At 34.0% G+C, this 72,089-nt stretch overlaps 3 protein-coding genes and 1 non-coding gene across 4 annotated transcripts; 2 read left to right on the top strand and 2 right to left on the bottom strand.

The window, feature by feature from the left end:
• Positions 1 to 23,303: 23,303 nt before the first annotated feature.
• Positions 23,304 to 23,385, bottom strand: TRNAS-AGA (transfer RNA serine (anticodon AGA)). The gene has a single exon. It is a non-coding gene; the product is annotated as a tRNA-Ser (tRNA).
• Positions 23,386 to 23,462: 77 nt separating this feature from the next.
• LOC139876836 (glutamyl-tRNA(Gln) amidotransferase subunit B, chloroplastic/mitochondrial) lies at positions 23,463 to 32,570 on the top strand. Its single transcript, XM_071864211.1, has 9 exons — positions 23,463 to 23,584; positions 27,625 to 28,293; positions 28,360 to 28,569; positions 28,673 to 28,813; positions 29,079 to 29,282; positions 29,591 to 29,788; positions 29,880 to 29,948; positions 31,959 to 32,075; positions 32,181 to 32,570. The coding sequence occupies exons 2-9, from the start codon at positions 27,670 to 27,672 to the stop codon at positions 32,253 to 32,255; spliced, it is 1,638 nt and encodes a 545-aa protein (XP_071720312.1). The 5' UTR covers positions 23,463 to 23,584; positions 27,625 to 27,669; the 3' UTR covers positions 32,256 to 32,570.
• A 2,377-nt stretch (positions 32,571 to 34,947) lies between these two features.
• Positions 34,948 to 37,184, top strand: LOC139874908 (pentatricopeptide repeat-containing protein At3g12770-like). The gene is made up of 2 exons (XM_071862298.1): positions 34,948 to 37,022; positions 37,093 to 37,184. The coding sequence occupies exon 1, from the start codon at positions 34,948 to 34,950 to the stop codon at positions 36,790 to 36,792; it is 1,845 nt and encodes a 614-aa protein (XP_071718399.1). The 3' UTR covers positions 36,793 to 37,022; positions 37,093 to 37,184.
• Positions 37,185 to 39,379: 2,195 nt separating this feature from the next.
• LOC139877727 (aspartate--tRNA ligase 2, cytoplasmic-like) lies at positions 39,380 to 42,798 on the bottom strand. The gene is made up of 10 exons (XM_071865152.1): positions 42,685 to 42,798; positions 42,108 to 42,218; positions 41,853 to 41,966; positions 40,715 to 41,007; positions 40,442 to 40,550; positions 40,309 to 40,356; positions 40,127 to 40,206; positions 39,912 to 40,027; positions 39,692 to 39,806; positions 39,380 to 39,506 (listed from the first exon to the last, which is right to left on the bottom strand). The coding sequence occupies exons 1-10, from the start codon at positions 42,781 to 42,783 to the stop codon at positions 39,380 to 39,382; spliced, it is 1,212 nt and encodes a 403-aa protein (XP_071721253.1). The 5' UTR covers positions 42,784 to 42,798.
• Positions 42,799 to 72,089: the final 29,291 nt, after the last annotated feature.

Here is a 72,089-nt window from a genome sequence, read left to right as displayed (position 1 = left end):
GAAATAAAATCACACTTCACTCGAATCACTTTTTTTATTCACACACTTTATACATCAGTGATTTTGATACAGCGGTATAAACAATGATAGTAACGATGTGCTTTACAGTCCCACATGACTATGAAAATTTAGATCCTTTAAGGGAATTGGATCTTTATGAAAACATTTGATCTTTTGAAAATTCATTCTAGCTTTTACCCTAGATAAGTTTTCCGGAATAACCCTTCACCGGTGTTTGTAAATTGTTTTTGTGGGTTTTGTGGGTTTCAGATTTGAAAATTTTAGCTCAAAACTTATGGTTTTGTGTCACCCACTTGCTAACCTTGTATTAGGAAAGCAACACGTCCAGTATACTTGTTTCGTATATTACCTTTCGGTAAACTACCGTTCGATTGTAAAGGAAAGCGTTGAACAAGCAACTGTTAAGGCAATGTCTAATGACATGCTTTTGATTATGGTCTACATCGTGTCGGATGTAATTACTATCCTTTGTAGGAGCAATAGTAAAGATCACCCTATGATTTTTCAGTTTGGCACAAGGTCCTGTCTCCGACCATGCTATGAAACCACCGTTCTTACGGTTGACACCCGATTTGGTTCAGGTGACCTAATGAATTCTAATGAATTCTCAGGATTTTATGTTCAATGGTAATGAACGCATTGAAAATGGATTTTTAGAAAACAAATCGGTTTGTAATTTGATCAAAATATTTTCTCGTTCAAGCTCGAGTTTATATATCAACGAATTCCATGAGTTTGTAATTCTCAATCTTTAAAGTCAATCTCAATGATTGAGTAATATCAGGCTTAAAAGCTGATTTTTAATCTTTAAGGAGATTATCCTTTCTGGAGGTCTGATTCATTAGTCTTATCAAGCTAATTTGCACGGCGCCCTCCCCATTTTATGAGACAGATCCTCTCATGGTTAGGATAAGTCTGACCACTTGGCGACCCTGTTTGATGCTGAGGTCCGTGGATTTCCTGCTGATTTTAGAGATGACTTTTCTAGATTTTTCGTCAACCTACAGCTGGTCTGGACGACAACTTCTTGACCTAAATCAAGAAGCGCGTGTATTTTTTGGAAGACTTTACTTCCTTTTAATGATGGAATTGATTCATCGTGTAGATCCATCTTTTCTTTTATCTTTATTATAATATTGCGGGTAAAACAGTTAATTTAGTCCAAAACAAAAGCACCTGCAATAACTTTATAGAAACATGTGATAGATAGTTTTTTAATTGAATAACTTGGTACATTCTCCCCACACTTAGTTTCTTTCTTTGCCTTTTTATTCTCCTTTATTCCATTTTAAATGAATTCAAGTGTTTTAGGGTGTTTCTCAATTTATGTCCTTTCCGAGGTAACGATAATTTCGGTATTAACACCTAGTTTTCATCGTTCATAAATATGTATAAACATGATTTTGAATTCATTTATTTGAAAATTTTTTAAAATTTTCACAAAATTTGGCAAATAAACCAAGTGCAAACCCGAGAGAATTTATAACCCTTCCCCACACTTGAGATCATGTAATGCCCTCATTTGCATGAAATCAGACTATAATTATAAATTTATGAGGGTGATTAGTGTAGAAAAGTGATTAAAAATACCCAGTTTGTAATTACAAAGTTCGTCGAATGATAGATGGTGCACCTAATCGTTCATTCCTTCTTGTTTTATCACACATGTTTTTCTTCAAAAACGGTTGCTTTTCTGAACTGTTTGCTAATCTTTGAAAATGCGTCTTTTACCCTAACTTATTATGCATGTTTATTAACGAGTTATGTACTAACCTGAACCCCGAATTTAACGTTAAGTGGGGTTAGACTTCCCCACACTTAGCTGACGACATGTGAAGTCGGTAGAATAAGTTCCACGAATTAAAATAGTAAACCAGTTATTTACATCTCGGGTGGTATATAATATATCAATGGGTTTAAAGTTTAGACCCACCCGATCGTCACTACTTAATTCTTTTTTAAGTGTAGCTTTTAGTAAATGGATATGTCTCTTTTCTGGTTCTTGGTCAAATGGATCGATATAAACCGACATAAATATTTCTATAGGGTGGACAATTCCTAACATTTCCTTCCATTTATTCTCGGGATCAAAGTTTTCACCTCTATTACCCAATTGGGTGAAATTCGAGGTGTCAATATCTATTACAGCTTGTAGTTCATCTTTGGTAGATGACTCGTCTATTGAGAATATTGGGTTGGAAGGTTGTGGAATGGTGAATTTCGGGATCGAAGCAGATTCTTTTTCATTAACGGTACTTATCAGTCCCACCACTTTGGTCTCGGTGGTAAAATTTTCAACGTTATCGTTTTCCCAAGAGTACCAATTTGTCACCCTTACTTCTTCTTCATTCATTAATGGATCGATGATTTCGTCGGTAGAGGCTAATGTGTCGATATGTTGTGAAATTGGCAAAGCTGAATAAAAAGTATCATCGGGATAGTTGGTGATTTCGGAGCTCTCGAATTCATCAAAATTCGATGATATGAGATTTTCTTGCATAATACTCCTCAGATCAGCAGGTGTGTAATCTGATAGGGTTTCAACTTGCCGATTTACAAACTCTCTCATTTGTTCATTTTGAGCATCGAGTTCTTCGAGTTTGATTTTCATATTGTCTAAAAGATTTTCAGACACATAATTCTCCTCGTCTTCTAGTTGTTGAGTTTGGATATATTCTTGGGAATAATCCCAATTTGAATTGTATTCTTCATAATTGTTCCATTCAGGTTCCGTGGGTGCGTAATTTTCCATATGAACGTAATAATAACATTCCCATGTTGAGTGATAATCTCCACAGATTTCATAACCAGTTATTTTTTCGTCATTCGTGATCAAAGATTGACCGAACGAATTGTCATCAACACCCGGTTGAGAGTATTGATTTCGTATGTCATAAAGAGTTTCCAAAATATTTTCGAGATTTTCCATAATGCGCTTATTACCAAATTTTAGCTACAATGTGGTGCATTTACTGATTATCCTATTAGTTATAAAATAAAAAATTATATAAGTTATCAAATTAATAGACTTTTCTGCTTTTGCTCACGTTTCGAATAGCCAATAGATGCAGCAGGGAGCCAGAACCCTTTAAATCGGAAGCTCACAACTCAGCCACTAACAAATCCAACTATTACTACGAAGCAGAAAATTTGGATGTCTATCAATTTAACCGCTTAAAATAATTTTTTTTTTTTTTCGTTTGAAATTTTAGAGAAGAAATAGAAAATCTATGTCCTAAAAACTAGCGTGTCGAGAAATAAGAAAGAAAAAAAATTACGCGTCGAAAAACGTCGAAAAATAAAAATAAGAAAGTAGCGCGTCGTATCTTAAAAGGTACTAAAATTTATAAACAGTGTCGCAAAATTCTAAAGCACCTAAATCTTAGTCTAAATAAAAGGCACTTAAGGAATTTTATGGCAAAGTCTTAAAAATCTAAAAATTAAAATAACTATGGCAAAAACTATATCTTAAAACTAATTACGAGCGAAAAATATAAATATTACGCTAAAAATAAATAAAAAGATATAAAATATAAAAATAAGCTTAAAGTTGTAAAAAGTACAATTTTTATAAAAATATTATTTTTATATTATTTATTTATAAAAGTATTAATTTTTATATATTAATAAAACTAATTAAACTAAATAATACAAATTAATTAAAAACTAAAACAAATTATTATTAAATATAACCCTAATTAGAGTTTAAATAATAATAATAATTAATAATACGTAATTAATGCTGGAATAGGGTTTGATCAGGCGTGTCAGAGTTTACCATGCGATCGCATGGAATTATCACGGCCAGCTCATGCGCTCGCATGGGCTTGGATTCCAGTTTTTTTTTAATAGGTTTTATATTGTTTTTCTAAAAATTATATATAAAAATATTTACACAAATATATATTAAAAATATAGCGTTTCGCCGAGTTCCCCGGCAGCGGCACCAAAAACTTGATGTTATGCGAGGGGTATATGAAATAGTATTAATTTTTACAAGGAAATACTATTAAAAATTACACAAGTTTTAATTATTTATTTACAAATGGGAAATACCTAAACCTTGCTACAACACTATAGGCAGTGTACCTAATCGTAGAGTAGTATAGTTTTTAGTAAGTCCGGTTCGTTCCACAGGGAGACGACTTATTTTACACTATATTTTTAAACAATTATATTTGTACAAAATATATTATATATAGTAATAATATATAAAAGGGGGTTTACCGTTTAATGACCGGTTTGTCGATTTTAAAACTTAAGCGTAAATAAAAATGACAATAATTAAAGTGCGTAAAATAAATAACAATATAATAATTATGCTTATTTAAACTTCCATAACCATGATGTTTGACGTTTTGATTATTTATTACCCTGGGTTAATTGTCCTTTGTCCTGGATGTATTTGAAACCTATCTGGTTTTTGTCCATAATAGTTCATCGGTCATAATCATAAAATGCTCGGCAAATTTAACCTTATACCCGAAGTCAAACATTCCAACTAATTGGGGATTCGAACTGTAACAAGGTCTTAATACTTTGATTAACGAATACACCAGGTTATCGACTGTGTGTAAACTAAGGTTTTAATACTTTGTTAACAATTACACCAATTACCCTTGAATGTAATCCACCCCTGTTTTAATGAGTCCATTGACTATTAATCCATCCCCGTGTCCGGTCAAATGAACAATTATTTGTATTTATAAATATCCCGTCCATCATATCCGATTAAGCGTATGTGGTTATATATAGATACGTCAAATTGTAACCTTTATATTAAATTAACGAGGTATCATTAATTTAATATAAATCCCATTAATAGCTCATAGTCTAATTTTCATAAGTGTCGTTCTTTTGTCCAAACCCCAATTATGGTCCAAAGCCCAATTACCCCATCTTAATATTTAGCCTAACATCACGATTACTTCGGCTCAAATAAGCATAATAATAACTTAAGTACGAGATATTAATTTAAAAAGGAGAACATAGCTTACATTGATTATTTATCGTGTAGTGTTACACGGACAGAGCTCCGACTTTAAAACCCATAAAATAACTTTTGCATAACCCAAAACTAATCTAATATAAAACTACACTATACTATATATATATATATATATATAATATATATATATTTATTATTATTACAGAGGAGTATTATTATTATTATGTTTTTAAACTCGATCAGAAGCCTGGTATTTATAGATGTGGCCTGAGTTTTGGCCCCATGCGATCGCATGGAAATCATGCTTCCAGGCCATGCGATCGCATGGCCAGCTGGATCCAGCCACATTGCTTTGTTTTCTTCTTTGTCGACGTATTATTTAAATATATATAATATATAAATAATTTATATAATTATTTAAATATTATATTATATTCTTGTGCATAGTAGACTTGTAATTTTTGGTTCGTTGAGTCAGGCGTTGATAGTTGGCTTAGGTCCCGGTTCTGGATTTTCGAACGTCCTTTCGTATAATTTAATATCTTGTACTTTACGTTTCGCAATTTGTAATTTGCACAAAAAATTATTTTCCTTAACTCCCAAAATCCGCGCAAGTCTTTTAACTCAATTTTTGGGACGCTTTTGAGTGCACTATGGCTTTAAGGACCCTTTTCCAGTTTTAGGACGCTTTTTCTTCAATTCTTTAATCTTCGTGCTTCGTCTTCGCATTTATTTATTTAAACGATTACAACTTAAAAATAGAACAATTGCAACTGAAAATTTACATATCGGAAGGATGTTGATACTAAATATATGTTCATTTGGAGCACTATCAATCATGTTCATTTGAAATATTATTTTTCCAGAAAACAAACTTCAAATTCAAAGATTAAGATAGTTTTTATTTTTTCAACTCAAAACAGCCCCCGGTTTTACTACAACGGCGTATGTCCGATTTTACGGTGTTCTTCGTGTTTCCAGGTTGTAAATCATTAAGTTAGCATATCATATAGATATAAAACATGTGTTTAGTTGATTTTAAAAGTTAAGTTAGAAGGATTAACTATGTTTGCGAACAAGTTTAGAATTAACTAAACTATGTTCTAGTGATCGCAAGTTATAATCTTCGAATAAGATAGTTTTATATATATGAATCGAATGATGTTATGAACACCATTACTACCTCAAGTATAGTAGGTAAACCTACTGGAAATGATGAGAAAATAATTTGAGCTTCAAAGGATCTTTGATGGCTTGGAAGTTCTTGAAATAAAATCATGACACGAAAACAAGTTCAAGTAAGATTACTACTCGAATTAAGATAGTTATAGTTATAGAAATTGAATCAAAGCTTGAATATGAATATTACCTTGAATTAGAAAGATAACCTACTGTAAATAACAAAGGTTTCTTGATCTTAGATGATTGATTGGAATGGATTAGAAAGCTTGGAAGTAGACTTGCAAACTTGAAAGTGTTCTTGATGTTTTCTTGAGTAGTTGTTTTGTAAGTTGATCTAAGTTAGGATTTTTGAACTATATTGATGTAGATTTTGATGAAGATAATGAAGAACACTTAGAACATCAAGAGAGAACTTGAGAGAGAGTAGTTTGATGCATGGAAGTTGCAAAATGAATGTGTTTGTGATGAATGATGAAAATGTGATATTCAACTTGCATATAAGGTTCCATTATTTTGATTTTTAGTGTAATAATTCATGCTAGTTGTCAAATGATGGTTCCACATGTTTGTTGACTAAATGAGAGCTGCTAAGAGCTGATCATTGAAGTGTATATATGTAGTGACCTGAACTTTTCCATGTTTATATATATATTAAATGAAATTGTTATTTACATGATTAAGTGTTTTCAACATATTAAGCAATCAAACTTACTAAGACTTGATTAATTGAAATAGGTTTCATATAGACAATTGACCACCCAAGTTGACCGGTGATTCACGAACGTTAGAACTTGTAAAAACTATATGATGACATATATATGGTTATATATATAGTTAACATGATATTATGATAAGTAAACATATCATTAAGTATATTAATATTGAACTACATATGTAAAAACAAGACTACTAACTTAATGATTTTGAAACGAGACATATATGTAACGTTTATCGTTGTAACGACATTTAATGTATATATATCATATTAAGAGATATTCGTACATCATAATATCATGATAATATAATAATTTAAAATCTCATTTGATATTATAAACATTGGGTTAACAACATTTAACAAGATCGTTAACCTAAAGGTTTCAAAACAACACTTACATGTAACGACTAACGATGACTTAATGACTCAGTTAAAATGTATATACATGTAGTGTTTTAATATGTATTCATACACTTTTGAAAGACTTCAAGACACTTATCAAGATACTTCTACTTAACAAAAATGCTTACAATTACATCCTCGTTCAGTTTCATCAACAATTCTACTCGTATGCACCCGTATCCGTACTCGTACAATACACAGCTTTTAGATGTATGTACTATTAGTATATACACTCCAATGATCAGCTCTTAGCAGCCCATGTGAGTCACCTAACACATGTGGGAACCATCATTTGGCAAATAGCATGAAATATCTCATAAAATTACAAAAATATGAGTAATCATTCATGACTTATTTACATGAAAACAAAATTACATATCCTTTATATCTAATCCATACACCAACGACCAAAAATACCTACAAACACTTTCATTCTTCAATTTTCTTCATCTAATTGATCTCTCTCAAGTTCTATCTTCAAGTTCTAAGTGTTCTTCATAAATTCTACAAGTTCTAGTTTCATAAAATCAAGAATACTTCCAAGTTTGCTAGCTTACTTCCAATCTTGTAGAGTGATCATCCAACCTCAAGAAATCTTTCTTATTTACAGTAAGATATCTTTCTAATACAAGTTAATACTCATATTCAAACTTTGATTCAATTTCTATAACTATAACAATCTTATTTCGAGTGAAAATCTTACTTGAACTGTTTTCGTGTCATGATTCTGCTTCAAGAACTTTCAAGCCATCCAAGGATCCTTTGAAGCTAGATCCATTTTTCTCATTTCCAGTAGCTTTATCCAGAAAACTTGAGGTAGTAATGATGTTCATAACATCATTCGATTCATACATATAAAGCTATCTTATTCGAAGGTTTAAACTTGTAATTACTAGAACATAGTTTAGTTAATTCTAAACTTGTTCGCAAACAAAAGTTAATCCTTCTAACTTGACTTTTAAAATCAACTAAACACATGTTCTATATCTATATGATATGCTAACTTAATGATTTAAAACCTGGAAACACGAAAAACATCGTAAAATCGGATTTACGCCGTCGTAGTAACACTGCGGGCTGTTTTGGGTTAGTTAATTAAAAACTATGATAAACTTTAATTTAAAAGTTGTTCTTCTGGGAAAATGATTTTTCTTATGAACATGAAACTATATCCAAAAATCATGGTTAAACTCAAAGTGGAAGTATGTTTTCTAAAATGGTCATCTAGACGTCGTTCTTTCGACTGAAATGACTACCTTTACAAAAATGACTTGTAACTTATATTTCCGACTATAAACCTATAATTTTTCTGTTTAGATTCATAAAATAGAGTTCAATATGAAACCATAGCAATTTGATTCACTCAAAACGGATTTAAAATGAAGAAGTTATGGGTAAAACAAGATTGGATAATTTTTCTTGTTGTAGCAACGTGAAAATTGGTAACAAATCTATATTAATCATATCCTAGCTAACTTATATTGTATTATACATGTATTCTAATATATTATGTAATCTTGGGATACCATAGACATGTATGCAAATGTTTTGACATATCATATCGACCCATGTGTATATATTATTTGGAACAACCATAGACACTCTATATGCAGTAATATGGGAGTTAGCTATACAGGGTTGAGGTTGATTCCAAAAATATATATACTTTGAGTTGTGATCTAGCCTGAGACGTGTATACACTGGGTCGTGGATTGATTCAAGATAATATATATCAATTTTTTTCTGTACATCTAACGTTGGACAACTAGTTGTAGGTTACTAACGAGGACAGCTGACTTAATAAACTTAAAACATCAAAATGTATTAAAAGTGTTGTAAATATATTTTGAACATACTTTGATATATATGTATATATTGTTATAGGTTCGTGAATCAACCAGTGGCCAAGTCTTACTTCCCGACGAAGTAAAAATCTGTGAAAGTGTGTTATAGTCCCACTTTTAAAATCTAATATTTTTAGGATGAGAATACATGCAGGTTTTATAAATGATTTACAAAATAGACACAAGTACGTGAAACTACATTCTATGGTTGAATTATCGAAATCGAATATGCCCCTTTTTATTAAGTCTGGTAATCTAAGAATTAGGGAACAGACACCCTAATTGACGCGAATCCTAAAGATAGATCTATTGGGCCTAACAAACCCCATCCAAAGTACCGGATGTTTTAGTACTTCGAAATTTATATCATATCTGAAGGGTGTCCCGGAATGATGGAGATATTCTTATATATACATCTTGTTAATGTCGGTTACCAGGTGTTCACCATATGAATGATTTTTATCTCTATGTAAGGGATGTATATTGAAATATGAAATCTTGTGGTCTATTGTTACGATTTGATATATAGGTTAAACCTATAACTCACCAACATTTTTGTTGACGTTTAAAGCATGTTTATTCTTAGGTGAATATTAAGAGCTTCCGCTGTTGCATACTAAAATAAGGACAAGATTTGGAGTCCATGTTTGTATGATATTATGTAAAAACTGCATTCAAGAAACATATGTCGATGTAATATATTTCTATTGTAAACCATTATGTAATGGTCGTGTGTAAACAGTATATTTTAGATTATCATTATTTGATAATCTACGTAATGCTTTTTAAACCTTTATTGATAAGATAAAGGTTATGGTTGTTTTAAAAATGAATGCAGTCTTTGAAAAACGTCTCATATAGAGGTCAAAATCTCGCAACGAAATCAATTAATATGGAACGTTTATAATCAATATGAACGGGACATTTCAGTTGGTATCCGAGCGTTGGTCTTAGGGAACCAGAATTTTGCATTAGTGTGTCTTATCGAGTTTGTTAGGATGCATTAGTGAGTCTGGACTTCGACCGTGTTTACTTGAAAAATGATTGCTTAACAAATTTTATTGGAAACTATATATTTTTAACATGTGAATATTATGTGATATATTAATCTCTTAACGCGTTTGATATTATGTGATAGATGTCTACCTCTAGAACAAGTCCCGTTGACTCACCTAATAATAATGAAGAGTCAAATGTAAATTGGAATGATTCGTGGACTGATTCACAAGTTCCCGAAGAGGAACCGGAAGAAGAGTCGGAACCGGAAGAAGAATCGGAACCGGAAGAAGAATCGAAACCGGAAGAAGAAATAGAACCAGTGGGGAAAATAATAAAACGGTTAAGTAGAAGAAAATCCTCAACCAACCGACCAAAGTTAATTATGGTCAATGGTGTTTTCGCCAAGGAAGCAAAGTATTGGGAGGATTACCAATTCTCCGATGAATCGGATCCCGACAAGGACACCGATGATGTTATAGAAATTACCCCAACACAATTTAATAAGGCAAAAGAGAACAATAAGGGAAAGGGCATAAAAATAGAGAAATTTGATTCCAAACCCGATGAACTTTATATGTATCATCAACACCCGTATTTCTTAAGTTGTGACAATAACCCGGGAACCTCTAAACCACCAGGTTTTTCTAAACCAATGTGGAAAACGACGGCTTGTATTAGGGGAACATCATATATCCCTAGAAACTTGGCAAAACGAACCAAAACCGAAGAAGAAGAAACGAGCGAGTCAGAATAAGATAGTTTTATTCGTGTGGTGTAATATATGTAATATAGTGTGCTTATGCTTTATGATATATGTAAAAATTGCTTTTATTAATAAGTATTTTTTTTTTATGAATCTAACTCTTGTCTATTTTACAGTATAAAAACACAAAATGGATAGACAACCCAATATTTTAAGAGACCTACCCGGAGACATGATTGATGAAATCTTGTCTAGAGTCGGTCAGAATTCCTCGGCACAACTATTTAAGGCGAGATCAGTTTGTAAGACATTCGAAGAATGTTCCAAGAATGCCTTGATTTATAAAAGGCTTTCGTTTTTAAGATGGGGGATATCACATTGGGAAATCCATAAGTTACGATGTGTTTACTTTGACGCATATATTGCGGGGAACCCAAATGCTATTTTACGCAACGGGTTAAGAAATTATTTTGACTCAATATATCCGAATATAGGACTTCGTGATTTAGAAAAAGCGGCTAACATGCAACATAAAGAAGCATGTTATGCTTACGGGTTAGTAATGTTCGCTTCTCACCAAAGTGAGAACAAGAACATCGGGCTACAACTATTAAACAAAACGTTCCCACAAGTGACGGAGTCGGTAATTGGGGTAAGAAATGAGGTTTTTAGGTTATTACGAGACTGTTGGTCATTACGTAACCTTCATCCTTTTGACGACGTTACAACACATTGTCTTACTATCGGTCACAACGGTTATGTTCCACAAAACCAAGGATGGGAAGTGGTATTAGTAAAACCAGAATGCATGACTTGTTTCTGGACGTATGAATTACGTGTCTTTATTGCCTTTGCTAAACGCCTTATTTATTAACTAGAATTATCTTCGCAACTACTTTGTATCAAAGTTTTATGTGCTATATTTCATGCTATATGTAAAATAGCGGTATTGTAAGTTTGCAAGTTATTGTATAAAGGTTTGAATATGATATATTTTTTTTTTTTGTGATTAGTTTTTCATATAGAATTGTAGTAGTTGAAATGGTATGTTAGCTACTAAGTATGAACTTAACGGGTAGGTACTAAGCGAATTAAAGAGTATAAAACGCTAATATGAAGAAAGAGCTTTTATAAATAAGTTCATATTACGCTATGAAATACTATTGACTACTCTTGATATTCTATATGATTAACTCGTTTCATTTGACTATTTTGAAGGAAATGGCACCGACTACTCGACACACCTTGAATATGAGTGAAGAGGAATTTCGTGCCTTTCTTGCTTCAAACATAGCCGCAGTACAGGCCGCGCTACATACCAACAATAACCTTGGATCTAGCAGTATAGGAAATCGTGTAGGATGCACCTACAAAGAATTCACTGCCTGCAAACCTTTGGAATTTGATGGAACCGAAGGACCGATCGGACTAAAACGGTGGACCGAGAAGGTCGAATCGGTGTTTGCCATAAGTAAGTGTACTGAAGAGGACAAAGTGAAGTACGCTACGCATACCTTCACAGGTACTGCGTTAACATGGTGGAATACCTATCTAGAGCAAGTGGGACAAGATGATGCTTACGCACTACCGTGGTCAGCATTCAAGCACTTGATGAACGAGAAGTACCGTCCTAGAACCGAGGTCAATAAGCTCAAGACAGAACTTAGAGGGTTACGAACCCAAGGATTTGATATTACCACGTACGAAAGACGATTCACAGAATTGTACCTATTGTGTCCGGGAGCGTTCGAAGATGAGGAAGAGAAGATCGACGCGTTTGTGAAAGGATTACCGAAAAGAATCCAAGAAGATATAAGTTCACACGAGCCCGCCTCCATACAACAGGCATGTAGAATGGCTCATAAACTAGTGAACTAGATTGAAGAAAGAATTAAAGAACAGACTGCTGAAGAGGCCAATGTGAAGCAAGTCAAAAGAAAGTGGGAGGAAAACGGTGATAAGAATCACCAATACAACAACGACAGCAATTACAACAATAATCGCAACAACTATATCAACAACAATCGCAACATCAATCACAACTACAACAAACGGCCCAACAACAACAACAACAACAACAACAACAACAACAACAACAACAACTACAACAATCATCCCAACAACAATAATAACCGCAACAACAACAACAACAATCAGAAGCAGCTATGCCAAAGGTGTGAAAAGTATCACTCGGGGTTCTGCACCAAATTTTGCAACAAGTGTAAAAGAAATAGTCATAGCGCGGTGAAGTGTGGGGTCTACGGACCAGGGGTTAACAGAACGAAAGGAACAAATGGTGTCGGAACGAGTAATGGCGGAGCAAGTAGTGTCGGAGCAAGTTATGCCAATGTAGTTTGTTATAAATGTGGAAAATCAGGCCACATTATTAGAAATTTCCCGAACCAGGAGAACACGAATGGACAAGGTCGCGGAAGAGTATTCAATATTAATGCGGCAGAGGCACAGGAAGACCCGGAGCTTGTTACGGGTACGTTTCTTATTGACAATAAATCTGCTTACGTTTTATTTTATTCGGGTGCGGATAGAAGCTATATGAGTAGAGATTTTTGTGCTAAATTAAGTTGTCCATTGACGCCTTTGGATAGTAAATTTTTACTCGAATTAGCAAATGGTAAATTAATTTCAGCAGATAATATATGTCGGAATCAAGAAATTAAACTTGTTAGCGAAACATTTAAGATTGACTTGATACCAGTAGAGTTAGGGAGTTTTGATGTGATAATTGGTATGGACTGGTTGAAAGAAGTGAAAGCAGAGATCGTTTGTTACAAAAATGCAATTTGCATTATACGAGAAAAAGGAAAACCCTTAATGGTGTACGGAGAAAAGGGCAACACGAAGCTACATCTTATTAGTAATTTGAAGGCACAAAAACTAATAAGAAAAGGTTGCTATGCTGTTCTAGCACACGTCGAGAAAGTACAAACTGAAGAAAAGAGCATCAATGATGTTCCCATCGCAAAAGAATTTCCCGATGTATTTTCGAAAGAATTACCGGGATTACCCCCACATCGATCCGTTGAATTTCAAATAGATCTTGTACCAGGAGCTGCACCAATAGCTCGTGCTCCTTACAGACTCGCACCCAAAGAGATGAAAGAACTGCAAAGCCAATTACAAGAACTTTTAGAGCGTGGTTTCATTCGACCAAGCACATCACCGTGGGGAGCTCCTGTTTTGTTTGTCAAGAAGAAAGATGGTACATTCAGGTTGTGTATCGACTACCGAGAGTTGAACAAACTTACCATCAAGAACCGCTACCTACTACCGAGAATCGACAACTTATTTGATCAACTACAAGGCTCGTCTGTTTATTTAAAGATTGACTTATGTTTCGGGTATCATCAAATGCAGGTGAAAGAAGATGATATTCCAAAGACTGCTTTCAGAACACGTTACGGTCATTACGAGTTTATGGTCATGCCGTTTGGTTTAACTAATGCACCAGCTGTGTTCATGGACCTTATGAACCGAGTGTGTGGACCATACCTTGACAAGTTTGTCATTGTTTTCATTGATGACATACTTATTTACTCAAAGAATGACCAAGAACACGGTGAACATTTGAGAAAGGTGTTAGAAGTATTGAGGAAGGAAGAATTGTACGCTAAGTTTTCAAAGTGTGCATTTTGGTTGGAAGAAGTTCAATTCCTCGGTCACATAGTGAACAAAGAAGGTATTAAGGTGGATCCGGCAAAGATAGAAACTGTTGAAAAGTGGGAAACCCCGAAAACTCTGAAACACATACGCCAGTTTTTAGGACTAGCTGGTTACTACAGAAGGTTCATCCAAGACTTTTCCAGAATAGCAAAACCCTTGACTGCATTAACACATAAAGGGAAGAAATTTGAATGGAAGGATGAACAAGAGAAAGCGTTTCAGTTATTGAAGAAAAAGCTAACTACGGCACCTATATTGTCATTGCCTGAAGGGAATGATGATTTTGTGATTTATTGTGACGCATCAAAGCAAGGTCTTAGTTATGTATTAATGCAACGAATGAAGGTGATTGCTTATGCGTCTAGACAATTGAAGATTCACGAACAAAATTATACGACGCATGATTTGGAATTAGGCGCGGTTGTTTTTGCATTAAAGACTTGGAGGCACTACTTATATGGGGTCAAAAGTATTATATATGACAACCACAAAAGTCTTCAACACATATTTAATCAGAAACAACTGAATATGAGGCAGCGTAGGTGGATTGAATTGTTGAATGATTACGACTTTGAGATTCGTTACCACCCGGGGAAGGCAAATGTGGTAGCCGACGCCTTGAGCAGGAAGGACAGAGAACCCATTCGAGTAAAATCTATGAATATAATGATTCACAATAACCTTACTACTCAAATAAAGGAGGCGCAACAAGGAGTTTTAAAAGAGGGAAATTTAAAGGATGAAATACCCAAAGGATCGGAGAAGCATCTTAATATTCGGGAAGACGGAACCCGGTATAGGGCTGAAAGGATTTGGGTACCAAAATTTGGATATATGAGAGAAATGGTACTTAGAGAAGCTCATAAAACCAGATACTCAATACATCCTGGAACGGGGAAGATGTACAAGGATCTCAAGAAACATTTTTGGTGGCCGGGTATGAAAGCCGATGTTGCTAAATACGTAGGAGAATGTTTGACGTGTTCTAAGGTCAAAGCTGAGCATCAGAAACCATCAGGTCTACTTCAACAACCCGAAATCCCAGAATGGAAATGGGAAAACATTACCATGGATTTCATCACTAAATTGCCAAGGACTGCAAGTGGTTTTGATACTATTTGGGTAATAGTTGATCGTCTCACCAAGTCAGCACACTTTCTGCCAATAAGAGAAGATGACAAGATGGAGAAGTTAGCACGACTGTATTTGAAGGAAGTCGTCGCCAGACATGGAATACCAATCTCTATTATCTCTGATAGGGATGGCAGATTTATTTCAAGATTCTGGCAGACATTACAGCAAGCATTAGGAACTCGTCTAGACATGAGTACTGTCTATCATCCACAAACTGATGGGCAGAGTGAAAGGACAATATAAACGCTTGAAGACATGCTACGAGCATGTGTTATTGATTTCGCAAACAGTTGGGATCGACATCTACCGTTAGCAGAATTTTCCTACAACAACAGCTACCATTCAAGCATTGAGATGGCGCCGTTTGAAGCACTTTATGGTAGAAAGTGCAGGTCTCTGATTTGTTGGAGTGAAGTGGGGGATAGACAGATTACGGGTCCGGAGATAATACAAGAAACTACCGAGAAGATCATCCAAATTCAACAACGGTTGAAAATCGCCCAAAGTCGACAAAAGAGCTACGCTGACATTAAAAGAAAAGATATAGAATTTGAAATTGGAGAGATGGTCATGCTTAAAGTTGCACCTTGGAAAGGTGTTGTTCGATTTGGTAAACGAGGGAAATTAAATCCAAGGTATATCGGACCATTCAAGATTATTGATCGTGTCGAACCAGTAGCTTACCGACTTGAGTTACCTCAACAACTCGCGGCTGTACATAACACTTTCCACGTCTCGAATTTGAAGAAATGTTTTGCTAAAGAAGATCTCACTATTCTGTTAGATGAAATCCAAATCAACGAAAAACTTCAATTCATCGAAGAACCCGTCGAAATAATGGATCGTGAGGTTAAAAGACTTAAGCAAAACAAGATACCAATTGTTAAGGTTCGATGAAATGCTCGTAGAAGACCCGAGTTCACCTGGGAATGAGAAGATCAGATGAAGAAGAAATACCCGCATTTATTTCCAGAAGATACGTCAACACCTCCAACTGCTTAAAATTTTGGGGCGAAATTTATTTAACAGGTAGGTACTGTAGTGACCCGAACTTTTCCATGTTTATATATATATTAAATGAAATTGTTATTTACATGATTAAGTATTTCCAACATATTAAACAATCAAACTTGTTAAGACTTGATTAATTGAAATAGGTTTCATATAGACAATTGACCACCCAAGTTGACCGGTGATTCACGAACGTTAGAACTTGTAAAAACTATATGATGACATATATATGGTTATATATATAGTTAAAATGATATTATGATAAGTAAACATATCATTAAGTATATTAATAATGAACTACATATGTAAAAACAAGACTACTAACTTAATGATTTTGAAACGAGACATATACGTAACGATTATCGTTGTAACGACATTTAATGTATATATATCATATTAAGAGATATTCGTACATCATAATATCATGATAATATAATAATTTAAAATCTCATTTGATATTATAAACATTGGGTTAACAACATTTAACAAGATCGTTAACCTAAAGGTTTCAAAACAACACTTACATGTAACGACTAACGATGACTTAACGACTCAGTTAAAATGTATATACATGTAGTGTTTTAATATGTATTCATACACTTTTGAAAGACTTCAAGACACTTATCAAAATACTTCTACTTAACAAAAATGCTTACAATTACATCCTCGTTCAGTTTCATCAACAATTCTACTCGTATGCACCCGTATTCGTACTCGTACAATACACAGCTTTTAGATGTATGTATTATTGGTATATACACTCCAATGATCAGCTTTTAGCAGCCCATGTGAGTCACCTAACACATGTGGGAACCATAATTTGGCAACTAGCATGAAATATCTCATAAAATTACAAAAATATGAGTAATCATTCATGACTTATTTACATGAAAACAAAATTACATATCCTTTATATCTAATCCATACACTAACGACCAAAAACACCTACAAACACTTTCATTCTTCAATTTTATTCATCTAATTGATCTCTCTCAAGTTCTATCTTCAAGTTCTAAGTGTTCTTCATAAATTCTACAAGTTCTAGTTTCATAAAATCAAGAATACTTCCAAGTTTGCTAGCTTACTTCCAATCTTGTAGAGTGATCATCCAACCTCAAGAAATCTTTCTTATTTACAGTAAGATATCTTTCTAACACAAGGTAATACTCATATTCAAACTTTGATTCAATTTCTATAACTATAACAATCTTATTTCGAGTGAAAATCTTACTTGAACTGTTTTCGTGTCATGATTCTGCTTCAAGAACTTTCAAGCCATCCAAGGATCCTTTAAAGCTAGATCCATTTTTCTCATTTCCAGTAGCTTTATCTAGAAAACTTGAGGTAGTAATGATGTTCATAACATCATTCGATTCATACATATAAAGCTATCTTATTCGAAGGTTTAAACTTGTAATCACTAGAACATAGTTTAGTTAATTCTAAACTTGTTCGCAAACAAAAGTTAATCCTTCTAACTTGACTTTTAAAATCAACTAAACACATGTTCTATATCTATATGATATGCTAACTTAATGATTTAAAACCTGGAAACACGAAAACACCGTAAAATCAGATTTACGCCGTCGTAGTAACACCGCGGGCTGTTTTGGGTTAGTTAATTAAAAACTATGATAAACTTTAATTTAAAAGTTGTTCTTCTGGGAAAATGATTTTTCTTATGAACATGAAACTATATCCAAAAATCATGGTTAAACTCAAAGTGGAAGTATGTTTTCTAAAATGGTCATCTAGACGTCGTTCTTTCGACTGAAATGACTACCTTTACAAAAACGACTTGTAACTTATATTTCCGACTATAAACCTATACTTTTTCTGTTTATATTCATAAAATAGAGTTCAATATGAAACCATAGCAATTTGATTCACTCAAAACGGATTTAAAATGAAGAAGTTATGGGTAAAACAAGATTGGATAATTTTTCTTGTTGTAGCAACGTGAAAATTGGTAACAAATCTATATTAATCATATCCTAGCTAACTTATATTGTATTATACATGTATTCTAATATATTATGTGATCTTGGGATACCATAGACACGTATGCAAATGTTTTGACATATCATATCGACCCATGTGTATATATTATTTGGAACAACCATAGACACTCTATATGCAGTAATGTGGGAGTTAGCTATACAGGGTTGAGGTTGATTCCAAAAATATATATACTTTGAGTTGTGATCTAGCCTGAGACGTGTATACACTAGGTCGTGGATTGATTCAAGATAATATATATCAATTTTTTCTGTACATCAAACGTTGAACAACTAGTTGTAGGTTACTAACGAGGACAGCTGACTTAATAAACTTAAAACATCAAAATGTATTAAAAGTGTTATAAATATATTTTGAACATACTTTGATATATATGTATATATTGTTATAGGTTCGTGAATCAACCAGTGGCCAAGTCTTACTTCCTGACGAAGTAAAAATCTGTGAAAGTGAGTTATAGTCCCACTTTTAAAATCTAATATTTTTGGGATGAGAATAATGCAGGTTTTATAAATGATTTATAAAATAGACACAAGTACGTGAAACTATCAAAATCGAATATGCCCCTTTTTATTAAGTCTGGTAATCTAAGAATTAGAGAACAGACACCCTAATTGACGCGAATCCTAAAGATAGATCTATTGGGCCAATCAAACCCCATCCAAAGTACCGGATGCTTTAGTACTTCGAAATTTATATCATATCCGAAGGGTGTCCAGGAATTATGGGGATATTCTTATATATGCATCTTGTTAATGTCGGTTACCAGGTGTTCACCATATGAATGATTTTTATCTCTATGTATGGGATGTATATTGAAATATGAAATCTTGTGGTCTATTGTTACGATTTGATATATATAGGTTAAACCTATAACTCACCAACATTTTTGTTGACGTTTAAAACATGTTTATTCTCAGGCGAATATTAAGAGCTTCCGCTGTTGCATACTAAAATAAGGACAAGATTTGGAGTCCATGTTTGTATGATATTATGTAAAAACTGCATTCAAGAAACATATGTCGATGTAATATATTTCTATTGTAAACCATTATGTAATGGTCGTGTGTAAACAGTATATTTTAGATTATCATTATTTAATAATCTACGTAATGCTTTTGAAACCTTTATTGATAAGATAAAGGTTATGGTTGTTTTAAAAATGAATGCAGTCTTTGAAAAACGTCTCATATAGAGGTCAAAACCTCGCAACGAAATCAATTAATATGGAACATTTATAATCAATATGAACGGGACATTTCAATATACCAATAGTATATACATCTAGGAGCTGTGTATTGTACGAGTATGAATACGGGTGCATACGAGTAGAATTGTTGATGAAAATGAATGGTAATGTAAATGTAAGCATTTTTGTTCAGTAGAAGTACTTTGATATGTGTCATGAAGTCTTTCAAAAGTGTACTAATACATCTTAATAAACTATATGTATATGCATTTTAACTGAGTCGTTAAGTCATCGTTAGTCGTTACATGTACATGTTGTTTCGGAACCTTTAAGTTAACGATTTCGTTAAATGTACCTAATCCCATTGTTATTAAATCTAATGAGATGTTAAATTGTTACATTACCATGATAACATGTGATAATGCTAAAAACGAACATATATTTCATAGCATTATCCTTCAAGAAAGACAAGCTTTTAGTTGCAATTGTTCTATTTACAAGTGATATTCGTTTAAATAATAAAAGGTGAAGACAAAAGATAGATTTGACGATTTGAAGACGCAAACGACTAAAAAGCTAAAAAGTACAAAGTACAATCCAAGTGGTTCAATTTATTGATAAGAAACGTCTCAAAATTACAAGAGTACAAGCCGCAAAACGCAAAGTACAAGATATTAAATCATACGAAAGGACGTTCGAAAATCCAGAACTGGGACCTGAGCCAACTATCAACGCGCGACTCAACGGACCTAAAATTACAAGTCAACTATGCACAAGAATATAATATAATATATATATAATTATATAAAATTATATATATTATATTATATATTAAATAAATCGAGCAGCCCACGTTTTAAATAAATGATTGAGTCTGGACAGCCTGTCCATGCGATCGCATGGCAGATGCAAAGGAAGCCCATGCGATCGCATGGCCCCAAAAGCCTGGCCACATATATAAATTCATCAATTTTCGGACGAGTTTAGTACACAATTTTCATCATCCTTCTCTGCACTCTTTCATATATATTTATATTTTTTAATTATAATTTTAATATTAAGTTAATAATAATAAGGTTATAGTAGCGAATGTTTTAAAGTTGTAAGTCAAATTTCTGTCCGTGTAACACTACACGATTAATACTCATTGTAAGTTATGTTCAACCTTTTTAAATTAATGTCTCGTAGCTAAGTTATTATTATGTTTATTTAATCCGAAGTAATCGTGATGTTGGACTAAATATTAAGACTGGGTTATTAGGCTTTGGACCATAATTGAGGTTTGGACCAAAGACCGACACTTGTGAAAATTAGACTATGGGCTATTAATGGGCTTTATATTTGTTTAACTGAATGATAGTTCTTTAATTTAATATAGAGATTTACAATTTGACGTATCTATAAATAACCACATACACTCGATCGAACACGATGGGTGGGATATTTATAAGTACTATTAATTGTTCATTTGACCGGACACGGGGATGGATTAATAGTCAATGGAATCATTAAAACAGGGGTGGATTACATACAAGGACACTTGGTGTAATTGTTAACAACGTATTAAAATCTTGAGTTACACGCAGTCGATAACCTGGTGTAATCATTAACAAAGTATTAAGACCTTGTTACAGTTTAAGTCCCCAACTAGTTGGAATATTTGACTTCGGGTATAAGGGTAATTTGACGAGGACACTCGCGCTTTATATTTATGACCGATGGACTATTATGGACAAAAACCAGATGGACTTATCAAATAATCCAGGACAAAGGACAATTAACCCTTGGTAATAAATTAAAATCAACACGTCGAACATCATGATTACGGAAATTTAAATAAGCATAATTCCTTTATTTTATATCTCATCGCACTTTTATTTATCGTCATTTTATTTTTCGTACTTCAATTTATTGCACTTTTAATTATTGTACTTTTAATTATCGCACTTTTATTTATCGTCATTTACTTTACGCTTTAAATTAAATTGTATTTATATTTAATATTTTACATTAGGTTTTAATTGTGACTTAAGACATAAAATCGACAAACCGGTCACTAAACGGTAAAAAACCCCCTTTATAATAATAATAATAATAATACTACTTATATATATATATATATATATATATATATATATATATATATATATATATATATATATATATATATATATATATATATATATGTATGTATGTATATATACAAATATAGTTTAAAATATTTATAGCGTTAAACTTAGCCAGATCCCTGTGGAACCAACCGGACTTACTAAAAACTACACTACTCTACGATTAGGTACACTGCCTATAAGTGTTGTAGCAAGGTTTAGGTATATCCATTCTATAAATAAATAAATAACTTGTGTAAATTGTATCGTATTTAATAGTATTTCGTAGTAAAAATTAATAGTTTTACGTACTACACCTCGCACCACATCAACATGATGTACTAATGTATCTTAATATGATATATAAATATTAAGACGTTATTACAACGATAATCGTTACGTATAGATATCGTTTTGAATTTCTTAAGTTAGTAGTCTTGTTTTATGTATAAGGTTCATTGTTAATATACATAATGAGATACTTAATTATCATTTCATCATGTTAAACATATATATATATATATATATATATATATATATATATATATATATATATATATATATATATATATATATATATATATATATATATATATATATATATATGTGTGTGTGTGTGTGTGTGTGTGTTCATATATATGTATATATAATATCATGTCATAAACATGTTATAACGTTCGTGAATCATCGGACAAACTGGGTGGTTAAACGTTAACACTAAATCCGTTTCAGTTAATCAAGTCTTAACAAGTTTGATTGCTTAACATGTTGGAAACATTTATTCATGTAAATATTAATCTCATATAATATATAATCATGGAAAAGTTCGGGTCACTACAGAAACTGACACCTACTAATAATAATGAAAATAACCATGAGGGTGGTGGTGGCATGGTATGACCCTGACCTTCCAACTTGGAGGTTAAGGGTTCGATTCTTTGCTACTACAAAAGTTATTCTCCTTCATGGCCACGGAGGTTCGCTTGCAATTACTCCGGGCTGCTCGCAAAGCGGGTAGTCGCCCTGGAATTAGTCGGTTCAAAAAGTTGGATACACAGGTTAAAAAAAATAAAAAATAAAAATAATGAGAATATAAGGAACCTAATAACATATTTGTTTAGTTTTCACCTATAAAACATGTCAAAATTATTTTTTTAGACTTAAATACTAGTAATCACGAACAACATGTCAAAATTATAAATTTCACCTACTAATGATGAAAATAAGAAACGTAATAACATATTTGTTAGTTTTCACCTAAGTTAAAACACGTGAGAACTAAATAGTGCTTAACCGGGTAACATAGTTATAGTTTTGATAAATATAAAACATTTTTATAAAAAATAACGTGGTCGGCAGGATTCGAACCTGCGCGGGCAAAGCCCACATGATTTCTAGTCATGCCCGATAACCACTCCGGCACGACCACTGTTGTCTCTACTTCAATAAAATTTATACTTACATTCATACAGTTCATCATTAATCATTATGTTTTAGAGTTATTCAAACGTTATCAGATACACAGCCGTTCGTCATCAAACACACATACGCTTACACTTGAATCTGTGTTCAAGGGTGTGAAAATAAGCCCTAATAAACTCTCATCAGTTTATTTGAAATATATACAGGTAAAGTTACTTTTATGCTTTTTTATTACGAGTATAATCTTAATATTCCCAAATAATTCTTGTAAATTTCTGTTCATATTGTTATCTGCTGTTTATTTGGGTTCAAGAAAAATAAACCTATTTATCTGTGAATTAGTACTAAAATGGGATATAAAGCTTGAAACTTTCAGCTTAATTGAATAAAATTAGTTTGTATTTTTGTGTTATTATTCACCAATTGGTCTTAAAAGTTGATTAATTATGTGCAAATTGGATGTATATCTTTCTGGGATTGATTTGTTACAAATTCATTACACAAATTGTAAGTATTATAGAACGGTTATCTGTTGTTGTATGATGGAGATAAACACAAGTTAATAAGATAAGATAAAGTATTTGGGGGTAATTGTTTTGGTTTATTTGACTCATAGTTGTTTAACTGGAATTACATATAAGAATGTACTGAAGCTAATTCGGTTGAGAATAATATGCAGGAAGATATTCTTCTTGACTTGAATCTCTCCCATTCCTTGATTCTTGGTATACCTGGCAAACGGGTCAGGTTGGGTCGGTTTGGGTAACGGGTCAAAATGGTTTTGGGTTGACGCCAAGTGAACCCAAATGTAACCAATTTGATACGCCTTACGGCTCACCCCGTCTTGTCGAGATGGATTTACGTTCGACAATCGTATCTTCTGAAAGGACTTTCTCATGAACAATAACTTCTTGCCTTTTGTTTTTAATCGATCCTTACCCACATGTAACCAAACGAGCTCACCGGGTTGAAAATTACCTTGAACACCGTGTCAAGCATGTCTTGCCTTGTCATGTTGCATCTTTGGCCAGTAAATGTACCACTGCCAATGTTGGAGTGTATCGGAACAAAAGGATGAACTTAATAGAAGACTAGAACGATGGAGGGAGGCCTTAGAACAAAATGGGCTACGGATCAGTAGACAAAAGACGGAATATCTAAGGTGCGAATTCAGTAGGACTGAGGATGAACTAAATGTTGGAGGGAATATCAGCATTGGGGACCAGATCTTGCAACCACAAGAGTCGTTTAGATATCTAGGTTCGGTCCTCCACAAATCAGGGAGGATAGACGAGGACGTGACTCATCGTATTAAGGTAGGTTGGATGAAGTGAAGAGCAGCGAAAGGGGTCTTGTGCGACAAGAAGATACCGTTCAAATTGAAAGGGAAATTCTTCAAGGTGGCAATTAGACCTGCCATGTTGTACGGATCGGAATGTTGGCCAATGACGAAGGCCCAAGAGAGAAGGATGGAAGTGGCAGAAATGAGGATGCTTAGGTGGACGTGCGGTAAAACCATGTTAGATATGATCCCAAATGGGGTGTTTAGGGAAGACCTTGGGGTCGGTAGCATCATCGACAAGCTAAGAGAAGAACGACTTCGATGGTTTGGGCATGTGATGAGGCGACCAAGTATTGCACCGGTTAGGAGAGTCGAGGCACTCACGGTCGTTGGCGTAAGGAGAAGGGGTAGACCTACTCGTAGGTGGATGGATAGACTAAGGCTCGACATGAGGGAGCTTTCGTTGACCGAGGACATGACTTCTGATAGGGGTGCGTGGAGGGCTAGAATTAGAATAGTCGAGTAGGGTTACTTTCCTTTTATTATTATTATTATTATTTTTTTTTTTTTGCTAGTTTTATTATTAGGATTATTATTATTATTATTAGTATTAGTATTAGTATTAATATTATTATTTTTATTATTACTATTATTATTATTATTATTACTATTATTATTATTATTATTATTATTATTATTACTATTATTATTTGTATTATTATTATCACTACTACTCTGTACTATTCCTATACTTTTACTAATATTACTATTATTATTATTATTATTATTATTATATTAGTATTATTAATTATTATTAGTATTATGTTTATTATTATTATTATTACTATTAGTATTATTATCATTTGTACTACTACTATACTCTTAGCAATACTATTACTGTACTTTTACTAAAACTATTATTATTATTACTATTATTATTAGTATTATTATTATTATCTGTATTATTAATTTTTATTATTATTATTATTATTATTATTATTATTATTATTATTATTATTATTAATATTAATATTATTACTATTAACTATTATTTACTACTACTTGTACTTGTATTATTATTATAATTATTATTATTACTATTATTACTAGTATCACTATCATTACCTTTTTTTATTATTTACAACTACTAGTACTAGTAGACGAGTAGGTTTTTGTTTTTTGGTGTTTGTATGCACGTTTGTTTGTAGATATGTATGCATGGTTTGTACTTTTGTTTTTGGGAGGTATGTATGTAGGTTTTGTAGTGTAGGTTTTTTATGTCTATGCTTGTAGGTTTTCTGTTTTTTGAAGAAATGTAGGTTTTGATTATGTATTTTTGCTAGGCTGTTTTTTTTGCAGGTTTGTATGTATGTTTTTGCTTGTTTTGTTGGTGTTTGTATGTACGTAGGTACGTGTTCTTGCAGGTATGTAGGTATGTTTATGTACGGTTGTATGCTGGTTTGTATATAGGTTTATGTTTTTATGGGTGTGTGTGTGTGTTTGTGTGTGTGTGTGTATGGGGGTGTGTATAGATGGGTGCGTGTGTGTGTGGTGGGTGTGTGGGTGTGTGTGTGTCTCGTATCGTTCGGTGCATCCTGGGGTCATTATGGCTGAGGACGACCTTCTTTGCTCATGAGCTTGAGTGGTTTTCTTTTAGTTGTGTGGCTTCGGGGATGTCTACCGTAAAGGTGCATGAGTGGTGCTTTTGGTTTGTTACGGGTGGTTGGCTCTTTGCTTGTGCAACAACTTCCACCCGGCATACCTTTCGTGTTCTGTTTACAAGGTCCCTTGGCTTTATTTATTGAGGCAACACCAAACGTCGATTAAGTGGCGTCTTGACTGCCGCTTAGAGCCTAAATTGATTTTCAGGCAGGCTTTTAAACCCATGAAAATTTGATTCTACCATTTTCATGGCGTCTCAATTTTTATTTATTTATTTATATATTTATTTTTTTTTTTTTATTTATTTTTTTATTTTTATTTTTTATTTTTTTTATTTTTATTTTTTTTTTAAAAAAAAGGCCGGAGGTCCACTCGGAAGCAATCTCTTTATCCGCCGAATAAAGAGAGGGATGACTTTCTCTACTTTTCTGGGTGGAGAAATGACTTGTTTTTATTCTCGGATAAAGGAAGGATTGTCTACATCTCACCTCCCCCATACACCACTCAAGTGGTATTGGGTACTGTTGTTGTTGTTGTTGTTGTTGTTGTTGTTGCCAATGTTGGAGTGTCTTAGTGATCCCGAAATGACCCGCTACCTTGGATGTGTGTGCTTCTCGTATCCAACGAACACGTTCAGGAAATGTGGGCACGCACAACAATGTTCCTTTGTACAGTAGCTTGTCCTTCCACACAAAACACATCAGTCTGCTACCTTCTATTTTTAGAAGGTGCTGGAAATCAGGATCAGTCTTATAGGCTTCAACATAATCGTCATGACTCGCCTTTTGTACCTGCATAAGTATAAACAAACAGAGAGGAGTAACCGGAGGTCGACTCGCAGACTGCCATTTTCAACCACGAAACCCAAGTATACCAGGCTGTCGTGAGCAAACTTGCACTTTTTCTTGTTCAACCGCAACTGATGCTCAACTAGAATGTCGAACACCTTTTGTATATTCTCTAAATGCTCGGTTATTGACCTGCTATAGATGAGAATGTCATCTAAATACATAACCACAAAATCGTCAATGTATTGTCGAATGATATCATTCATTAATCTCATGTATGTAGCAGGGGCATTACACAACCCGAACGGCATTACTAGCCACTCGTATAACCCTTGTCGGGTTATAAAGGCTGTTTTCACGTCGTGTATAATGACTACAGTTTTCAACTTGATTGTGTGTATTTTTATTTTTATTTATCTTGAAGAATTTGTTCCTAATTCTTGGTTAATTTTGAGTGTTCTAGGTGTGGTTAAATCTTATTGAAACTTAAATGCGTTATTTCAATATTCTGCAGATACTTGTCACAACATCCACACTGAATTAGTTGAAGAAGGTTTCAATGGCTCTTACACTATTTAGAGGTATTCAAACCCGCCCGTTATTACCTTGTTCGTCTGCATTCATATCAAGAAAACATGTTGTCTTTTGTTCAATGCAAAGTACACAAACCGACACTACAATGAAAACCAAACAACAAGCTCCCTCAAACTTCACAGAAACCGCACGAGCAAAAGCTGTCGAAAAAGTATTAAAAGATTACGAAGCAGTTATCGGTATCGAAACACACGTGCAGTTATCGACTATAACAAAGGCATTTTGTAGTTGTGCTTATAATTACGGGTCTCAACCAAACTCGTGTGTTTGCCCCGTTTGTATGGGTCTACCCGGTGCATTACCCGTTTTGAATTCTAAAGTAATAGAGTATGCAGTGATGCTTGGTCTTGCACTTAATTGTAAGTTATCGATGAGCTCAAAGTTCGATAGGAAGCAATATTTTTATCCGGATCTTCCAAAAGGGTACCAAATTTCACAATTTGATATACCCATTGCAACAAACGGGTTCATTGATTTGGATCTTCCACTTGAATTTGGTGGCGGGCATCGAAGATTCGGGATTACTCGTGTTCATATGGAGGAGGATGCCGGTAAGCTACTTCATACCGGAATCGGGACCTATTCACAGGTGATTATTCTCAAATTATTATTATTATTTTTTAATATTTGGGTTGATTTTGCTTATTGGGTGCAGGTTGATTTGAACAGAGCAGGGGTGCCATTGCTTGAAATCGTATCGGAACCTGATATGCGAACGGGAATCGAGGCTGCAGAATACGCTGCCGAGTTGCAACGGGTCGTGAGATATTTAGGAGTCGGTAACGGGAATATGCAAGAAGGGTCACTTCGTTGTGACGTAAATATTTCCATTCGTCCAATTGGACAACTACAGTTCGGCACCAAGGTACTTAACCAGATTTTTATGTTCGAGTAGTAGAAAATAGTGTTTTAGCACGCTTCTATTTCTTCGTTGTAGCTTAACGTTATCGTTTTTTGTTCCTTGATAGGTTGAAATAAAGAATCTGAATTCGTTTTCAGCAATGAGCAGAGCTATTGATTTCGAGATAGCACGACAGGCAGATCTTTATAATAACGGGCAAGCCGATGAAATTGTGCAAGAAACACGTCTATGGGAAGAAGGCGCTCAGGTTATACAACTAAAAATTTATTTTTTCGTCATTTTCTTTGTTTATCTTAATTCTTAATTAACTATAATCACATGTTGTTAATTGTTTGAAAATTGCTTTTTAGTGAGCACTTGAGCTGGAACAACACTTAAAACACTATTTTCTGTAGATTAAATTTTATTTAGAACTGATTATCTGATTCTAATTATTCGGTATCACATGATCACTTATTGTTGGGTCGGTTGTATGCTTATTTTTATTTTTTTATTGTTGATCTTTCTAATAGAAAACAGTTACAATGAGGAAAAAGGAAGGACTTGCAGATTATCGATATTTTCCCGAACCTGATCTTCCGGAAGTTATACTAACGGAAGAATATGTGAATAGTATTCGTGATTCTTTACCCGAACTTCCCGAAATGAAGCGTCGAAGATATGAAGAGATGGGTCTAAGCATGCAAGATGTTCTTTTTCTTGCCAATGATGTAAATGTATGTCATACTCGTCCCATTATACTAGCCAAACATCGTACATATTTGGGTTGACTCACAAGCAATGTTGTAAAAGTCAACCGATTCGGCCAACATGTAGGTTTGGGGACTAGCCAGTCCGGAGCCGTTCAAAAACGCCTTAATAGTCGTTCAACACTAAAAATTTGGGTCAAAGTCGGTCTGAGTCGGGTTATCTTTGTTCGGTGTTGTAGAGAGTATAAAATTATTCGCTTAAAGAATCAACTTAGTTAAATTCGTTATTGAAATGCGTACCTTTAATCGAAATCCTCGATCTTCCATTTTTTCAGGTTGCGGACTTTTTTGATGCCACGATTGCTAAAGTTACCGATATCAAATTAGCGGCTAACTGGATAATGGGAGATATAGCTGCTTACATGAAGAACGAGAAGCTGTCTATTAATGAAATTAAACTTAGCCCTCAAGAATTAGGCGAGTTGATCGGTTCTATAAAAAGTGGAACCATTAGTGGAAAAATAGGGAAGGAGGTGTGTATTTTCTACTTACTGTTTTCATAGTTTTTGATAAAAGTTTGAATTTTTACGTATCGATTAAAGATTCTTGTTTAATGTTCTGCAGATACTTCTTGAACTAATGCAAAAAGGTGGGACCGTCAAGGGATTGATTGAAGAAAAAGATCTTGTACAGGTAAGTTTTTTCGTTATATTATGAGCTGTGAGATGGCAACATGGTAGATTTTGCAGTGCGGGTAATGGGTCACAATGGGTCCTGTTCTTAGTACGGGTCAAAACAGGACTGGGCAGGGTGTGTTGCCCCCGAACACTTTGTTTGTTTACTAATTAATTATATGAATAATAAAATGTGTTAATTAAACATGGATACTGCTAGCTCCTTACAACTCAGATTTCTTATTAAGCCCACTAACATTCAGCACTTCCTACTCCAAGAATTATAAAAAACTGGGTTAGCTATTTGGGTATCTGTTAAAAGTGAAAAATTAAAATGAATTCAAAGCATAAAGTGTACAGATTGTTATATCAAGACCAATTGTTAAAAAAAACAAAAAAAATTGTTGCTTTTTTAACTCCAAAACTATCTACTTGGAGGTTTGAATGAATGGGTCGAGTTGGTTGTTACAGACAAAACTGATGTCATTTGGGTAACTTCCATTTTTTTTTTTAAAGCCATAAGAAGATTTTATTATATACAGAATATAGTGTTTACAATTACAAGAGATACAGCGAGAGTATCTCACCAGACTATGTACCTATACAATGCGCACACTGATTACTCGAATTATACAAACAGATTTCTCAACTAAATAAGCAGCAGACCCAAATTAACTAAACACATATTTCTCGAATTATAAATACTCAAATAAGTAGCAGACCCAAATTAACCAATACCCATGTACTTCATTTGTGACCCAATAGCAGCAATCGTATTGGAAAGCCAATGATGCCATACCATTTCTTGATTCCTTGTTCTTTTGTAAAGCCATTCGAAACTTTTGACTTGTATTTCATTAAGAAGTTCCAGGCTACATAACACTTTCTTCCCGAAAATCTTGTGATTTCGATTCTTCCAACCTTGGACTCTCGTAATGCTCTATTATTGCCCCGAAACATCTCATCCAAGCGAAGATTGGTGTTTTAGTCCAAGTTTCACCATTTATGAACTCGATCCCACACGTCCATGACATGTTTACATAGTAGAAATGTATGATAAATTGTTTCCACTGCATCATTACACATTGAGCATAGGACCGAATCAAGATCAATACCAAGTTTGTCCAATTCAGTTCGAACCCACATTTAATCACCCACCCGCAAAAGGCAAATTAATATTATCCCATTTAACCCAAGCTAATATTGTGTTATCTCCCGACTCGCTCCAAAAAAACTTACGCCTCAACGATTCGGAAGGTTGATCGCACTTGAAGGAGCACGGAAAAGAGAGAAGAAATATAACGGTAGACTTGAAAGAACCGACTTAATGAGAGTCAATTGCCTCCGAGTGACATAGTTTTAGCTTTCTAGTCGGATAATCTCTTTTGGATATTCTCAATTACCAGCTTCCAATGATCTACCTTATTCATTTTTAAACCTATCGGATGTCCCAAATAAGTTAGAGGGAGCACACCCACTTTACAACCAATTCTACTCGATATATTAACAATACATTCATTTGAGACTCCAATTCCGTAAATGGCACTTGGGGGTAACTTATATATCTTAAAAAAGAAATTTTTTGTATTGTATATTTTAGTATTGTAAAACTCAAAATAACTCGGGGAGTATCGGTGATCACTCGGCTTTTAAAGAGGTCCGATACGAGTAATCAAAAGTGGTTATCCCTCGGTCAACGGAGTTTAAGAGATTACTCGGTCAACTTTTGATTAATTGGTCAACATCCAATTAATCAGTCACCATAATTGGGGATTACTTGGGACTTATCGGTCAAAATTGGCCAAAGTCAAACTTAGTCAATCTTAGTCAACATCCAAATCCTCTCCGATTTGATCGATTACTCCCTCCAAGGTCATGACTGATTAGTCCCCTGTTAGCGATTTTTACAACCTTACTACGAGTATATTTTGTCTTGGATTGTAAGTAAATGAGTCGAAATGGTCACCGCTCTTCGAACTTTGTTAATTTAAGATTGATTTTTGCTCATGATCGTGTTCTTTTTTGACAGATAGTAGATCCGGCTGAGATCGAGAAAATAATTGATAAAGTAATCGCTAATAATCCAAAGCAACTGGAACAATATCGAGGTGGCAAAACCAAGCTGCAAGGCTTTTTCGCAGGACAGGTTTGATAGTTCTTTTTTGTAACTTTTAAATTTTTTGTAATTGATTCTTATTTGTTTTGTTATCAATAATATAAGCATTAATTAAGTAAAAATTATAATTATCAGGTGATGAAAGAATCCAAGGGCAAAGCAAATCCAGGGCTTGTAAACAAAATTCTTGTAGAAAAATTAAACGCTTAAAGTTTATGATGTTATGTTGCGACTCTAGGGGCCGTCATCTTTGTTAGATCAGTGCCATTCTTTTTCCGCTGCAAGTCCACCTGAGCAATATACTTGCAAAAACAAGGCGAAAGCACTTGCCTTTTTCGTATTTTAACCGAAATGTAAGATATTTCATATTTCATATAATTATAATATTATTTGAGATTTGAGATTATAGGTTGCACCTGTATTTGATATTGAATACTCACTCACTAAAAGTGTCACTTTGATCATGGTCAGCAGCTTATGATAGAATGGGGTTTACTTTGTCCAACCATAGTAATTATATATATTACTATTGGTGTGATTTGTGATTAAGCTATTCTGAGCACTCTATGCACACCAAAGTCAAAGTTAGCTCAAAATTTTAATATCTTTTGAAATTAGATTGTGCGCGAAATATTTATGTTCTATGTTTGATATATTTATGTTTAATTTATTAATTTCTAAAAGTCAACGTTAGTCAACGCCTGACTCATCACAACTCTTGACTTTTAAAACCTTGAGAGAGATACAGATCATCCGGCATTTGTTGACTTGGAGTCCGTAACCTTCTCGCTACTCCACTTGGTTGATCAGTAGAGTTTTGGGTCCATAAAATAACTAATGAAGCTAAATAGGGGATAGTTGGGCAAAATATTAGGCTTACAAACATTTTGTACAGGAGGTCATTATCCATAGACCATTGAGAGACATGACTTTCTCTACTCTTAGGATGTTTCACTATGGGTAGAGAAATGACTTGTCTTTATTCTAGGATAGGAGAAAGATTGTTTACATCTTACCTCTACCATATCCCACATATTTGGAATTGAGTTTCGTTGTTGTTTTTGTTGTTGTCTTTATGGATCAATTTATGCTTTGATGCCATTACCTTAAGGAGATCAATGAATAGCAAGAAACTTAGTTTTTTAATTCGTTCAATAAGTTGAAGCATGCGTCTGATTTATTTTCTTTTTCTTCTTCTTCCGCTTAATTTTCACGGTTTAAATGGGGAGCAACGGTGAACAGTAACGTTTGTGAGGGGAGGTGTAAACGTGTCTTAATTAAATGGAAGCAATCCCACTTGTCCTTAGAATGTGTTTAATATCCAAGATTCAACATCAACATAAATGTATATTCAAGAAGAACATGTTCTTACCAAGACAGTAACTGCCTGAAACTAACAAAATCAAGCAAAGTAAACATTCGAAGTCAGTCTAATCAAACCCCTAACTAAACAAACCTAACAAACCCAAACCCTAAACTTAAAGAACTGAACTTAACAATTTCGGGTCCGAATCCCATATCTGGATAGAAATCCTAAAAACAAAAATAAATTGAAATACAAAAACAAGAAACATCTTTGTGTACATATATAAGATTCTATAACATCGGCGTTAGTAAAATACCATCCAAATATATAAAAGTTTAGAAACAATTTCTTATCTATTCCACATAAAGACGCATATTAATTAATAATCAACTTATTACAACGGTTATAAAATTAAAAGGCCACCCTGCCATTCAAACTATGGAAATTAGAAAACGTAGCACCAGAATACCAGATGTATTCAAAATGGGCAAGCAACAAGTTCAAGGATCATCAACAAACATTCCCAAATAGCTATAGTTGCCATCAAACCAAAAAAATAAGTAATTTATAAATGAGTTAAACTACATGCTATATACTTTCTCAAATATTTCGATGTAGGCTATATTACCATTTTTGTCTCATTGTCGGTTATATTCTTTCAAAAACTGTACTAATATAAACGATTATACTTTTTTAACCTTCAACTAAAAAAGTTGATGACGTATAATCATATTTATATTTATACTTTACATTAAAAAAAAAAAAAAAAACTATATAGCTTACATTAAAACAAAAAAGAAATTATATAGCTTACCTAGAGTGTTCCCAATGGTTTCGTCTTAGTCCTCTAGGACTAGACGTCACCTCAGCGCCACATCAGCACTTCCTTCCCAGGAGTAAACCCATGACTAAACACTCACAACAGTTACACTCCTTCCTTCCATTAATTAATTAAATGTACAAGTTTAATAGCAAAAAGTACTATATAAAAAAGCTAAACCCTCCGTCCTGAAATATTTCACAAATGCAAGGAGCAAGAGACAAATTGAAGGGCGGCACCTTGGGCGGCACCCTGGGCGGCACCTTGGGCGGCTTGCTGCCATTGGGGTCCTCCTGGGCGGAGGTGTGGGCGGGAGGGAGGACCTCACCTTTGGAAGGGATCTTATAGCTTCAATCTTTAATTATATATATATTTTTTTTTGAACGGCAATCTTTAATTATATTTAGTACACGTCACCTTTAAAAAAAAAAAAATTACACATAGTTATATTGACTGGTTGTACCGGTAACTGGTAATCAAGTGTTGACATGAGAACATTTTTAAAAATATATATAGTCGACAGTGAAACGAAAATGAGTATATAACCTAGATCAAGATATTTGAGAAAGTATATAGTATATAGCTTATTTTTAGCATGCTTAAATTGGCCAAAAAGGTAACATTACTTTAGAAATTATCTCAAAAATTGATGTTCTCAACCATAGAATAACCTAGAAATTGGAAAGAAGATAAAAGAAAAAATGAATTAAACAGAACTCATACCGATAAACTTAAATTTTTTAAATCGGTTTAAACTAATTCATTCAATCGCACAAATGTTTTCCACAAATCCGTTACAATCTCCCGCCATTTCTCATCTCAACCTTCTTAAACTCTCAATAACTAATCAATCTCTAAAACTAGCCCAACAAACTCATGCTCAGCTTTACTGTCTGGGTCTTCACCAAAACCCTATTATCTCAACAAATCTAATCAATGCCTACTCCGTTTTCAAGTACCCCGTTCTAATTCGAAAGGTTTTTGACTCCATCGATTTCAAAGATTGTCGTTTATGGAACACATTGATCAATTACTTTCAAAAAAATGATCTTTGTAACGAAAGTTTTAGTCTTTTTAATGAAATGTGCTGGACCGGTGATTGTGTACCTGATGAGTTCACATTTTCGACATTGGCTAAAGCTTCAGGTGTGATTGGAGACTTATCTGTTGGGAAATGGGTTCATGGGAAGTGTATTAAATTAGGGTTTTGCTATGATACCGTGTTAGTTAATTCACTATTGTCAATGTATAAAAAATGTGATGGATTTCAAGAATGCCGTCAACTGTTCGATGAAATGCCTCAAAGAACAGTTTCGTCGTGGAATGTAATGATTTCGGGATATTTAGATGGTAAAATGTCGCTGACTCATTATCAAGTTTGGGAATTTATAAAGAATATGTTGAATGAAGGTTTAACGCCGAATGAGTTTACGTTGTCGAATTTGCTTCCTACGTGTGGAAATACATTGGGCCAGTTTGATTATGGACGGGAACTTCATTGTTACATTATTAGACATGAAATGAACATTCATGTAGATTCGGGTGTTCACTTAGACTGCTGTCTTATAGATATGTATTCACGATGTGGTAAACTATATGTAGCTCGACTTATCTTTGATCGAACGAGGTTTAAAAATGTTTTCGTGTGGACAGCGATGATGAACGGTTATTTAAAAGATAATGATCCTAAACAAACCTTAATTCTATTTCGTAGTATGCTAAAAAGTAATGTAGAGTTTAATGAGGTTTCTCTTTTAACCGTTCTTCAAGCTTGTAGCTTAGTTGCAGGGTTATTAGGGGTAAAACAAATTCATGTGCTTTGTGTTAAAATGGGCTTTGTTAATCATAGTGTTTTATGCAATGTTTTAATAGATATGTACTCCAAAAACGGTCTTTTAAGCTATGCAAAGCAAGTTTTTGATCACAATTGTATCTCGAAAGATGCAATTTCATGGAGTTGTATGATCTCGGGTTATGCATTACACGGTAAAGGCCAAAAAGCAGTTGATTTGTATGAAAAAATGCTTGAGAATGGAATAAAGTCCGATGCAATAAACGTCGTTAGTGTTCTTTCTGCGTGTAGCAGATCAGGGTTGGTTGAAAAAGGCCTTGATATTTATAATAAAGCAATAAGTGTTCATGGGATTAATCCAACGGTGGAGATGTGTTCTTGTGTGGTTGACTTGTTAGGTCGAGCGGGTCAACTCGATAAAGCTTTGAACTTTATTAAAATGATGCCTTTGGATCCTGGACCGAGTGTTTGGGGGGCTCTTGTGAGTGCGTCGATTGTTCATACAGATGACAAGACTAGCGTGTTGGGTTATAAGTCACTTATTGAGATTGAGCCTGAAAATGCGTCTAATTATGTGTTGCTTTCTAATCTTTATGCAATGTTTAAGAAGTGGGATTGTGTTGCTGATGTAAGAAAAGTGATGAAAGATCGAAGCTTGAATAAGCAGCCTGGGTGTAGTTGGATTGATGTTAATACAAAGACTCACAGTTTTTTTGTTTGTGATAAAACACATCCTGCATCAGATGAAATATATAAGATTTTGAATGAGCTGATTTTAGTGATGAAGAGACCTTGTTCTGGGTATATTACAGGTCATGATTTTAACTAATTTGTTAAAAGAATGAGTGAAGATTCTGGTTACGCTTCACTGCATAGGCTAACTACATGTTAAATCTTTATATCTAAAAAGCTTATAAATGGCAAATTGTAGATCTTGTAGTGCGGATAATGGGTCAAAATGGGTTCTATTCTTAGTACGGGTCAAAACAGGACTGGCCAAAGCAACTGGAACAATATCTAGGTGGCAAAACCAAGCTGCAAAGATTTTTCGCAGGACAGGTTTGATGATTCTTTCTCTAACTTTTCAAGATTTTGTGTATACTATCTTTGGAAAAATCGTAACATGAAGGTTTTTAAGAGCAAACACTCGATTTCTCCGGTTATTGTTAGCGAAATTCAAGTGATGACTTTCGATTGGATCTCCGGAAAGCTTAAAGGAAAAAAGATCGATTGGCAAACGTGGCTTACAAATCCTAAGAATTACCTTAATATTTAATGTTCTCGTGATTTTGTTTAGTACTATTGTTTCATATTTTTTAGGTTAGCATTCTCGGCTTCCTAATCTCTCGCTGTGCTTTGGGTCGAATGGTACTCTTTTCTGTAATTGTTTCGTGTGATTTATATACCAATTTGCTTTTCAAAAAAAAAAAAAAAAAAAAAAAAGATTTTGTGAATGATCTCTATTTAGTTTTGTTATTAATTTAAGAATTAAAAATTATAATTATCAGGTGATGAAAGAATCCAAGGTCAAAGCAAATATAGGGCTTGTAAACAAGATTCTTACAGAAAAATTAAACGCTTAAAGTTGACCTGAGCAATATACTTGCAAAAACAAGGCGAAAGCACTCCCCTTTTCCGTAATATAACTGAAATGTAAGACATTTCATATAATGTTATTTCAAAGTATAGGTTACACCTGTATTTGACGTTGAATACTAACTAAAAGTGTCATTTTGATCATGATCTGCAGCTTATGCTAGAATAGGGTTTACCTAGTCCAACCATTATATTTGATGATTTGAGTTTATCGCTCAGAGTCAAAGTAAAAAAAAAAAGTCAAAATTTTAACAGTTTTTAAAGTTAGATTATGTGCCCTATTTCTGTGTTTGTAATATTTATGTTTTATGTTCGATATATTTATGTTTAATTTATTTATTACTAAAGTCAAACTTGGCTAATGTCCGACTCGTCCCTGTTTCGACTGACTCATCACTTCAAAGTCCTGACCGACTCGTTCCCAACTCGCGACTTTTATAACCTTGACAGAGATCTCTGTATCTTTTGCTACAATGCCTTTGCAAAAAGTTTTGAGATAAATCATGTTACCGAGTTAAGTATGATAATAATTGTACTAACATCCAAGCTCCAAAGTGCCAAAATGGCGTGTTGGTGAACGGGTCGAACAAGTAATCTTTTGCTATAAGTCAGGTCTGGTTCATCTGAAACACTATTTGCCAAAAGAAATTTGAATATTACTAGCAAAATATTACGCTTACAAACATCGTGTTAATAATAAAATGATTTAGAAGGTTTTATGTATGTTTTTGGAACGGCTAAAAAATATAATGAAAAACTAGTAAGGAGCTAGAAAAATTACAAAACATTAATAAGATCAAGTACACAAACATTCCAATTAACCTTAGTTGCCCTATATCTAGAACATAACGCCCAATCTTAAAGAAACTTAAACAATGTGATCTAACAAGTAATTTTTTGAGTTTAGCCGATTGGAACACATATTTAGACAACACGTGGTATTTTTTTGGAATTAGAAGACTCCGCCTCCATCAAATTCCTTAGCTCGTTGGGGTAACTTTAAAGAGGAATAAAGATACCGAACCAAGAGGCAATGAAGGACCAGATTTGGGTCGCAATAGTTCAATGAACGTTTTAGGTATTGAACATAGATTGTGGAAAACTTTCATAAATGTTAATACATGTTACACATTTCGTTTGCAGCTAGAAAATGTATCAAATATTATTTGTCATTCAGACTTCATTCAAGAATCTTTTAAAATGGATCCTTCAAAAAAAAAAAAAAAAGAATCCTTTAAAAGGGGGCGGTGATCCTTACACTATTAATCTTTTTTTATACACCACAATTATGACGTTTTACAGTACAATACTTTATAAAACATATATAGTAGTGTATGGATAAAACAAACATTGATATTGTACAATACTTTATAAAACATATATAGTGGTGTATGGATAAAACAAACGTCATATTGCAAAATACAATACTTTAAAACATATATAGTGGTGTATGAATAAAACTTGATGTAATGATAATCACCCTAAAAAAAAGACCAATATGTCACAAGCTTCATGGGGCAAACAAGTGTTCATAAAGAAACAAGTCACAAGCCGTTTAAAGTTTACTTTATTAACTTCTGCTTTCCAAATTATGAAGTACTCAGTGGTAGCCAAAACAATGTGAAAAAAAACAAGCATATTATGCCAAAACAAGCTATACAAGAGAGCCACAAAAGGTTTCCTGATCCCTCAGCCACCATCTTAAGGCTTAAGCCAGTAAAAAGCAACAGTGTGTCAAAAAACATCATAGTTTTGTTGCTAAAATCACCAAAATATGAAAATACAAATATATATTGCAAAAAATGATAACACCAAGTCTTCTATGGTGTTAGTCTCCCTGGGTAACGTGGAAACATTGGTGTCATGCGGATGTTGTCAAGATTAAGGAATAGCATCACAACACGTTCCAATCCAGCTCCAAATCCACCATGTCGTGGGGCCCCATACCTACAAAAACCGAGCGATTGAGTCATACAATATACCTTGTTGAATTTAGTGTGTGACCATTTAGATCATTTTAATGTCTTATTTCATTCGGTACACGTAAACAAATGGGGTAGCCTCTTGAATCATATTACTATTTGTAATTTGTAATCATAATTATCGTATAGCCACCTCTAAAAAAGATATACCTGAAAGAGTCGATATATGTTGATATTGTTTTGATATTAATACCACATTCTTTTGCACGTGACTCTAAAAGTTCAGGTGAGTGCACCCTTTGGCCTCCTGAAATAATCTCCTCTCCTAAACATAATGCAACATTAAGTAGAGCTTAACGTACATACATACATACATGCATACATGTTTAATCATAAACTTTATATCAAATATGTTGGCAAGGTAGGTCACCTCTAAGAAACACATCAAATGCGTTGCTATAAGCCTTGTTGTCAGAACAAGGCATGGTATAGAAAGGCCGAACTGCCAGAGGATAACGGTGCAATATAAAGAACTCTGTTCCATACCTATAATGAATATAACCAAAAAAAAAACAATATTTATTTATTTACTGTAATACATATGGAACAAAAAAGGGATAGTCAAAGTTGGAAAAGATGAATTACTTCTCTTCTACAAGTTTTCCTAATGTTCTTTCCATTTCGGTGTTAAGATCCCCAAGTGGGTCCACCTCAAAACCAGCATCCTAAAAGGTAACGGTTATGTTTCAAAATGTAAGACCAAAAATAAAATGTCGGTTAAATTACTTGCCAGATAAGTGAAGGATGTTGTAATATTTTTTACTGACCTTTAACATTTTAATGCCTTGTTCAAACGTAAGTCGCTTCGGCTTGTACTGAAATATTATTAATTAAAATAGTATCAGTCAGTATTCAAACATTATTATAACATCAATGAAAGTAACAAGGGGTTTCAATTACCTTAAGGGGCTTAAAAGGATACTGCTTATTGATAGCTTCAAGCTCTTGCTTGCATCTCTCATTCAATTTGTCAAACATTTCAACAAAAAGACGGTCCACTAAATCCATCCATCACCTATATGAATCCACACATCAAAATTTTATTAATTTCTTGATATTTGCACTACAAGAAAAATGCTCATTTGTGACGATCTTTTAGTGACGATTCAATATTTCTTGATATTTTATTAATTGATACATACTGTATCAAAACAACTAAAAATCTTGATATTTACCTCGGAATAATCCTTCTTAATCCTCATTTCCACATCAAGACCTGTAAATTCACACAAATGCCTGTGTGTATACGAGTCTTCAGCTCTAAAAACGGGACCCGTCACAAAAACACGACCAAAATCCCCACAAACTGCCATTTGCTTGTGAAGTTGGGGCGACTGAGCAAGACACGCAGGTTGTTTTTTGTAGTCCAATGTAAAAACCGCTGCACCACCTTCACTCGTGCCCGTGGTTAACTTTGGAGTGTTAATTTCACGAAAATCTTCATTCCAAAGAAACTGCCTAAACAACTGTGCATAAAATTATACGGAGTATCAAATATGTTAAGTCAAAGAAAAAATATCAGTCCCATTAAAATTTTAAATAGCATTACGAAGTTTATCCTCGGCCTTTTTTGCCCATGAAACTCATTATTCAAAGTTCAAACAGTAATATCCAGTTTTCAGAAGCGATATATATTTAATAAAATTAAAAATACTAAAGAGCAACCACATACTTTGCAAAAATGTACAATGTATAGGTAGACTTATTGACTAGCATGGGTATGGGTCGCCAATTTATGGTGTTAGATCAGAGTATCTCACATTACAGTCAAAACTTAGACAGAATATCAAGAATGGTCCCCGTGGTTTGTATCAAAAATTCCTGACGGTCCCTGAACTTTTTTTTTGGTCAAGGATGGTCCTTGTGATTTACATTTGAATCACTTATGGTCTCCGTGGTTTGCATTTTGAACCACCAATGGTCCTTGTGGTTTGCATTTTTTCATTAAAGATGGTCCCTGAGATATGCACTATAGAGACCATCAGTGATTCAAAATGCAAACCACGGGGACCATCCTTGATGAAAAAAAACGTTCAGGGACCACCATTGATTTCTGATACAAACCACATGGACCATTCTGATATTTTGTCGAATAGTTAATAGTAGTAAATAGTACTCGTAGTCTCGTAGACACAAACTAAAGTACAGGCAAGCTTCCATGTTATTAGGAGGTAAAATGTGCATCCAGCTGATTGTATTTAATTTAATTTAGCATTCAATCCTCTTTTATATTTGAATCATATCATTATATCACTTACACGCCCATAGATACAAAGACACACAAGTAAATAAAGTTACCAATACATCATACCTTTAAAACTTCACTCTCAACACTAAAAATCGCTTGTTTTGCCTGTGTTCGTAAGTCCACAACTCTGTGGTTCAATCGGGTATCCTGATTAACATGAACAAGTTGCTCTCCAACCTACATACATTAAACTAAACAATTTAGATATAAAAAGATACATGAATGCGTTGGTAAAAACATCAAACTAAACAATTTAATCTTGAGTGATGTGAAATAGGCAAAATTTACAGGTCTAAATTCCTAATAATATTCATATACCTCCAAAGCTTTCTCAATTTCGGCATCACTTCTAGAAGCATCCTCAATACTAAAAGGAAGCACATTGGCAGACCGGCCAACACAATAAATCTTCCTCACTTCTATATCAACCTACATGCATTGAGCAAAACATTCAATAACAACATTGATGATATCACTGTTTAGGGATGGTTTTAATTTTTGACCAGGTTTGGGTCAGGTAAATGGGTCCGCATCCGTGGATGGTTTTAGACACAAACATAATTACCCGGCCCGTACACTTGAAATAAGACCCGACTCCATATACCTGGCCCGTAAACCCGATAACCCGGCCCGTAAACCAGATTACTCGGCTCGTATACCCAAGTACCCGCCCATCGCCCATATACCCGAATAAAGACTCGAATACCCATGGGAAAACCCGTTTACCTAATAGTTTGTAAGTAAATGGGGACCGGACACCCGTGAGAAAACTCGTTTACCCGCTAATTAGTTACTAAATGGGGACCTGACGGGTTTGGGCCAGGTTTTTTTTTTTTTTTTTAATCAGGTTCGGGTCTGGTACTTAGTTAACATTATGAGTATTAGTGAAATTCACCTGCTGTGTTGCACGTTTACACACTTCATCGGGAACTATTACAATTCCTTCGATATCGACATAAGATTCCTTAGTAATTCCACTAGCAAATTTCACCATTTCAGCACTAACAATATCTGCTGTCAACACACACCGAACGGTACAACCATCCTCTCTCAAAGTCAAAAATACCAGTTTCTTTCCAACTTTCTTTTTTGCATGTGCTCGTCCACTTACTACCACGGTTTTATCTTTCAGAACATGAGTTAATGACTTAACAGTAGTCCATAGGCTGGGATCCAAATTTGATTGGTCATTGATCGAAACATCGCCATAATTCTCGGCGAGCGGATCAGGTTGTGTTTGTTGTTCTGATTCCATTGGAATACTGTATTAAGGTTAAGGTGTTTGATTTGAGTATTGGTGAAGATGGAAACTGTTTATAACAAGAGACGCAGTTAAAATATTAAGTATAAAGTATTAAGTATATATTCCATTCCATGGTAAAATAAAATAAAACTTATACACCATATTAACAGACAAAATCACATGACATCATATCAAAATCGAATGACAATACAAAATTAAAAAAATAATAGTAACAGCATTCAAAAATCAAAATAGACTAGAAAAAAGTCTGTTAACAAGTATATTTGAATTATAATTAGGTAAACAAATCAACAGATTGATAAGTCAAACATTATTCAACACAACTCAACAATATTCAACACAAGTTATATAAACATATATAATCCGATAAACGTACAAATAAAGTATGGAGTAATAAAATCAGGTTATTTTTACACATAAGATTAAAAGTTGAATATTTAATCTAGACAGTTGGTATAAGCATGATTCAATATCTTAAAAGATAACTAAAATCAGGAGAACATATAGATAAACATAAAAAAATAAACATAAACCCTAAGTTAGGGTTTATGAATCCTAATACATAATACAGAATTGACTGATTAAAATATGGAACCAAAACTATTAAATGAAGGTTTAGCGAATACCTTTGCAATGTGTCGCTCTGCCGAATTCAGGAAAGCGATGGAAATTTAAGGACCGCAACTCTTTAAATACGTACACTTTACGAACGAAGGTTTAGGGTAGGGTTTTGTATTTTGCCGCTGGAGTAAATTATGGGAGGGTTGTATATATCGGAGTTATGGATTGTTTGCCGTGGAATCCACGTTCATAACTTTTGCATTTTTTTCTTACGTAGTACATACAGTAATGAAGTACGGAGTAACTTATACGAGTATTTATATTTATATCTATCTATCTATTTATATTTATTATATTATAATAACAAACACAAAAATAGATCATATATATTGCCAACCTTTAATCATAACCTTTCATTAAAATAAATCCTTCAAATCTAGACCATTAGATTAAACACTTAAAATTATGACCTCATAAACACTTATCATCATTGTTTATTTAACCAAATACCTTTAGAATACATTTCTTAAAAAAAAAAGCACCGACTAGAATTCCTAAATCAAGGGTTTAGTCAATAAGGAAATGCAACACGGAAGAAATAAGGAAAATTAGGGTCAATACATATCAATCCATTCTCAATTCCTCGCTCCCTTCTTCTTCATCATAATCATCAAAAATCTCCAAATCATCGATGCGTATTGCTGCCTTCTTAATCATTATCAAAATACTTTCAGTTATTATACACTAAACTTTGCTATTCTTGGTGTTCCAGAATACCTTGTACATGACAAACTTACAAGAGCTATGTTTAGGTCGCAATAGTATAGAATCTACCAACTTATTTGGGTTCAACTGTATCAAGAAGCTCAGTTACAAAGCAATTAACAACTTCTATGAAAGGGGTAGAGGTAACTTTTATAAATTTATTTTTAACTGTACCTTCTGTGTACTACTGCAATTGACTTCTAAGATTGACTTTATGAGATGTTAATATTTGTTATTGTTAAATTACAGTAGTGGTTTGCTTGACATACACTGTATTTTGTTAATATATTATGAGGTCCAAATATGTATTACACTTTTGTTTGGTTTTCGTAATAGTTGAATTATGCATTAATGCATGTTAGATATAACCCATATGGTGAATCCTATCATGAAGACATTGAAGGTAATGTTGTGTTATCTTTAGATGATAATTTGCCAAAGAGGCTCTATACATGTTTTGCTTCATTTAATCTGATATACTATTTGTTTGTAATTTAAAAGAAATGTTAATTTGTTCACTTTTCTTGGTTAGAATGAATATTTTAACCCATTAAAGCATTGAGAGTGTATGCAATTCAAAAGTACCCATTAATAAGTAAATGGGTCAATATTTCAACCTCCAGTTTCATGATTATTTTGTTAATCAATTGCAAATCAGTTTTTTGTTTCATTGGTTGTTTTCAATTTTTTGTTGGTCCTTTCAAGCAAGCATGCTATAATTGCCAAGCAGCAATTATAAGATATTTAGAACAATAGAGTTTAAGGACAACCAATTGTAGTACTTAAGCTAAATTGCTTACAAACCTTATTCTTTTATATTTTGAGCAAATGCAGCTGTCAAAGTCCAGTTTAGGAAATTCCTAATGCTGTTTTCGCTACTGATCTCTTTGTTGTTTGTTTTTATTTTGTATTAGGTGAATCGAAGGTGGTTGCTGCAGTTTTTTGACTAAAAGCTGATCTTTGATCTCAATTTCTTGACTGATGCTCATGTAGGTATATGCTTTATAGGTCAAAGTGGTGGTTTTGAATTTTTTTTACAAAATGTGTGCCCACTGGCTGTTTCAGAGGATCGCATTGAGAGGACTATGTATAATCGACAAAGAAGTTGTTATTTAACACTCCATGTAGGTAGAAGCCGGTTTTATATGCCACAAAAACACATAAACACAAAAACAACAAACGAATGTTCCAATGGGTTTTGCTTAGGTAATATTTTAACAATTTTTATTCTTTTTGCTCAGGTAGTTGATTTGTGTCGATTTTTAGGGTTCTTTGATGGGCTTATTTCAAGTGTTGGATCTCAATGAACACGCGTCGGTTTGTTTGATTATATAATTGTTAATTAGGTTAATGCTTTGGGGAATAACAAATAATGAATGAGAAGATTATATATGAGACATAACGTGCATGAATCGAGAAAGTAAAATAGGTGAAATTTCTGGATCACACATATGTGGCGCATGTATCATTTTTGCAGCTTCTGGTCAGCTATTTTGCAACTTTTTTCTTCTCTTTTTACCTTTTTCATATTCATCTTATTAGGTAAGAAATTGATGTCATATCAAGAGAGTTTATCGGATTTGGAGATATGTGTAAAGATCCACAGTTAGAGTGTCGTTTCTTTTCCAGGTAAAACTGTTACTCTATTTTACCTGATTGTTAATTATGGAAAATTTATATTCACATCTAATAGGTGGCAATTTGTGACCCATTTACTCATTCTGGTGATCTCTATTTTACCTGATTGTTAATTTTCTTAAACATCAAAGCGTTAGGGTTTGATATCCCATTGAATTTACGGAGATCAGGTAAACCCCTAAATGTTTATTGTAAGATTTTCAATACCACAATGTTCGTCGATCAATATTAATATATCAGATTAAATTGGTTTTTACAAGGGTTTTTTGATGAATACCATTTCGTAAATCAAATTGATTAAACGGTTTCGTGATTTAGTAAAGTTTGATTGATTTTTTTTATTAACCTGGGTATCCAACCTTTTTTTTTTTTTTTTAACTTACTAATCCTAGGGCGACTACCCACTTTGATTGATGAATACATATTTTTTACACTGATAAATATTGTTTTGGACTGCAAGTGTTTTCTTAAAAGCTTGATTGAACTTATAAATGACGCAAGTGTTTTCGTGAAAAAGCAATTAGTTACATGTCTGATACACTGCTCTATAGAATACAATATAATTTTCAATCAGATCCTTTGATCATATGTATAACCAGATGGACGATTTCAAATTTAGAGTCAATTTCGTATGCGTGTCCTTATCAGTTATTATATGTATATGTATACTAATTTTCTTACTATATTGTTTTGTCAAGTCCACTTTGTTGCATTTTCAGCCGGAATCTACTAATGGGACACCTCCATATAGTGTGCCTGAAGTTTCGCGTAAGGAAGTTATGATCGCAACGTAAAGGTATTCGTTTCTTCTACTTAACTCCTTTTTTTTCGAAACACAACATACCGTATAATCTAAGTAAACATGTTTCTGCATGGTCTCTTTTTAATCATACAATAAATAAATAAATCTTTTGTGACAGTTGCATTCTATATAGTTATCGTTTAAACATGAAGTTTGTAGATGTGTGGTACAGTCCGTTGTAACATTATATGTAATACTTGTGGGAGCTTATCCTTTGAAATATTTTATTGAATGAGGCTAACAATTTTCTCAATTAGTGAATTTAGTTAATGATGTAGGTGATGTTGCTATTAAGCTAACTAAATTCACTGAAAACGAATAACTATAAAATGCTAAATAAAATCGACGGCCAAACTTAGAGTCAAGATCACAAAAAAATATGAACATTTAAAAAAGACACTTCGTGATGAATGTTATTATTTAGGCGGGAAAACGATTGACAAAAATAACATTCAAGATAATATTGATCGTGAAGAATGTTAATGTTTTTTTTCCATGTTTTGTGAAGTAAAATTTAGCCCGGTTAAGAGTTTAGGGTTTAGGATTTAGGGTTTAGGATTTTGGGTTTAGGGAATGTCAATTGTTAACAATTTGAGGGATGAGAACATTTTGTAGTATTGTGGTTATCAAATTTTGTGTTATTTATTTTTTTAGATTATAATTTATTTGCTTTATTATCGTTAATATAACATTACTACTTAAACTTTTTTGGTTTCTTAACAACCTAACAAGTACTATATAAAATATGATTATTTTGGCAATTAATTTTCGGTTCGTCCCTTAAAAAACCCCGCGAATTCGCGGGTATTAAGCTAGTTAGATATTAATATTAATATAAATAATCGGAGAAAAACAACCGGAATCCTAATTTTTCTTTTGTTTTCCGGCGCCGCCAAGTGCTTTACTCAGATCTTCTCTCTTTCGTCGCCTCTATTCTTCTCCGATCGTCACACAGGTTTGTAGTCCTTCTGCTGCTCCTCTCTCCGACCACCGACATCTTGCCGGTGGTGTGAATTTTTCTTGCTTTCCGTTCTTAATAAGGTACTCTCCGTCCTTCTTCTTTTTTAGGCGTACTGTGGGCGACTCTCTCTTCTCTGGCTACACCTCTGACGTCCAGGCGACGAATTCGAGCTTTCTTGCTCGGGTTCTGGTGTCTCGGGTGTGTTTGGGTTGGATGGCGTTGGTTTCGTCGTCGGGTACTTCCTCCTACTCTCGCCGTCGTGGTGTCTCCTCTAATGGGGTGGTAGGCGGCGAGTTCCGGTGGAACTCTACTTCCCTTTTTTTGGTTGGACGTTGTGTTTAGAGGGGGTATTGGAGGTTGTTGGAGTTGGTGACAGTGGTGCGTGTGTTATGTGTGAAATTCGGCGGTTTCTCGGTGGTCTTCTTCCGCCAGCGGTGATGGTTGTTGGTGGCCACTTTGGCGGCTTTAGGTGGCTATTCACAGTAGTGGCTGGTTTCCAGGTGGCCGCGGGCGATGGTTTATGGTGGTGGGTTGTGGTTAGTATTCACTAGGTAGTGCTGGTGGTTGCTAGCTGTAATTGGTCGCTGTTTGTACGTCCTTTTAGGCTCGGGGGTTTGTAAATGTCGTTTAGAAAATTGGTAAAGATGAGTGGTTCCTTCATAGTTTGATTCGGCACTTGGTTCTGCTCGGTTGTTGCTGGTTTGGTTCATTCACTCCATTTTTCTCGTCGTCGGGTCTTTGCGGGTTCGATGTTGTTGCCAGCGTTGTTGACTTAGTTGACTTTGGTAAATAGGCCTCGGGTTAAGTGTTCTTGAGTTGCCCGGTGATTGGTTTGAATTTGCGGTTTTTGAGAAGTGCTGTTACGGGGTTGAATACGGGATCAGGTTTATGTGTTTGTGTTTTAGGATTAGGTTTGGTGGGTTGTGTTTGTTTGACTTTGCAGTTGTAATTCTTATAGTGCTTATGTGTCGTTCATATTGTTTGGAACGAACATAGTTTCTCTAGAGATCGTTATGATCTGTTTAATGTTGTACCATCGGAACCTCGATTCTTTTATATATATACATATTATTATTTTTGCCAAAAAAAAAAGAAAGAAATTAGATATTAGATATTAAATATATTTATATACTACATTTAAAAACTTGTGCGTTGTACAGTAACTCTAAAAAATAGCATTCGTCTACTCTAGAATACAAGAGAAGTCGTTTTTCTAATCACAAGTTGAAAAAAAAATTCATATACTTCTACCATACACTTACAATGATGAAACCCTTCATTGTTAACAGTATTTGTTTTTGAACCAAATTTATTTAAAAATTCAGTATTGTAAACGCTTTGAATAAATACACTTACTTAGCAACAGAGAGGCGTAGCTACATACATATTTATGGGGTCATATGACCCCAATGAAATGTTTACTCAATCATATATAAGACCGGTATGTTGTGTAAGTAAAGTAAAATACTTAGTGACCCCATTAAAATGACTAGCGACCCATTCACATAACTAATTCTTTATTTTAATTATAACATAGATAGATGGATAGATAGATGGCATGGTGTGGTCAAGTAACAACCCATCGATGTATTTACCTTTAGATATTTGAGCCCAATTACGGAGTATGTAACTCACATTTTTCTTGTTGAATAAAAATCTAGTACACATAAGTTAAAGCATTTAAATACTGCTTATACCTCATTCAAATGTTAATTAAATTTTATTCAACGGAGATTTATATTCAAACAAGACATGTCAAGTAGTTCAATGTTTGGACTCAAACCACTCTGAAATCAAACATAATAAAACCCGAAAAAATCAAATTGACTTTAAATACGTTTTTTGGTTCTACTTTTACGAAATCGGTTAAATCGAAAATCGAATTCAATTAATAATATATTAAATCATTAATTTAAATAGACGAATAATTGATTTTAAATTTAAAATTCGTATTTAAAATCGGTTAATTATGATTTATTTTAGTTGAATTATGACTCTTTTGATTTTTTGGTCCTTACGAAACCGAACCAAATTTGAATTTGGTTAATAGTTCAGTTTTGAAATTGATGTTTGGTTTAATGTCGATTTTCAATTCTCCGAAATTTTCAAAACCAAGCACAACTAATCTAATGAATCGAGCAAACTCAAAACCGAACCGATTAACACACATATTGTCAACCACGTTATTTCAAGGGAAAAAGTTAGATTCAAATATGGACGTTTTGTGACACCATCGATCTAGAATTCTGGCTTCGCCACTGATGCAACAATCAATTGTTTATAGTCATTGTTACCAAGTTTCCTGTGATTTCATAAACATAAGTTTAAGTACATATATAGAAACAATATAGTCCATTATACCATTGAATTCAAGAACATAAGTTTAAGTATAGATTATAGAAACATATACCATCCATGAAGACATTTGTGAAGATTAATGGTGTACTCTCTAGTCACCACTTCTTCCTTTCTTCCCTTAGCCTTCTCAACCAATTTCCATCACATAGGTCATCGTTGAATAGTATTGGAATGCACTTGCAATCAAATGTTCAAGGTTGTAACTTGATATTAATTTTACAGCTTTGTATATTTCTTCCCTTGGCCTTCTCAACCAATTTCTGTCACATAGGTCATCGTTGAATAGTATTGGAATGCACTTGCAATCAAATGTTCAAGGTATGTAACTTGATATTAAATTTTACAGCTTTATTTTTTATACAGTAACAGGAGTTTAATTGTGAATTCTGATATATACTATATACTAATTGTGATTCATTTAATATTCACATACGTACATAGATGATAAGTTCGGTGTTTGTACAAAAGTTGTTGCATCTTGATGCCTGCAGATAGTTAGAAGACCTTATACATAATTATATTGTTTTTGTACCAACTTAGTCGTATTTATAGTAACAAAAGAGTGTTGTTTGCAGGAGGTTGTTTAGAAGTTGAGGCAGTTACATTTACTGCTCATAATCCCCTTTTTATTATCCTGTATGACATAAAGCTTATGTGAATATGGCGATCTCGAAAATATGAGATTTTAAGCGTTCGTCTTGCGAAAGAAGAGCACCATAATGAACACACCAACACTGGTGCAATCTCCCAAATTCTCGTAAAGAGACGATTCACCTATTAAATTCAAACCAAAAACAACAAATTAACACACACTTTAATTATAGACCAAGAGTAGCACAAATCAATAACAGTAAAATAAATACACAATAAGAACAAAAAAAAACTATAAAGTAAAAAAAATAAAAGTAAGTTAACAAAAATGCAATTGTACACCATCGGGTTGAAAACTTACTGGTGGGTTAGAACATGTACACGAAAACTGCTACTAATGCTAACTTTTATCTGTACAGGTTCCTGAAATCATTACCCGAGCAACCTACCGTATCTATAAACACAAATGACAACAGATGCAGTATAACAAACCGAAAGCAGTAAAAGTGGACGTATGAACAATACGAATCACAAAGTAAATGTATGAAGATCATCTAAGCAAAACTGTAATGATATACCGTTTTTAAGTACACCTGTAAACACCACAGAAAACTGCAGCACATAACACAGGTTAATAACAAAAAAAGTACATTATGAGCTGATATATACCAAAAAAAATAAAAGAAGTATTTCTTCAGAGGCTGCAGACGTGTAAGCCTTAAAAGAAGTCGAACCAACAGATGTAGAGGCAATTCGAACCACCTCAGTCGAAGCAATCAAACCCAAAAAACATAGAGGCAACCCAAATACCTCAGTTGAAGGAGCGGACCGCACATAATTGGTTGGGTATAATGTATGCCATTTAGCCATTTGTGTTGAAAACATAAAGGCTAGTCAGGTAACTTCAAGAATTTTATCGCCTTTGTCTTATGCGCCTGCCCAATCATAATAGTAAAACATAATGAGAACACCACAATGGCAGTTACACTAAATAATACGGGGAAAAAAACTACAAACAAATTTGAAACAGAGGAAGGCCCTACATACAAATGAGCAAGTGAATCATGGAAATGATTTAATAACCTAAGAACATGCAGGGTAAGCGGGCACATGCAACTACAGATAGAAGCAAGCTTATACACCAACTAAATGTACACTCTTGCGTGCAGTAAAAAACACACACATGCATATGTTGTAGGCTGAACTCCTAAAGATTGAAACAACGCAGCAGATTCGCTAACCTCGATATGTTTAAACAAATTAGAGTTAGACGAATTTGAATCAAGCATAAGTGTTCAAGTATATAAATTTATATGTTTAAGTACTTACCAGTACCTCCTCATCAATGGGTAATTTAAGAACATCATAAGTAACATCTTATTCTTTTGCTCTGAACAAAAAACACCAAGCAGAAAATAGGAATTCAATTTAATTTAATATTAGTCACAAATTCACATATTATGAAGATCCCAATCCAAATAACCTACAAAATTACTTATCTAGATAATCGTTGAATACCACATCGCTTAACATCTTAAGATATGTATCAACATTATCATCGTCCAAATCTAACAAAAATATAAACTGTAATAAAGAATCAAACAATCGAATATTAGTTCAAAAATAATAGAAAATAGAAGGAAAACTGAAAGCTAAATGTTCAAAACACAAAGATGGAGTACATGCATATATTCCTGCTGCATCAGGTTGAACAAAACCTTATTAGACCATCTTGCTATGATTCTGAACTTGAAACCAAATGATTGCAGACCAAAAGGTTATTAGACCATTTACCATTAAAATATACGTATAACAATTTCATACTTCAGAAATGAACACTTAAAAGTCTTTAGTTGACTTTGTAACATTTACTATCTACTTTACAACATTTAAGGTCTACAGTTTCGTTGAGTTGGTGAGTGAATCCAACACTTAAGTTAGATTTACAACATTTAAGATACACTTTCAACCATTTACAACATTTAGTAAAAATTATCAGTGTCTACCTTTAGGCTTCAAATGGAAAGAGGTTTCGCGCAACGATCTATACCGCATAATCGAACGAAACCCTAATTTCCATCCTTAAAATGACATTTTTAAAAAGGTGAATCAATCGATTCAAACAAAGAAAACACACAACTGTTAAACATGCTTGCTAAAACTAAAATGGATTAGAAGTGATGAACTAACAAAATATACTTATTCAATTAAGTTAATAGAGTATCTTTAATGGTTTAACCTATGGTCTACCGTATCTAATATCAACCCACTATAATCGATTGACATATGAGTCCCTCACCATCTTTCGACTTTTAAGTCGCTTATCATCAAGATTAAGATAGAATAGAAACCAAAATACAAATTACAAATCATCAGTTAAGGGTTTGGTATTAACATTTCAATTATACATTTAGGTGATGTGTTTCTCTCATATTTTAGTGAAATGAATATTGATTTTTATGCTGGAAATGATCTTACTTTTGTTATTTGTTTATTTGGTTTGTTCAATTTTTCCTAACATTCTTTAATTTTATCATCTGTTAGATGTAGTTACCTATTCTCCATATGATAGTTAGATTGTTACTTACTCAGTGACTACACATCAGTGCTTGGTCTAGTCAGCATATTTTGAACAGTTGGTGTTGAAGTATTGTTTGTTTGTTACTTCATGTATTCAAATTGATTTTGATTCATCTTCATTTCGCACCATGTTTTCCATTATTTACTCAACACATGTTTTCTACTCTTCCATTCAATTATTAAACATGTGTTATGTAGCTATACATTTTATCCACTCTCTCTGATTTTTTCGGGATTAGAAACTATGCTGAATGTACCATTTACTTTACTCCTTTTTTTTAAAAAAAAAAAGATGGTCGATTGATTTGTGTCTAATGTTAGCCTTTCTTTGTGCTTTAGGCAAAAAAAAATACGGTGGAATGATCCGAAGTTCAAAGCCACAATCGATAAGTGGGTCATTAAGCGCAAAGCCACAATCGATATGTGTTGTTTATGGGGCAAATACGGTGGAATGATCTGATGTACAAACGATGAAAGCTTTCACAACATATGTCAAGGCCCACTTAATAATTGCAGTAAGGGTGAATTTTGTTGTAAATTTAGTGTAATTTTGGGTTTTAATCTACACTTGTAAATGGGTTTGGAGGTACGGAGTGTACACCCATTAAGTGATAGATTACCCGAACCCAAAAGTGGTTTTCCATTATTTACTATCATGACTTGGTCTACCTAAAATTTGACTAAGTGTTTTCAGTACTAAGTTTTCTTAGTAAGCTGAAATTTGGCTAAGTGTTTTGTGCTGGTTGTTCTGCATTGCTGGTCCTTGTACTGGTTGTTCTGCATTGCTGGTCCTTGTGCTGGTTGTTCTGCATTGCTGGTCCCTCTGCTGGTTGTTCTGCGCAGCTGGTCCCTGTGCTGGTTGTTCTGCGCAGCTGGTCCCTGTGCTGGTTGTTCTGCACAGCTGGTCCTGTTTGCTGGTTCCTCTGCGCTGCTGGTCCTGTATGCTGACTTTTGCGCTGCTGGTCCTGTTTGCTGATTTTTGCGCTGCTGGTCCTTTTGCAGTGCTGGTTCTTAAGAGACAGCAGTAAGAAAACACTTAACACAATTTTGAGTGATTACGGAAGAATTATTCTTGCACCCACTTTTACTTTAGTGGTTGAAGGAATAATACTTGTTTATTATAAAGTGATCACTCATGCTTTGATAGTTGTAAAATATAATATTTGTTTATTGTAAAAGTAACAACTTTTACTTTAATGATGGAAGTGATAATATTTGTTTATAGAAATATTCTTCATGTAACCACTTTTGAATATTATAGAAGATACTTTTATTAATCAATCGGCCAATTGATTTTAATAAAAGACTCTTTCATGATTAAGGGTGTATATAAATATATTAACCAATATGCATGAGAAAAAGACACAAGTTACGAACACCAAAATATTCTTCTGCAAAAGGAATTCTTGTTTCTGCCAAAACAAGAATTTAATCTCTGTCTTATCCCAAAGTGATATTCGTGTAACCCAGGCTATAAGGGTCGAATAATTACTTTCGGAAAGTGATACCACGATTCAGTGATTTGTCCGGCTATCGATTATTTTACCCTACACGAAAGAATTTAATAAAACCTCCAACAATCGAAAGTAATTATTTGTTATAATCGATGGCGGCTACGATGAAATACATGACGGCGAATTTCTCCAAACTTGATAAGTTTGAGGGAATTGATTTTAGGAGATGGCAAAAGAAGATGCACTTCTTTCTGAGCAGCATGAGTGTGGTGTACGTACTCAGCACACCAATTCCTGAAGATCATGGTGATGATGCCACTATTGAACAAATTCGGAAAAGGTGCAAGTGGGAGAACGATGACTACATCGCTAGAGGTTTAATCCTCAATGGTATGGCTGATTCCCTTTTTGATATTTACCTAAATGTTGAATCTTCTAAAGAACTATGGGACTGTTTAGAAACCAAGTATATGTCTCAGGATGCTTCTAGTAAAAAGTTCCTTGTGAGTAATTTTAATAATTACAAGATGGTCGATTCTAGACCGGTCTTGGAACAATACAATGAGCTCATTCGTATACTTGGTCAATTCACACAACATAAGATGAACATGGATGAGTCTATTCAAGTCTCAAGCATAATTGATAAACTACCTCCATCTTGGAAAGAATTTAAACATTCTTTGAAACATAAGAAGGAGGAGTTAACTCTTGTTGAGTTGGGTAGTCATCTGCGTATTGAGGAATCCCTCGAGTTGCAGGATAATGACAAGCCAAAGAGCAACGAAGTTGCTGGTACGTCTGTTGTCAATATGGTGGAACATAAAAAGTTCACTAATAATAATGACAAAAAGGGCAAACGTAAACATCAAGGTTATAACAAGGCTATTCCGAACAAGAAGTCTAAATTGACTTGTTGGAAGTGTGGTAAAACTGGACACATGAAAAAGGATTGCAAGGTTATTTTTGGTAATAATAATGCCAAAGGATCTAGCACAAGCGGTTCGGGAAATGGTTTAAACAACCACAACTCGAAAGGTCAGAATATATTTAATAATTCAAATGAGAATTATTATGTTTCATATATATCCGAGGCTTATTTTGTGCAGGATGATGATGTCGCGTGGTGGGTTGACTCGGGAGCCACCACCCATGTATGCAAGGATAGATTTTGGTTCAAGACTTACGAGTCCGTGACTGATGGATCAATTCTTCATATGGGAAATGAGTCAACAGCCTCTGTTCATGGACGTGGAAGTGTGGATTTGTGTTTTAGTTCTGGAAAAACTATTTGTTTGTTTGATGTTTTGCATGTACCACAAATAAGAAAAAATTTGATTTCCAGTAGTGTGTTAAATTGTTGTGGTTATAAACAAGTGATTGAATCTGATAAGTTTGTTTTGTCAAAACATGGTATGTTTGTTGGTTTTGGTTATTTATGCAATAGAATGTTTAGACTTAACATTAATCACTTGAATGTTAATTTTGCTTTTATATCTACTTCTAGCATAAATAATTCTACACTTTGGCATGCTAGACTAGGACATATACACTTTAAAAGAATGCAAGATATGTCTAAAGATGGATTAATACCGGCTTTTGACATGAACAATGAAAAGTGTAAAATGTGTATGTTAACAAAGATCACTAAGAAACCATTTCAAAATGTACATCGTGATACTGAAATTTTGGAATTAATACATAGTGATTTATGTGATTTGCATGCTACTCCTACTTTAGGGAACAAGAAATATTTTGTGACTTTTATTGATGATGCTTCTAGATTTTGCTATGTTTATTTGTTACATACTAAGGATGAAGCATTAGATAAATTTAAAATATTTAAAACTGAAGTAGAATTACAACAAAAGGCTTTGATTAAAAGACTTAGAACAGATAGGGGAGGTGAATACATTGACCAATCGTATTTCCAATCCGTTGGTATTATCCATGAGACCACAGCTCCTTATACTCCACAACAAAATGGTATATCTGAAAGGAAGAATAGGGTCCTTAAGGAAATGGTTAATTCCATGTTATCCTATTCGGGTTTAAGTGAAGGATTTTGGGGGGAAGCTATGTTAACAGCTTGTTATTTGCTTAATAGAGTTCCTAACAAAAGAAACAAGATTACACCTTATGAACTTTGGAATAAAAGGAAACCTAACTTGAATTATCTTCGGGTATGGGGCTGTAGGGCGGTTGTAAGACTACCTGATCCCAAGAAGAAAAGTTTAGGTGAAAGAGGTATAGATTGCATATTTGTTGGATATGTTGAACATTCCAAGGCATATAGGTTCTATGTAATAGAGCCTAATGAGTTTGTCTCAATCAATTCCGTGATTGATTCAAGGGATGCAATCTTTGATGAAAATCGATTTTCATCTATACCTAGACCAAAGGATATGATTCCAAGTAACAATGGAATCAATAAGGATTGTAATGATGAAGTCTCTGAAAAGGCCGTTGATCAGTCACTTGAGCTTCGGAAAAGCAAAAGAAAAAGGAAACCTAAATCATTTGGACCAGATTTTCAACTATACTTAGTTGAAGGTTCTAGGGATGATGTTTCTACCCAATATTCGTATTGTTTCAATGTTGATGATGATCCTAAAACATATGATGAAGCAATGAGGTCTCAGGATGTTGCATTCTGGAAAGAGACAATTAATGATGAGATAGATTCTATCATGGGCAATAACACTTGGGTGTTAGCTGATCTACCTCCTGGTTGCAAACCTTTGGGTTGCAAATGGATTTTCAAAAAGAAGATGAAGGTGGATGGAACTATTGAAAAGTTCAAGGCAAGGTTAGTCATTCAAGGCTTTAGACAAAAGTCTGGAATTGACTATTTTGATACTTATGCTCCCGTGGCACGTATCACTACCATTAGACTGCTGATTGCTTTGGCTACGATTCACAATCTAGTTATTCACCAGATGGATGTGAAGACAGCATTCTTGAATGGTGAATTGGATGAGGAGGTTTATATGAACCAACCTCAGGGCTTTGTCATGCCAGGAAATGAAGGCAAGGTGTGCAAACTTGTGAAATCCTTATATGGTTTGAAACAAGCACCTAAGCAATGGCATCAAAAGTTTGATGAAGTGATTTTATCTAGTGGTTTTAAATTAAACCAAGCAGATAAATGTGTATATAGTAAATTTGATGATTCTGGTAAAGGAGTTATAATTTGTCTATATATTGATGACATGTTAATCTTTGGGACTGACCAAAGTCAGGTTGATTTAACAAAAGAATTTTTGTCATCAAAATTCTCCATGAAAGATATGGGGGAGGCTGACGTTATCCTTGGCATTAGGATCAAACGTGAAAGCAAAGGAATTTCGATTTGTCAATCTCATTATATTGAGAAGGTGTTGAAAAAGTTCAATTGCTTTGAATGTAATCCTGTGAGTACCCCTGTTGATCCAAGTGAGAAGATTATGCCTAATCAAGGTGAAGCTGTATCACAACTTGAGTATTCTCAGGTGATTGGCTGTTTGATGTACGCCATGACTTGTACAAGGCCGGATATTGCTTTTGCTGTGGAAAAACTGAGTAGATATACTAGTAATCCTAGTACTCATCACTGGCAAGCAATTAGGCGGGTACTGAAGTACTTGAAGAAAACTATGGACTATAGTTTATCTTATAATGGGTTTCCTTCGGTAATAGAAGGATATTCTGATGCGAGTTGGATAACCAATATTGAAGATCATTCTTCAACGAGTGGTTGGGTGTTCTTGCTTGGGGGAGGTGCTATTTCATGGGCTTCTAAGAAGCAGACATGTATTACCAACTCAACGATGGAATCTGAGTTTGTTGCTTTAGCTGCTGCTGGTAAAGAAGCAGAATGGCTTAGAAACTTGATCCATGAGATACCATTATGGCCTAAACCTATAGCACCCATGTCTATCCATTGTGATAGTGCTGCGACATTGGCAAAGGCTTATAGCCAGATGTACAATGGAAAGTCTAGACACTTAGGTGTCAGACATAGCATGATTCGTGAACTCATCATGAATGGGGTGATTTCTATAGTGTTCGTAAGGTCACAACAGAATTTAGCTGATCACTTGACGAAGGGATTGGCAAGAGACTTGGTGAACAAGTCTGCTGTGGGGATGGGTTTAAAGTCCACATAAATTTCTAATTATAAGATACCCAATTCCCTTCTGATGAAAATTAGAAGTTGAATTCAATGTGGAAGGCTTATACTTAGAAATTTGGAGTACAAAATTTTGTATCATCCCAAGGTAAGGTATGTACTCGGACCTGTTGAAGGTGAGGATGAAGTTTAGCTTCTTAATGGTTTATTTGAAAAAGTGCAATAGCAGGTGCATGACTGAAATGAACTACCTATGTGAATGTGAAGTTTTGCCGCTTCAACAAAGCTTGGACTTTTGCTTTAGATACATTCATGAATGGATATGGACACATGGCTTGTAAAGTGTCAGGATAGCTTTAGAGTATTTGAAAACTTATGTGTATGTTATTTTCAGTTATTCAAATGGGTTGAAGGGTTCAATTCTTAGAACACCCCGATTCTCGAATATTTGGAATGTGTAATGTACTAAGGTGAAAATTCAATCTTCAAGATATTTTCATTTATGCATGAGTTTTGTTTTAATTTGTTTAATTCTCATGAAACGAATTGCACTAAATTGGGGAGGATTGTTGTAAATTTAGTGTAATTTTGGGTTTTAATCTACACTTGTAAATGGGTTTGGAGGTACGGAGTGTACACCCATTAAGTGATAGATTACCCGAACCCAAAAGTGGTTTTCCATTATTTACTATCATGACTTGGTCTACCTAAAATTTGACTAAGTGTTTTCAGTACTAAGTTTTCTTAGTAAGCTGAAATTTGGCTAAGTGTTTTGTGCTGGTTGTTCTGCATTGCTGGTCCTTGTGCTGGTTGTTCTGCATTGCTGGTCCCTGTGCTGGTTGTTCTGCGCAGCTGGTCCCTGTGCTGGTTGTTCTGCGCAGCTGGTCCCTGTGCTGGTTGTTCTGCGCAGCTGGTCCCTGTGCTGGTTGTTCTGCACAGCTGGTCCTGTTTGCTGGTTCCTCTGCGCTGCTGGTCCTGTATGCTGACTTTTGCGCTGCTGGTCCTGTTTGTTGATTTTTGCGCTGCTGGTCCTTTTGCAGTGCTGGTTCTTAAGAGACAGCAGTAAGAAAACACTTAACACAATTTTGAGTGATTACGGAAGAATTATTCTTGCACCCACTTTTACTTTAGTGGTTGAAGGAATAATACTTGTTTATTATAAAGTGATCACTCATGCTTTGATAGTTGTAAAATATAATATTTGTTTATTGTAAAAGTAACAACTTTTACTTTAATGATGGAAGTGATAATATTTGTTTATAGAAATATTCTTCATGTAACCACTTTTGAATATTATAGAAGATACTTTTATTAATCAATCGGCCAATTGATTTTAATAAAAGACTCTTTCATGATTAAGGGTGTATATAAATATATTAACCAATATGCATGAGAAAAAGACACAAGTTACGAACACCAAAATATTCTTCTGCAAAAGGAATTCTTGTTTCTACCAAAACAAGAATTTAATCTCTGTCTTATCCCAAAGTGATATTCGTGTAACCCAGGCTATAAGGGTCGAATAATTACTTTCAGAAAGTGATACCACGATTCAGTGATTTATCCGGCTATCGATTATTTTACCCTACACGAAAGAATTTAATAAAACCTCCAACAAATTTCTCAAAATTATTCCAATGAAAGATAGATGTGGAAGATTTTTGAGAGCAACTTGGATAGAGATAAATGGCATTCCTTTTGATTATGGTGGTATGGAGAATACTTCAGGGGTTGTTCAAGAACTTGGTGAGGTGCTCTACACTTCCAAAGATTCATATGATCTAACACAAGCAAGTTCTCTTTTTGTGTTTATGGAGGTGTTTCAAGCCAAACTCATCGATAAAGAAATAATCACGGAGCTAGAAAATAAACAAACATTAAAAGTATGGGTTCATGAAGTGGGTGATGATTTCAATCCAAGTGATCACATTGATTCCAAAGACCACGATGACTTTATAGAAAGTATAAACACAATCATAAGGGGATGTGATCAGCGGAACAATAACAGTTCTAATGGTATTGGTGATCCGTTAATTGAAGACGAAGCTGTAGGAGGTTTAGTGTCACTGGAAACAGAACCATCAACAACGGTTCAGGTGGCCGATGGAGAAACCAACAATGGATTTCTGAATTTTGAATTGAACAAAACACCAACGGGCAAAAATTTGTGTCCAGAAGATATTAGCGCTACTCCCAATTCTAATTAGAATCTTCATGTTTATGAGAAATATAAAGGGTCGGTTAACAGTTTATATTAAGTACTACTCCCAATTCTAATTAGAATCTTCATGTTTATGAGAAATATAAAGGGTCGGTTAACGGAGTATATATATTGTATATCTTTTAATTGCATTGTAGATTGTATGTATCTTTTTATTCTTGGATAGTTTGTTAGCCTTGTACTCTATTTAAGTGGATGAATGCAATACACACATTAGGATGTGATTTTATAATTATCATATGGTATCAGACTTTTAATCCCTAACCCTCTTTTTTTTTCTTCTGGCCGTCGCCCACTCCTTCTCTATTTTCTGTCGTCATATGTTCTTCCCAAATAATGGCAGGTGATCAATCTTCTTCTACTACTGATAATAATGATGCTCCTCTTCCCCTTTCAACCATCCTTTACATGATACCCATCAAGCTTTCATCCACTAACTACCTATTATGGCACAAACAAATGGTTCCATTACTTGCTTATCAACGGCTTACATGCTACACAGATGGATCTACTGTTTGTACATCGCCTACCATCACTGATGGTGCTGCTAATCCTGCTTATTCGTCATGGGTTGCAGGCGATCAACGTGCCCTCATCCTTATTCAATCATCATTGTCTGAGGAAGCTATGGCAGAAACCATTGGTCCCTCTTCTGCTCGGGACGTCTGGCTTGCTCTCGAATCTGATTATCGTCATGATTCACTTGAGCGTACTCATACGCTTCGTGACTCTCTTCGTCATCTCAAGAAAGGCTCATCAACTGTTTATGATTTCTCCAAGAAATTTAAAGCTATTTGTGATGAACTTCAAGTTATTGGTCACCCTTTAAAAGAAGACGATAAAATTCATTGGTTCTTATGTGGTCTCGGTCCAACCTTTGAAACGTTTTCAACAACACAGCGCATAGTCACTCCTCGCCCTAAGTTTCGTGCTCTGGTGTATCAGGCTGAGAGCCATGAGATGTTTATGCACTCAGTTTCGGACGCCCCTACTGCTACTCCTGTTGCTTTTAACACGACCACATCTGCACACCAAACAACTCTGCTCGTGGTCGTAATAATTATGGTCATGGTTCTTCTTTCAGAGTTCATGGCCGTGGTGGTTATAACAACCGTAAACCAACCCATTGCCAATTATGTCGCCAGAATGGACACTATGCAAATGTTTGTCCCGATCTTCAGAAGTTGCCCGTCCTTCACCAACAATTGATGCTAATCTTGCTGAAGCTTTTCAAGCTCAATGTAACACCACACCCGATTGGTTTGTTGATACGGGTGCCTCGGATCACATGACGTCTAATGCTAACCAACTTGATTCTACCACTCCGTACACTGGTAATTCTTTGGTTTATTTTGCAAATGGAGATAAGTCGTCTATTTCTCATACTGGAAAACTTACTTTATCTCCTAATATTTCTTTGCTTGATGTTTTAGTAGAGCCGAATATAAAAAAGAATTTACTTTCTGTTAGTTGGCTCACTCATGATAATCAAGTTGATTTTTTATTTTTTGATTCGATGTTTTATATTCAGAATCGTCATTCCAAGGAAACTCTCGCCACCGAAAGACGTAGGAATGGCTTATACGTTCTTGAGCAAAGTCGGCATGCTTTTTTAGCTAAACTTTCTTCCAACCGCACTAAAGCTTCTTTTGATTTATGGCATTCTAGATTAGGACATGTGTCCCATGATGTTATTTCTATTTTGCATAAACTTGGTTGTTTATCTCTTACTTCTGTTTTACCGAATCCTAGTTTATGGTCTTCTTGTCAGTTAGCAAAGAGTAAACGTTTACTTTTTGATATCAATTTAAAACGTACATTGAATATGTTGGATTTGGTTCATTGTGATTTGTGGGGACCTTCTCCTATTGTTTCTATTGATGGTTATCGATATTATTGATGATCATTCCAGGTTTACATGGTTCTATCCATTAAAAGCTAAATCTGATTTTGCCAGTGTTTTTGCATCATTCGTTGCTTTAGTGCAAACTCAGTTTTCATACAAAATCAAAAAATTTCAATCAGATGGTGGCACTGAATTTACTAATCATGTTGTTCGTGACATGTTGCTTAAAAATGGCACTCATCATCGGCTCTCTTACCCTTACACTCCTCAACAAAATGGGCGAGCCGAACGTAAGCATCGTCATGTTAGCGAAACAGGTTTGGCTCTTATGTTTAATGCACATGTTCTGGCAGCTTATTGGAGTCACGCATTCAGCTACGCGGTTTATATTATTAATCGATTGCCAACTAAGGTTCTCGGTAATCACTCACCATATGAGTTGCTTTTTTCCACAAAGCCAAACTATGCAAATTTTCGGGTTTTTGGATGTTGTGTGTTTCCCTACCTACTAGATTATTCTTCACACAAACTTGCTCCCAGAAGTGCATCGTGTGTTTTTATCAGCTACAATACTCATTATAAAGGTTACCAATGTCTCGACTTGTCTACTAATCGTATCTACATCACTCGTGATGCTCAGTTTGACGAACAAGTGTTTCCTTTTAAAGGATAATCTTCGATGGCTACACTACTTCTCTCAACATACTGTGATGATTTTCCTTCAACACAGCCTTCGCTGCCCACTAAGCCATCGCATGCTAGCCCACAACCACTTGCCTCTACTGATGTCACAACTCCTTGTGACTTATGCACGGATACCTCTTCACCTACGGTTTATGCTGTTTTGGATAAACCCTCTATAACTACTGATCTGCCTTCTGTATCTGCTGATCAACCAGCAAACTTGCAGCCTACTATTGATCAGCAAGCTCCTTTACAGCCAGCAAATTCCGTAGCTTCTCCACAGTCTAGTCATCCGATGTAAACTCGTTCAAAGAGTGGTATTTTTAAGCCGTGATATTTTGTGGACTTTTCTCACCTTCATTCCTCATCACTGCATCAGGCTCTTTTTACTTCACATGAACCGAAAGGGTTCAAGTCTGCTGCCAAGGATCCTAAGTGGTTTGATGCAATGTGTGATGAAATGAAGGTCTTACAACATAATTCAACTTGGGACTTAGTACCGCGGCCAGTTAATTCAAACATTGTTGGTTCTAAGTGGGTTTTTCGAATTAAATTTTTAGCCGATGGATCTATTGACAAATATAAAGCACGCTTAGTTGCTCAAAGATTCACTCAAGTACCGGGTATTGATTATTCTTCTACTTTTAGTCCCGTTGTTAAAGCTTCTACCGTTCGGGTTATTCTTTCTTTGGCAGTCTTAAACAAATAGCCTCTTCATCAACTAGACGTAAAGAATGCTTTTTTGCATGGCAATCTTTCGGAAGTGGTTTATATGGAGCAACCTCCCGGTTTTGTGAGCACTCGCTTTCCAAATCATGTTTATCGGTTAAAAAAGGCCCTTTATGGTTTGAAACAAGCACCTCGGGCTTGGTTCCAACGATTGATGTAATACCCCGTCCCACATCGATTTGTGTAAGAAAGTTCGAGCCCCTTATAAGGTAACTCTCATCCTTACCAGACACAACGCGTTTTGGGGATACAAGCACAGCAGATCTGTAAGGACCCGTCCTTATCCATCTGGACAGAGTCTTCAACATTTGGTTCCATTGCGATGATCGACTCCAAGTAATGCCTTTAGTATGAGCTAATGCACAGCGGAAGACTTAATTCGTACCTGAGAATAACATGCTTTAAAACGTCAACATAAAGTTGGTGAGATATAGGTTTGATGCTAGCAGCGTTATAACTATGGACCACAAGATTTCATATATAAACAGTTTAATAAAAATATTCTAAGTGGTTGAGCACTTGGTAACCATACTTAACATTTAATCACGTCGCATATTCCCTTTATTATGAAATCTTACTACACCGTACCAAGTGTAGTCACGAAACGAAGTACTGTGCAACCGTTGAATACTGGTCGTCCAGTCCGGTTGGGGTTGTCAGGCCCGATAGATCTATCAACAGGATTCGCGTTTACAATACCGCTGTAAATATTAGTTACCAAGCTACAGGGAAGTATGCCAGTGGTACAACTCAACGTAGAATATATTTTTCAGTTACTTGTGTCCATATCGTAAAACATAAAATACATGTATTCTCATCCCGAAATATTTAGAGTTTAAAAGTGGGACTATATACTCACCTAATGTATTTTGTAGTAAAAATACATATAACATCATTGAACACGTAAAAGGTTGGCCTTCGATTCACGAACCTATATCATTTATATATTTATTAACATCTATAATCGTAACCAAATAATTTATTTATTAATTGTTAATTCAGTAGTAAATATGTTAATTTACTAATTTAATTATCTATACATAATTTATACATTTTTGATAAATAATTAATATCACTATAATTATGTAATAAATATATTTTTCTTATATATATAATATTCATTTAGTAAATTAATAATAGTAATCTTAATAGTGATGATGAAAATAATAACTTTGATAATATTATATAAATAAAATTATATAAAATCTTATTAATGAAAATAATAATAATGATAATAATAATGGTTATGATAATACATAATAATTTTTGTACTAATAATAATTATAAATAAAAGATCAATACTCATAATAATATTAATATGGATATTAATACTAAAAAAATAATAACTATCCTAATAGTAACAGTTTTAATTTTTAATGTTAGCCTTTAATAATAATAATAATAATAATAATAATAATAATAATAATAATAATAATAATAATAATAATAATAATAATAATGATGATGATAATAACAATAATAACAATAATAGAAAAGGGAAGTAAAAATATACCCTAAAAATGCATCAAGAGGGACTCGAACCCGAGACCCTTTGCTCACACCCCAACACCTTAAACCAACCCGGCACCTCTGTTTTTCTGATTTATATTACACCCGAATATTTATAAACCTTGACACAGTGTCATCTTCTTCCTATCCACAACCCAAATCGATGTACAGGTTTTGTGTTCAATAAATCGTTGAACTGGTATTAAAAATGTTTAACTGATTTATAAGCGAACATTATTAAGTTCTGTTATACATTAAAACAAACAGGAACATTGCAACATCGACTTACAGAACCCGTTACACCCATTTAAGAACTCACAATCAATTTCGGTTATAGAGGCTATTACAGACATCGACGTCAACAAGAAAAAGGTTCAAAATCATCTTTGTAAACTGTCTGAATTATTAATTCGACTTGAAACACTGTATTGAACTCGAATTTGGCCATGAACACATCGGTTAAACCTTTGTTTCAGAACTTTAACTTCGAAAATTAAAATCCAATATGAGGAGTTAGAAATTGAAATTTTGCAGAACAGTTTAGTAATGGATTCCTAACAAAACCCCATGTTTAGTTTTTGAAAATAATTCGAAATTGAGTTATAAAAAAAAAATCTACGCGTGCAGAGGTTCTTGCTTAATATCTGCGGTTTCCTTTGATTCCCTCTTTTTATTTCGATTGTAATAGAGGAAATATGTAGAAGATGGATGATAGAAACAGGTAATAAAGTAGAGTCGATTTCGTGTAGGTGAGTTGATTGATACATCGTTTGGGTGTCACGGGTTTTACAGAAAACAGAAAAAGGAAACATATAGAAACTGATATTGAGATATAAAAAGAATCCTATGTATCTGTTTAATATATTCGAATATATCTGAATAATATATTTTTATCTGTATTTTATATATAACTTAATTTGTATGGCTTACACAAATAAATCTATTCTTGTATATTAAATTTATAAAGATAACATAATAATTATACACGCATTAATCCTTAATATTAATTTTGTTAATAACTAATAATAATAATAACAAAAATAATGATAATAATTTCACTAATTGTACATATCAAATTTCATATATTTTAAGAATAATAATAACAATAATAAGTAACAATGATAATAATGAAAATGATAATAAATTTTTTTAATGATAAAAATATTACTAGCTATAATAATATTATTATTATTATTAATGTTAAAAATAATATTAGTAATAATAATACTGCCATCATTTATATATAATAATTTTGTATCTATAGATTATATATATATATTTCTACTACTACCTATATAATTATGTTTTAGGTAACATGTAACATAAATATATTCATTATATATATTGAAACAATAATCTTAGAGTACACCTTAATACTTTGTTAACGTTGACATATTTATATTCAAAGTCATTTACATTCAATATACTCTCAATAATTAACTAAACATTTTTAAATAACAGTTTTTAAATTATCTTAAGTTTTATTCCATAATATCTAAATTGCATAATAGTTTAATTTATAATATATATATATATATATATTTACATATATTCTTATTTATATATACATTTCTATTTGTAATAAAAGGTTCGTGAATCGTCGAGCACAGTCAAAGGGTAATTGATTATCCAAATCTAAATTTTAAACTTTCTAGACTTAAAATAACAGATTTTGCTTATCGTGTCGGAAATATATAAAGATTAAGGTTTAAATTTGGTCGGAAATTTCCGGGTCGTTACAGTACCCACCCGTTAAAGAAATTTCGTCCTCGAAATTTGCTAGAGATTGTCATAGATAACAATAGGAATGTTTTTATGACGAATAGGAGGTAATAACGGAGTTTTACCATTATTGATAGATATAGATAAAATATTTCGATCATGTGAAGCGTACGAGCGAAGCTATCACAGAAAAGAGTGAAATGAGTAATATGATATCGTTTTAACTGATGACATGGTTATGATTGATTTCCGGAATTCACGAGATTTAAAGAAAATCTTTCGTAATAAGATTTGGTTCTTCGACGATTTAGGAAACAGGATCTCCTTTAATTTAATGCGGCAATTCTGTTGTGATTTCTTTGTCGGATACATTGCTATAAATCCACCCCCTTCGTTTTCCTTATTCTCCACACCTTTTATTCTTTCTTCCTCTACTCATTCTTAATATGTTCCATCCAATCCTGATTCTTATTATACTTCTAACCTTCATATCTTTCATTCTTCTTTTTCATTTGCCGCCAGAAGAATCTATTTACTTTTATGCTTTTCTTGGAATTATAATGTTTCTTATTCTCCCATGTCTTTACGTCGTAATACGTATTGATATACACGGTTTGTAGTTTCTGGGTGATTATTGGGTTTTATATCTTCCCTTATACTTCGATGTCCTTGCTTTTGTTTTCTATAATCATTATCATCCACAGTTAATACTCTCTTCCATTTACTGCGATTTATACTCCAATTTCTATTTCGGAGCTTCATTCTTTTTCTTTTCCTCCTTTTCAACTAAGCATCTTTTGTAATGGTCCGGAATTCGTAGGTATGAAATTCGAAATGAATATAATTAATGTCCTAAGAGAAAATTGGTAATGGCACGATTTTTGATTTGTCAAATTACCAGAATATCCTGGAAAAGACCGAATCATCAAGAGAATATTTTCTTGATATGTTTAGAGATTGGATAGATTGTAAGAGCCGTGTAACATGGCACATGATGATGGTACTGTGAATCATCACATTCCATTAGAAACGCAACATGACTTACTGTAATATAATGAAGTTGATCAAGTTTCATTATATTATACTAATTCATGCATCAGTTCCCAACACTACTTCAAAACATTCATATTTTAATTTCGAAGGTTTCAGAATTTAGAAACTAACACAGTTTCTTTTATTTTATAACGCAGATATTACGAAGAGATACATGATCTCAGATAAGTTGTGAATATATCTTCAGAAATATTGAGGATATTTATAATGAAAGGCACAATGATATCGATGGATAACGAGGAAGATTTGTCTGTGAAGGTTTAGAATGAGGATTAGGGTTCTTACTAATGATTTCAGTAGACACTGAATCGTTTGGATTCTTTGAAGTCGGGTTTAGTTTTCATGATTTGTCCACGGTTTCCTTCATACTTTGCTCAATCCGTTTTCTAATTCCAACCCTTCTCTTTTTCTGGTCTTTTCCAACATACTGTACTTCATCGTAAACTTTTGACTATTAAGGTCGTTTACGGTTTTTGCTGCTTCGTCAGCATTTCAAGAACTACTTCATAGTCCAGGGTGTTTTTCAGAAATTTCACCTTCAAAATATGAAATTCTTAGGGATAAACGTTTTCGGTATAACTGGGAGAATTTTTCTACGAGGTTTTCAAAATACTGATTGCGGATTTCATCCAAGAGATAACGAGTTGCTGGTACATCTGCTGATGATGTTGTGAAATATAAAAGGTTCTCTGGTAACAACGACGAAAGGGCAAGGTATAAATATCGAAATTATAATAGGAGTAGTCTCACTGAGAAGTCGACGTGGAGCTGTGACAAAATTAGCTTCCTGAAAAGAAATTGTAGGGTTGCTTTTACTAATGGATGATAAGGAAATTTTGACGCGGATATGTTTTAACTATAACTTCGGTTTTTGAAAGTTTTTCAGGTGCATAACTGTATGCATGAATCTCTCTTCCATAAACGAGGTGTGGCTGGTTCAATTTCTCAATCGAGGTGTTCTCAAGAATCATGAAAGATTTGAACGCGAATTGTAATTGTCAAGATACGAATGAGGTTTAAATTGAAATCAAGTGGCAAACTTGAAGAATTGCTTAATTTCATATGTTAAAATCAATATTTTAATTCTTTTTAATTGTCCAAAGTTAGCAGTCCAATAGTCCGATGGTTCAATGATTCATATATAATTTAATATATAATATTCGAATTAAATAATACGTATCGTGACCCGTGTACCGGTCTCGGTGTCGATCACAACTCAAAGTATATATATATTTTGGAATCAACTCCGACCCTGTATAGCCAACTCCCACCTTCACATATAGAGTGTCTACGGTTGTTCTGAAATATATATATAGATGGGTCGATATGATAAGTCGAAACCTTGCATACGTGTCCCGTTATTTATAGTGCGTAAAAGTAAATAACAGAAATTAAATGACGATAAATTAAATGCGTAAAGTAAATAACAGAAATTAAATGACGATATATAAAATTGCGATAATTAAATTGCGATAAATAAAATGTAATCAGTTAGCTAGGAACAGTTAGCTGGAACAGTTAGCGTGGATTCTTAACAAAATTTCAATTAGTTAATTCGTTTGTTTCTAACAAATTTTATTTTGTCCAATGTTTTCTTCATTATGCCACTTGTTGGATTCTGATAGGTAAAAATCCAAATATGAAATTGAACGAAAATGGATTCTGTGGTGAACGGATACGTATATCTATGGATACAAGTAGGATAGTGACTGACTGTTGAATCAGAGTCGAAGAATGTACCGTGTAGCTGATTAATGTGAAATCTAAATATTCCTCGGGTATTACCTACCCGTTAAAATATTTTCACCATTAACAGTTTGTACAAAAGAATTTTAATTACAATCTTTATGAAAATATATATTTGCATATATATTTTCTTCAGATGTAATCATGGATTTAACGAGTCAATAAGATATTAAACTCATTTGATTTACCATTAATACTAGATTACATAATCTCTAAAACTTTAGAAATTACATAATTGCCATGTCGAGCGAAGATAATCGATGTAGAACGATTCGTAGATTGATGATTATACTCGAGGTGCAGAATGAGATGGTGAGGCATGGATTGTTGAAACTTGGGTTATTGGTGGTACTGGTACCGTTGGTGCTGAAGCTGGTGATGTTACTGGTGTTGGTGATACTGCTGGTGCTTGCAAATTGTGTACCGTGCTCTCTAAAGTTAACACTCGAGCTCGGAGTTCTTTAACTTCTTCTACTAACCCTGGTTGGTTATCAGTGTGAGGTAAAGGTCGGATATCTTCTCTAGTTCCGTTAATGGTAGCCTCAAGACGAAAAATTCTTGCAAAAAGGGTATAAACGGTGTTGCGAACAGGTTCGCCGGTGAGCGGGTCGAGCACTCCGACGTTAGGTGGTAAGTTCGGCTCGTGATATGGAGTACCTTCTTCATTTCTCCATAGGGTAAGTATTTCGCGAACCCATCCCCACTTTCTAAAGAAATCACGATAGTTGATCGGTTGGTGCGCTCCCGTCACGCTATCTTCGGAGTCAGAAGAACTTGGTCGATTCGTGGAGGCCATCGTACGTGATCACAGAAAGATTTTTGGTATGAAAAAGCTTAGTGAGAGCAATGAGAGTTGGATGGTATACTCAATGCATAATATGCATAAATATATATAGTACCAGGATTCCTTAAATTACGGAGAAATTTACGGAAAATATTAGGCAAAGTTTATCGTAATAGATACGCTAGGATATGAATTTGTCTATACATTAACAATGCAGTAAATGCAATAAGACGTGTCTAGACTTAAGCAGGTAATTCCTAAAGATGATAAGCAGATAGTTTCCGACTAGAAATGATAAGCAAAACCTTTTGACAGGTAGACACGGTCAAAGTCCAGGCTCACTAATGTATCCTAACTACTACCAGTTAGACACACTATTGCAAGGCCTGGTTCGCTAAGACCAACGCTCTGATACCACCTGTAAGGACCCGTCCTTATCCATCTGGACAGAGTCTTCAACATTTGGTTCCATTGCGATGATCGACTCCAAGTAATGCCTTTAGTATGAGCTAATGCACAGCGGAAGACTTAATTCGTACCTGAGAATAACATGCTTTAAAACGTCAACATAAAGTTGGTGAGATATAGGTTTGATGCTAGCAGCGTTATAACTATGGACCACAAGATTTCATATATAAACAGTTTAATAAAAATATTCTAAGTGGTTGAGCACTTGGTAACCATACTTAACATTTAATCACGTCGCATATTCCCTTTATTATGAAATCTTACTACACCGTACCAAGTGTAGTCACGAAACGAAGTACTGTGCAACCGTTGAATACTGGTCGTCCAGTCCGGTTGGGGTTGTCAGGCCCGATAGATCTATCAACAGGATTCGCGTTTACAATACCGCTGTAAATATTAGTTACCAAGCTACAGGGAAGTATGCCAGTGGTACAACTCAACGTAGAATATATTTTT

This window comes from Rutidosis leptorrhynchoides, chromosome 11, assembly GCF_046630445.1.
Source record: "Rutidosis leptorrhynchoides isolate AG116_Rl617_1_P2 chromosome 11, CSIRO_AGI_Rlap_v1, whole genome shotgun sequence".
Lineage (NCBI taxonomy): Eukaryota > Viridiplantae > Streptophyta > Magnoliopsida > Asterales > Asteraceae > Rutidosis > Rutidosis leptorrhynchoides.
Note: the sequence above shows the minus strand (reverse complement) of the source record. Positions and strands in the feature narration are given on the sequence as shown.

Bases quoted from the DNA above. Each gene is read 5' to 3' on its own strand.
- LOC139876836 (XM_071864211.1), top strand. From the start codon at position 27,670: ATGGCTCTTACACTATTTAGAGGTATTCAAACCCGCCCGTTATTACCT. The intron at 28,814-29,078 runs GTTATACAACTA...TCTTTCTAATAG, and splicing joins TATGGGAAGAAGGCGCTCAG to AAAACAGTTACAATGAGGAA. The intron at 32,076-32,180 runs GTTTGATAGTTC...TATAATTATCAG, and splicing joins AAGGCTTTTTCGCAGGACAG to GTGATGAAAGAATCCAAGGG.
- LOC139874908 (XM_071862298.1), top strand. From the start codon at position 34,948: ATGTTTTCCACAAATCCGTTACAATCTCCCGCCATTTCTCATCTCAAC.
- LOC139877727 (XM_071865152.1), bottom strand. From the start codon at position 42,783: ATGGTGAAATTTGCTAGTGGAATTACTAAGGAATCTTATGTCGATATC. The intron at 41,967-42,107 runs GTATATGAATAT...TAATGTATGTAG, and splicing joins AAATTGAGAAAGCTTTGGAG to GTTGGAGAGCAACTTGTTCA. The intron at 41,008-41,852 runs GTATGATGTATT...TTTTATGCACAG, and splicing joins TTGAGAGTGAAGTTTTAAAG to TTGTTTAGGCAGTTTCTTTG.